We start from the raw sequence: 60,471 nt of genomic DNA, 5'->3' as shown, positions 1-60,471 counted from the left end.
GGAAGCCTCATGAGTGACAATTGTGCATTTTGTTTTGTAACTCCAAAACATAAAAATAATTTCACAGAAAAATGTGGAGTCCAGAATGCAAGTCTAACTTTGCTTTTACCTTAAGTGAGGTGCATACATAATATACGGTGATGTGACGATGTATACCATTCTCATACTTCATACATGGAGCCATAATGAATTATTTAAACAACAAAGAATGCTTAATCAAGCAATATATTTACAATATTACTGATATATTGAATTCACAACATTGTGCCATTTACAAAAATAGGTGCTGACACTACTATGTAGAGCAACACACAATGCTGAAGGAACTCAGTGGGTCAGACAGCTACTAGGAATGGAAATGGACAGTTAACATGTTGAGATGAGACCCTTCATCTGGAATCAGTGTATCAGTTAAGTCAAGTTTATTGTCATGTATGTACAGATGCAATTTAAACCTTCCTTGCAGCATCATCATAGGAATATGCATCATACAGGCAGCATTCACAAGGAAAACTTAAATTATTTAATTTTTTCAAGAGAAAAAAAAGCACAATTTGGACAAAATCAACGAAGTCCACTATAGACCAAAGTGATCAGAGTGGTCACAGTGTTGCTAAACTGTAGTGGTGATTAGGGTTTTACTAGCTGGTTCATGAACCGAATGGTTGAAGGGAGCTAGCCATTTTTAATCCTCGTGGTGTGGAATTTCAGGCCTCTGTACCTCCTGCCTGATGACAACCGCAAAAAGAAAACACGGCCTAGACAGTGGGATCTTTGATGAAAGACGCTGCCTTTTGAGACAGCACCTCTTGTAGATATAACCTACGGAGAGGAGGGATAAGCTCATTATGTATTAGGCAGAGTCAGTTATGCAGCTTCTTACATTTTTGTGCATTTGAATTGCAACACCAGACCAAGATGCAGCCAGTCAGGATCCTTTCAACAGTCCATCTGTAAAAGTTTAAGTGGTAGAGTGTTTGGTGATAAACCAGACCTCTTTAACCTGCTATGAAAGTAAAGATGCTGCCCTGCTTTCCTTGTGATTCCATCTTTGAGCTGGGCCCAGTTCAGATTGTCCAACATGTTAACACTCAGAAATTTAAAGCTGCTGGCTCTCTCCCTTGCCAATATTGACTGCTGCCTGTTTGCCCTCCTTCTCCTTCCTGAAGCCAACAGCTAGTTCTTTAGTTTATTGACACTTTGATGATCTGACTGCATAGGACCAGGGACACAGAATGTATAATGGACACACAAGAGACTGTTTATGTCAGAATCTGTAGCAACCAACATCTGCTGGAAGAACTCAGCAGACCGAGCAGCATTTGTGGGAGGAAAGAAATGGTTGTCAAATTTTCAGACACAAACCTGGCATCGGGACTAAGAGTGGAGAGAGGAGATACCCAGTGTAAAAAGACATAGAGAAGTGAGAAAACAATAAAGCAGTCAGCATAATCAAAGACCCCAACCACCACAGGCATTCTCCCTTCTCCCCCTTCCCCAGGACAGAAGATACAGAAGCCTGAAAGCATCTACCCCATTATTGGGTGGTTCCCCATTAGGATAAGGTGGACTCTTGATCTCTCAGTCTACCTCGTTATGATCTGGCATCTCATTATTTACCTCCATCGCACTTTCTCCGTAGGGTCAGACAAGTGATAGAAAAGAACAGCATGGAAACAGGCCCTTCAACCCATCTAGTCTGTGCTGAAGCATTTAAACTGCCTACCTCCATCGACTTGCACCAGCACCATAGCCCTCCATACCCCTACCATCCATGTACTCATCCAAACCTCTCATAAACGTTGAAATCAAGCTTGCAAGCAACACTTGTGCTGGCAGCTCGTTCCACACTCTTACGACCCTCTGAGTGAAGATGTTTCCCTTAAACTTTTCACCATTCACCCTGAACTCATGATCTCTGGTTGTAGTCCCACACAACCTCAGTGGAAAAAGCCTGCTTGCATTTATCCCATCTATACTCTTCATAATTTTATATACCTTTACCAAATCGCGTCTCAACCTTCCACATTCTATTGAATAAATTCCTAACCTATTCAATCTTTCCTTATAACTCAGGTCCTCTAGACACGGCAATATGCTTGTAAATTTTCATTCAAACTTATTTACATCTTTCTGATAGGTAGGTGACCAAAACTGCACACAATATTCCAATTTAGCCCTCATGAACCTCTTATACAACTTCAACATAACATCCCATCTCCTGTACTCAATACTTTGATTTATGAAGGCCAATGTGCCAAAAGCTTGCTTTACGACTCTATCTGCCTGCAACACCACTTTCAATGAATCATTGACCTGTATTCCCAGATCTCTTTGTTCTACCGCACTCCTCAATGCCCTACCGTTCACTGTGTAACACCTACCTGGGATGGTCCTACCGAAGTGCAACACCTCACACTTGTCTGCATTAAATTCATCTGCCATTTTTCAGCCCATTTTTCCAGCCAATCCACATCCCGCAACAAGCCGTGTTAGTCTTCCTCACTGTACACTAAACCCCGAATCCTGGTGTCATCTGCAAATTTGCTGATCCAGTTACCCACATTATCATCCAGATCATTGGTATAGATGACAAACAACAACTGACCCAGCACCAGTCCCTGCGGCACACCACTAGACATAGGCCTCCTATGAGAAAGGCAACCATCTTCTACCACTCTCTGGCTTCTCCCACAAAGCCAATGTCCAATCCAATTTACTACCTCATCTTGAATGCCAAGCAACTGAACCTTCTTGACCAAGCTCCCAGGCGGGACTTTGTCCAATGCCTTGCTAAAATCCATGTAGACAACATCCACTGCCTTGCCTTCATCCACTTTCCTGGTAACTTCCTTGAAAAACTCTATAAGATTGGTTAGACATGACCTACCATGCACTAAGCCATGCTGACTATCCCAAATCAGTCCATGTCTATCCAAGTACTGATATATCCAATAAGAATGATTATCCACTAAGGTATAGAAATACTTTCCAACAAGTTTCCCACTGTTGAAGTTAGCCTCACCAGCCTATAATTTCCTAGATAATTTTTAGAGCCTTTCTTGAACAGCTGAACAACATTGGCTGTCCTCCAATCCTCTGGTACCTCACCTGTCACTAAGGATGATTTACATATCTCTGCTAGGGTTCCGGCAATTTCTGCTCTTACCTCCCACAGGCTCCAAGGAAACACCTTGCCAGGCTCTGGGAATCTATCCATCCTAATTTGCCTCAGGACAGCAAACATCTCCTCTCCTGTAATTTGTATAGGGTCCACAAAGTCGATGCTGCTTTAAGATCTTTCCCTACTCTTTGGCACCACGCATTCTTATCTTCCAGATGAACAATGTTGTCCCTTGCAATCCTTTTGCTCTCAACATATTTGCAGAATTCCTTAGGATTCTCCTTCACCCTGTCTGCTAGGGCAGCCTCATGCCTTCTTTTAGCCCTCTTGATTTCTTTCTTACGCGCTCTCCCGCATTTCTTATACTCCATAAGCATCTCATTTGTTCCTGTCTCTACCTGCAATGCACCTCCTTTTTCTTCTTAACCAGGGCTTCCAAATACCTTGAAAACCCTACACCCGCTATTTTACCTTTTATTCTGACAAGTAGATATAAACTTTGTACTCTCAAAATTTCACTTTTGATGACCTCCCACTTACACCTCCCGCACCGGAAAACAGCCTGTCCCAATTCACACTTCGCCATATCCTTTCCGATACCATCAAAATTGGCCTTTATCCTTGCCTTGTGGACCAGACCCATCGTTTGGATTATTTACTTTGAAACTAATGACATTGTGACCGCTAGAGGCAAAGTGCTCCGCTATACCAGACTTCTGTCAACTGCCCGTCTCATTCCCTAACAGCAGGTGTCTCTTTGGGACTTCTATGCACTGATTAAGGAACTTTCCTAAACACGTTTGACAAACTCTATCCCATCTAGTCCTTTCACAATATGGGAATCCCAGTCAATATGTGTGAAGTTAAGATCACCTACCGTAACAACAACCCTCCAGCATTTTGCGTGTGTTGGTTTGGATTTCCAGCCTCTCCAGATTTTCTCGTGGTTTTGATAACAACTTGATGTTTCTTCCAACAGTCGGCCATCTCTCCACATACTTGTTCCTCTAAATCCTTCGGATTGTTGTATGGTCTGTAACATAGCCCCATTATTTCTCAGTTGCGTCCATAACGCCTCACCAGACGAGTTCTCCAGCCTATCCTGACTGAGCACTGCCGTGACATTTTCCATGTCCACCCGTCCTCCTTTAATCCCTCCCGTTTTGACATGTGTCAACGGAACCCCGGAATACTGGGCTGCCAGTCTTGCCTCTCCAGCAACCAAGTCTCACTAATGGCTACAATATCATAATTCCAGGTGTTTATCCTTGCCCTGAGCGTACCTGCCTTTCTTACGACACCTCTTGCATTGAAATAGAGTATACGGAGCTCAAGACACTGGTCGCACCACGCTCAACCTTTTGATTCCTAACTCTTGAGGTCTTAGCTATATCATAACCTCTCCCCTAACTGTTCTAGCACTCTGGTTCCCATCCTGCTACAACTCTAGTTTAGCTGTTAATTTACTCTGCAATCTGTTTCTGTTTAACCCTGTACACTTCAAGGCACTGAACAGATATGAACTGTATGAATAGTACGCAAAACTAACTTTTCACTCTACCTCGGTAAAAGTGACAATAAAAAGCCAATTTCAATTGGTGCACTGAGGAGGGGTGTAAATCAATTGGCGGATTGTATATATCGATCGTACCAGCATTTCAGCATACTCTTGTGTTGTACATTTTTATTGTGAATAACGTTTACTTTTGAAGATAAATCAACAACCCGGACCAGTAACTCCAACAAGCGCTGGTTGGCCATCACAGCGCAAACCCCGGTAGAGCCGCCGCTTGGCCAACCGTGGCTGGTTCCTTCGGAGCTGCTCCGAGATCATGGGCGACGCCAACGACGAGCCGGAGCCCATCCGACTCAAGTCCCTGAAGTACGAGGGCAGCTTCACGGTGCCGCCGGAGGACAAGGTAACACCGACAGTAAGGAAACGCGTGGAGTCATTCACGGGCTCCGGAGGGGACGTGCGATGGAAGCAAAGCTTTCCTGTTTGTGCATCAATGATTGGCCCTTGGCAGTCACGTGGATGAGTGCTGTCACATAACTGCCAATCACAGAGACTCCGGAAGTCTGCAACCCAGACACCAGGGTTTAAATCTCACTCATTTACTGGGGAATTTATACCTCAGTTATATAGCTACCCGCAACAATGGTGACCATGAAGCCACTCGATTACCATAAAGATCTATCTAACTAAACTTTCAGGTCAAAGACCACCAGAATTGCTCTTGGCAGAAAAAAAACATTAAAAAAATTTGCCCTGATTTTTAAAAAATATATTTGATCTGGCCATAATGCAAAATTAACTGATCCAGTAGAGAAATCTCATTTGCCTTAAGTGTTATCTGTCGCTTCACGGATGCGGACCTGCAGTTATTTTGAGCATTCTCAGTTTTTGTTCCGTTTTTGTTTCCCACCCTTTGAATTCTTTCAGCAGCGCTGGCAATTCATAGGCTAATAGAGTTGGATATTACATGTTGACGCAATCTGATCTGCATTTCCAGTATTTCGAGTTTTAGATTTCCAACAAATATTTTTAAAAATGTATTTTGGGTATTAGCTGTGTCTTATCAGTAACACACGTTCTGTGTCTGTAGACGATATGAATTGTCAATGTTTCGGGTTGAATCAGATTCTGGTCCGGTTTATTATCACTGGCATGTGACGAGAAATTTTTGAACTTAGTAGCAGTTTCAATGCAATACATAATATAGGAGAAAAATTATATTAATAATAAATAAGAAAATCTTAGTATACTTTATACAGTACATGTATATTGAATAGATTAAAGATCATGCAAAAACAAAAATACTATATATTAAAAAGTGTGGTAGTGTCCAAGGGTTCAGTGTCCATTTAGGAACCGGATGACAGAGGGGAAGAAGCTGTTCCTGAATCTTCTGTACCTTCTGCCTGATGGTAACAGTGAGAAAAGGGCCTGCCCTGGGTGCTGGAGGTCCTTAATAATGGACGCTGCCTTTCTGAGACACCGCTCCTTGAAGATGTCCTGGGTACTTTGTAGGCTAGTGCCCAAGATGGAGCTGACAAGGCAGTGGGGCTATTTACCCATATATGTGTATGTCTTAAAGCTTTGCAAAATCAATGTGTTTTTCCACAGCCCTTTCCTATTATATCTGGTGAATTCTGTTGTCTGTCAGATGGATTGTTTTTGTTTTTTTGATGTAATATAAATTGTTGATGTGTGGCCAGAGCTAGGATTGGGACTAGGGAATACGGCCGGGATTGGGAACACTAGGATCAGGAACATACAGATGCAAACTTACACAGTTGTTACCCTTTTGGAGAGGGTGTTTGATTACAGCCTCATTGTCATTACCAATAGTCCAAGATTTACCTGCAGGACACTGTGTCCTATCCCTTGCGAACAATGAGAATGGTCCTGTGTACTTTCATTGATATAACTAATACAGTTAATCAGATAGCTGACAGAAAGAAGTTTGTTTTCAATGAATTAAAAATTCATACGTTGAAAATTAACCTGCTGATAATCTGCTGTGTGAATTAATTAAGTAAAATAAATAATGTATTGAGTAGGCATGTATCTTTGACACTAGCAGCTTTTCTAGTTAGTGCATCTTGAAAGCTACCCTGTCATCAGTTTTTGTTGTACCTTTCTCCCCCTGTACAGAATTGTTGGAGGAAACCATGCTGTCATGCGCAGATCTGGCTGTAACCCTTCAAAGGTCGGCTGTCAGGAAGGGTTTCAAATTATGAATCAATACCATTACATCAGAGATCCAAGTTGCATTCAAACAATTTTTTTTTGAAAATAGGAGTTTCATTCACAACTTTCCTTCTGTGTTGAAATGGCATGTTTGTATTTTAACTTTGCAGCTGGGTAGAGGCAGAAGCGTGAAGGAATTTGTGAAGCTGAATCGTATTGGTGAAGGAACCTATGGTATTGTATGTAAGTCCAACTTTAATTTAATTCTTTCATAAAGGGATGATTAAGATCTGCTTTTTTTGCTTCAAAATCAGTGAGGTACCTGATATACTGTTTTCCACCATTCCTCGATGTTTCAGGTGTGGTAGTACTCAAGCATTCTGTCACAAGAGGGCCCTCTCATTCACCCATTGTCCACCAGCTTCTCTTCTGCGGTTTTCCTCTCTCGCTTGTCCACTTCCATGGCATTGTTCCACTGTGAACATTATATCATTCTGAAATGGTTTCTCCTTCATTGTCTGTATATGTTCCATTCTCAGGCATCAACATTTTATGCCAAAGGACAAATTACACTAACAAGAGAAATTCTGCAGATGCTGGAAATCCAAGCAACACACACAAAGTGCTGGAGGAACTCAGCAGGCCAGGCTGCATCTATGGAAAGGAGTACAGTCCATGTTTTGGGCTGAGGCCCTTCCTCAGGACTGGAGAAAAAAAAGATGAGGAGTCCGTGTTAGGAGGAGGGGAGAGGGGAGGAAGAAACACAAGGTGATAGGTGAAACCGGGAGGGGGAGGGGTGAAGTAAAGAGCTGGTAAGTTGACTGGTGAAAGAGATCCAGGGCTGGAGAATGGGGAGTCTGATGGGAGAGGAGAGAAGGCCATGGAAGAAAGAAAAGGGGAGGAGAGGGGAAAAAGGGGATGGGGAATGGTGAAGGGGGGTCAGGGGTGGTGGCCATTATCATAAGTTCAAGAAGTCAATGTTCATGCCATCAGCTTGGAGGCTACCCAGACAGAACATAAGGTGTTGCTCCTCCAACCTGAGTGTGGCCTCATTGTGGCAGTGGAGGAGGCCATGGACAGACATGTCAGAATGGGAATGGGAAGTATTAAAATGGGTGGCCACTGGGAAATCCCGTTTTTTCTGGCGGATGGAGTGTAGGTACTCGGCAAAGCTCTCTTCTTAGCTAGTATATGATTTAACATATTTACTGTCACCCAGCTCTATCAGACCACTTTTTTCTATTAACCCCCTGTGTCTTGCCACCATTTCCAGCATTTGAGATGGATGCAGCAAAACTCACAATAAGCAAAAGCAGAACTAGCTCCTTCGGTTTCTATAAATAATTCTACACCTTTGGTTTTAGCATCATTTTTCTCCTTGACCAAACGACTCAGACTGAACACAGAATTCATAATGTTCAACCTAGAGTTAGCTTCTGCCATGAAGTTCAATCTCTCTCAATGTTTGCTATCATTCACACTCAAAATCTTGCCCACCTCCTCATTACTGAGACCTTAATTCATGTCACTAACGTCTTTTTCTGCCCTTTTCCAGTGTACTTTTATTTGATTTTGATGTTTCTGCCATTGTAAACTAATAAGGAATCCAAAAGGTTTCACCCCTAACCTTTACTGCATCCTCGTGATTTTTTCTTAATCAATTCGACTGCACCCTTGTTTCCTGAAGAATCGTTAACAAACTTATTCTCTTCTACTTCAAAAGCCTTCAAGGCCAAACTCCACAGTTTTTAAAATCTCTTTGAGCCAAAAATCTCCTATTCACCTTTTGTCCTCTGTATAACCCAACTTCTCTTTCATCAATCCTCTATCTGGCTATTGGTGATAACCTCTTGTACCAGTTTCTTCTACCTGCTGGATCAAAACCCATTCTACAATGCCACACCCTTAGGATTCACACTTACCAGCTCCAGACTTGCCTTCAGAATTTTTTCTAACATTTGCTTTATATGTGTACCAGTGCTCCAGCTCAGCCCTCCAGCCTCAAAAAGGGTGCAGCAGCATGCGAAGCATTTTGAGATGCTGTTTTACACTGTATGTGCGAGTACTATAGAAATTGAAGGCCAAAACTCTAACTCTTACACTCTGTGAATATAAACATCATTTAGCACCATGGTACAGTAGCTGTTAATGCAACACTACTACTGCTTGGGGAATCGGAGTTCAATTCCAATGCTGTATAAAAATTTTGTATGTCCTCCCCATGAGCACGTAAGTTTCGTCTGGGATGTCCGGTTTCCTTTCACATTCCAAAGATGTACCGATTAGGAGGTCAATCGGTTATTGTAAATTGTCCTGTGGTCTAGGGCAGTAGTTCCCAGATCTTTTTGGGTTACCATCTGTTTGGCTCCCAGACCACATCCCCAGCATCTCTCTCTCCCTTTCCATCTGTTACATAAAAACTGTGAAGAATTTTGATTAACGATGCACAGTAAAAGAAAATAGGAACTGCTAATTCAAAGCAGTGACGGGTAATTGCGAAGATGATTCAAATCTATTAAAAGCTACAAATAAAATTGTTTCTTTATTTAATTGAAGTAAAGACAATTTTCATCTACAATTTAAGAGTGTACCTTTGTAGTCCAACTATTCACAATTTCATTGTATTTTCACCTTTCAATGAGACGGATGGGCTTGGTGAAGTGATATCAGCCTCTCAACATCAGGCTGAGTGTCACTCAGAAGGAGTCTCAGTTCCCCATGTTCAGTAATTTGCAGTCTATTTTGTTGCTCTGAAAGAAGTTGGACCACTGCATGGAAACCGCGCTTCACTAGTTATGACTTTGAAAAGGCAATAAGGTACATCTTGACATTTTTCCACAGTACAGGATAGCATTCAGAGATTTCTTTCTGCAACCAAAAGTTTTGATATGATTTTTTGAATCTCTGCTTCAGCTCAAAGCCATTTTGCAGTGGCATCCGTTCTTCCTCCATCCTTCCTGTTAATTCCTCATTACCAGTGTTCAGGATGGATTTATTACCCAATCTGGAATTTGGATCAAGAGAACATCGACACAAGACAGATTACTGAGGAGGAGACGTTTGCTGTCTTGAGGCAAATCAGGGTGGATAAATCCCCAGGACCAGACAAGTTGTTTCCTCAGACCCTATGGGAGGCAAGTGCAGAAATTGCTGGAAGCCTAGCAGAGATATTTAAATCATCCTTACTGACAGGAGAGATACCAGAGGATTGGAGGATAGCCAGTGCTGTTCTACTGCCTAAGAAAGGGTTTAAACTTAAACCAGGAATTTATAGGCTAGTGAGTCTGATACCAGTTGTGGGAAAGTTATTGGAAGGTATTCTAATAGACTGGATTTATAAGTATTTGAATAGTCAGCATAGCTTCATATGTGATAGGTCATGTCTAACCAAGGTTAAAGAGTTTTTTGAGGAAGTTACCAGGCAATCTCAGGTGGTGACGAGAGGACGTACATGAGTGAGATATGCCAACTAGTGAAATGATGCCACGGTAACAACCTGGCACTCAACATCAGTAAGACGAAAGAGCTGATTGTGGACTTCAGGAAGGGTAAGACGAAGGAGCACATACCAATCCTCACAGAGGGATCAGAAGTGGAGAGAGTGAGTAGCTTCAAGTTCCTGGGTGTCAAGATCTCCGAGGATCTAACCTGGTCCCAACATATCGATGTAGTTATAAAGAAAGCAAGACAGTGGGTATACTTTATTAGGAGTTTTAAGAGATTTAGAATGTCAAAAAATACACTCAAAAACCTCTATAAATGTACCATGGAGAGGATTCTGACAGGCTGCATCGCTGTCTGGTATGGAGGGGCTACTGCACAGGACCGAAAGAAGCTACAGAAGGTTGTAAATTCAGTCGGCTCCTTCTTGAGCACTAGCCTACAAAGTACCCAGGGCATCTTGAGGGAGCGGGGTCTCAGAAAGGCAGCGTCCATTATTAAGGACCTCCAGCACCCAGGGCAGGCCCTTTTCTCACTGTTACCATCAGGTAGGAGATATAGGAGCCTGAAGGCACACACTCAGTGATTCAGGAACAGCTTCTTCCCCTCTGCCATCCGATTCCTAAATGGACATTGAAGCTTTGGACACTTTTTAAATATACAGTAATTCTGTTTTTGCACATTTAAAAAAAAATCTTTTCAATATACGTGATTGATTTACTTGTTTATTTATTATTATATTTTTTCCCTCTCTGCTGGATTATGTACATTAAACATTGAACTGCTGCTGCTAAGTTATCAAATTTCTTGTCACATGCCGGTGATAATAAACCTGATTCTGATTCTGATTCTGAAGTGGATGAATTCAAGGCAGTGGATGTTGTCTACATGGACTAGCAAGGCATTTGACAGGATCCCACATGGGCGGTTGGTCAAGAACGTTCAGTCCCTCGGTATTCAGAGAAAGTAGTAAATTGGATCAGACATTGGCTTTGTGGGAGAAGCCAGAGAGTGGTAGTGGATGATTGCCTCTCTGACTGGAGGCCTGTGACTAGTGGTGTGCCGCAGGGATCTGTGGTGGTTCCGTTGTTGTTTGTCATCTATATCACCAATTTGTATGATCATGTGGTTAACTGGATCAGCAAATTTGCAGATGACACCAAGATTGGGGGTGTAGTAGACAGTGAGGAACACTATTGTGGCTTGCAGAAGGATCTGGATCAGCTGAAAAAATGTGCTGAGAAATGGCAGATGGAATTTAATGCAGACAAGTGCGAGGTATTGCATTTTGTTAGGACCAACCAGGGTAGGTCTTACACAGTGAGCAGTAGGGCATTGAACAAAGGGATCTGGAAACACAGGTCCATAATCCTTTGAAAGTGCCGTCACAGGTAGATAAGGTCATAAAGAAAGCTTCTTGCACATTGGCCTTAATAAATCAAGATATTGAGGAGATAAGGTGTGATGTTGAAGCTGTATAAGATGTTAGTGGGGCCTGATTTGCAGTATTGTGTGCAGTTTTGGTCACCTACCTACAAGAAAGGTGTAAATAAGGTTGAAAGAGTACAGAGAAAATTTACAAGAATCTGGAGGACCTGAGAAAGAAAGAAAGATTGAATAGGTTAGGGATTTTTTTTTGCGACAAATAATGTTGCACTTAATTAGGGTTAACTTGGACAGAAATGTGGATATGACTGATTTGACTTTGATTACTGAATGAAGCATTCTAATCTTCAAAGAATTTTTTCAGTTTCCAAAAGCACATAAAAGTGTCTCAGGCAGTTTCCTTTGAGGGCCTTTTGACTTCTGTGTGCAACTGCCAGTATTCAAACTCAACACAAAACTCTCAACATGGTCGAGAATTGAGTGCAATGGACTTGGATTTTATTTACCGCTCTGTTAACAGTATTTAATGATTTGTGTAGCTAATCACATAGGCTTTTTGCAACAAGATGTTGTCTGTTAATTGTACTGTGAATTCTCGATCAGGATTGTGGGAATAATGTTATTAAATGCTGAGCTACAGTCGATGAACAGAACCCTGACGTAGGTGTTTGTGTTGTCCAGGTGGTCTAAAGCCATGTGGAGAGCCTCTCAAAGCATTTCATCACTGTCAATGTGAGTGCTACTGGGCGATAGTCATTAAGGCAGCCCACATTATTCTTCTTAGGCACTGGTATAATTGTTGCCTTTTTGAAGCAAGTGGAAACTTCTGCCCGTAGCAGTGAGAGGTTGAAAATTTTGTGGAATACTCCTGCTAGATGTTAAATATTAACTCCTCCTTTGTTTCTGTTTCTAGGCCCCTTGCAAATAACAACTCTTAAACCATATTTTTATCTTTTTTGAAGCTAAGATTTGTTGACTGGCAATGTCGATCCATCTGACTTCAGAGAAAATTCTGTTGTCCTAAACATGTTGCGCAATGTGTCTTCCACATCCTTAGACATTTCAGCTATTTGTCTTTGAATAGAATTATCGCTGAGTGGATTTACTTTAATTATTTGGTCTGGTGACTTATCCAAAACAGTACTCAGAGCCTCTCTTACGGCTGACAGAACCAGCTCTTCTCCAATTGTATGGGGATTTCCAGAATTAGCAATAAGCAATGAAATGTTGTATGAAACATCACTGTTTTGTTGCAAAATGCTGGCAAACATGTATTGAAGTGCTTTCTATTTTTGAAAGTTTTCACAGAGTGACTGAAAATAAGTCTGTTTGCTTTATAAGAGTGCTTTCTCTTATAATGTTCAAGGAATGTAGATGGTTTCACTGCTTCATTTGAAAACAACTTCTTCACACAACAGACCTATTGACTGTTGTTGGTTGCTTGGCACTGGTATAAATCCATATTTCATATCCTCCACACTATATTTCGGTACTTCTTTTTCATTTGGTCTGCTCTGCCATTTTCGTTATGGATTAACGACCACGGTCAATCACCTGTTGCTGAACCTGTTGCTCAGGTGCTGCCATCAATAAGGGGGAAGGTATGGTCTCCTCATATTTCAGGCAAAACCTGACTGACTGAAGGTACATAAAGTGGGGCAGCAATACCTTGGTTGGGCCCTGGGTTAGAAAAATGCGGTCAAGACAATTTGAAAGGGCAGATTCTGAACTTTATCCCATTGAGCACCATACCCTAATTCCCAGGAATTGCTTCACTGTGTGAGCATGGGAACTATACTAGCTAACCCTGCACTACAGTAGTGAGCAGCAATAATGTGCAGGCCAGGCCCGGAAACACAATTTCTTCAGTGCAGTTTTCTCATGATATGCCAGATAAAGAAGTGTCACATTGCTTTTCAGCAACTATAATGCACTTCAAAGTTTAAAGTACATTTATTATCAAGGTATGTATACTGTATACAACCTTGAGATTCATCTCCTTTCAGGCAGCCACAAATCAAGGAAACCCAATAGAACCCACTGAAAAAGAAGACTGACAAATTCCCAATGTGCGGAAAAGACAACAAATCGCGCAAACAGTAAAAATAAGCAAACAACATTCAGAATCAAAGTTCATGGAAGTGATTTCACAGCCACAAAGTCAGTCACAGCCAATCGAGGAGCCCGTTTGTTGCAGGCCAAAGCCTCAATTCAGCGCAGAGATGAGTAAACTTCATAAAGTTCCACATGGAAGGTTAGTTAAGAAGGTTCAGTCATTAGGTATTAATGCTGGAGTAATAAAATGGATTCAACAGTGGCTAGATGGGAGATGCCAGAGAGTAGTGGTGGATAATTGTTTATCGGGATGGAGGCCGGTGACTAGCGGGGTGCCTCAGGGATCTGTTTTGGGCCCAATGTTGTTTGTAATATACATAAATGATCTGGATGATGGGGTGGTAAATTGCATTAGTAAGTATGCCGATGATACTAAGGTAGGAAGTGTTGTGGATAATGAGGTGGGTTTTCAAAGCTTGCAGGGAGATTTATGCCAGTTAGAAGAATGGGCTGAACGTTGGCAGATGGAGTTTAATGCTGAGAAGTGTGAGGTTCTACATTTTGGCAGGAATAATCCAAATAGAACATACAGGGTAAATGGTAGGGCATTGAGGAATGCAGTGGAACAGAGAGATCTAGGAATAACAGTGCATAGTTCCCTGAAGGTGGAGTCTCATGTAGATAGGGTGGTGAAGAAGGCTTTTGGAACGCTGGCCTTTATAAATCAGAGCATTGAGTACAGAAGTTGGGATGTAATGTTAAAATTGTACAAGGCATTGGTAAGGCCAAATTTGGAATATTGTGTACAGTTCTGGTCACCGAATTATAGGAAAGATATCAATAAATTAGAGAGAGTGCAGAGACGATTTACTAGGATGTTACCTGGGTTTCAGCACTTAAGTTACAGAGAAAGGTTGAACAAGTTAGGTCTCTATTTATTGGAGCGTAGAAGGTTGAGGGGGGATTTGATCGAGGTATTTAAAATTTTGAGAGGGATAGATAGAGTTGACGTGAATAGGCTGTTTCCATTGAGAGTAGGGGAGATTCAAACGAGAGGACATGATTTGAGAGTTGGGGGCAAAAGTTTAAGGGAAACACGAGGGGGTATTTCTTTACTCAGAGAGTGATAGCTGTGTGGAATGAGCTTCCTGTAGAAGTAGTAGAGGCCAGTTCAGTTGTGTCATTTAAGGTAAAATTGGATAGGTATATGGACAGGAAAGGAGTGGAGGGTTATGGGCTGAGTGCGGGTAGGTGGGACTAGGTGAGATTAAGAGTTCGGCACGGACTAGGAGGGCCGGAATGGCCTGTTTCCGTGCTGTGATTGTTATATGGTTATAAGCAGCGTGCTGAACACCAGCCCATCCCTTCCTTCTAGCCTGAAACCCTGACCTTTACAGTCTGGCCTGGCACTTAAATTGGCCAAACAGCGGGTCATTCCTTGCTCTCAGACCCAGGCCCTATTGCTTCGATACACTCTTGGGCCCAGGCCCCACCACCTCAATTCACTTTGTGTGAAGGGCGGGCTAGCAAAAGATAAGGTGATTATTGATCATTGTAATCTTAATTACAAGGCACTGAGGATCAAATGCTTATAATAAGTAATTCATTTCTTAAATTAAGCCTGTAATCCTTCAGTTCCCTCTTGCTACTGAGCACCCCTCCCCACTGTCCCCTTTATCTTTTTCACAGCAGGGGTGGAGGCAGTTGATAATCACCCACTTTGGGAACTACTGGTCTAGGGTTAAATAGATGAGTTGCTGGGTGGTGTGGCTCGTTGGGCTGGAGAAGCACTGTAGTTCTAAATAAAAATGAATAAAATATAAATGTTTTGACCTCTTGGTTGTGAATAGCTGCAAAATAATAGTTTCTACATTAATGTTCTTTATTGCTTTAGACCGTGCCCATGATATGAAAACTGATGAAATTGTTGCTCTCAAGAAGGTTCGAATGGATAAAGAAAGGGATGGTAAGTTAGAGATAATAAAGTTAATACCAATTGTTTAACACTTTGTGGTTAACTCAGTTCATCTATTTTAAATGTTAGTCTGATAATGTTTGAAATCAATTCCACTCCAAGTAGACATTTTGAATGATGAGTACTTTGGCCTTATTCAATTAGCAACTTTTACTCCAGCTATTAAAAAATAAGAAAAAGACATTCATACTTATAAATAAAATTAATACAGTCAACTTTCTCTACTTCAGGATGCTTTAAAATTTCTTTATGCTTATTGTTTGTGTAATTTTAATTTAAGAGCATTTGCACCAATGGATTGCCCTTAAATTCACAATTATTGACACCTGTGACCATAGTTTTTTATATATTAAGTTCTGGGGTCCAATGTCAGCAGTAAGATCAGAATTTATAACTCAAGGAGAACCAGTACCAGTTTGATGAGAATACCCAGGAGACAGAGCGAATTAATCACAAATTTAAGAGTTTACTGGATTGGCAGCTTAGGTTTTTGTGTTGAAGTCTACAGATAAGCCACAGTGATGTATAAAAATATGCAACACCCAAGTGCTCCTGGTTGTGACATAGGACAGCTGGTACTTTTCAATGAGAACTTTATAGAGATGTTTTGAACACTTATTTTATGGAAATATGAAATAAATTTAATGTTTTTTCATTTTTACATTATGAAATAAGACCATAAGACACAGGAGCAGATTTAGGCCATTTGGCCCATTGATTCTGTTCTGCCATTTCGTTATGGTTGATCTATTATCCCTCTCAACCCCTTATCCTGCCTTCTCCCCGTAACTGTTGATGCCCTTACTAATGAAGAAACTATCAACCTCTGTTTTAAATATACTCAATGACTTGGCTGTCAATGAATTCCAAGATTCACTACCCTGGGGTCTAAAGAAATTCCACTTCATCTTTGTTCTAAAGGTACACCCTTCTATTCCGAGGTTGTACCCTTGGTACGAGGCTCTCCCACTATAGGAAATTTCCTCTCCTTGTCCACTCTGTCTAGGCCTATCTCTGAAAATAAACTGCTGCTGGATTCTAATAACTTCTGATTGGATCTCATTATGGAGAAAGGTACAGTTGGCATTTCAGTCTTCTATGCAATAAAGCAGTCTACAGTGAAATGCAACAGGACTTGGACAATATCAAGGCCTCGGCTGATCAGACTTATTATCACTGACTTATGTATATGAGGTAAAATCTGTTGCTTTGTGGCAGCAGTAAATACATTGACATAAAATTCCAGCAAGTTATAAATTAAATAAATATAGCAAAATAGAAGGAATAATGTGGCAGCGTTCATGGGCCATTCAGAAATCTGATGGTGGGGGAGAAGAAGAATTTGATTGTGGGATTTCTGGCTCCTGTACCTTCTCCCCATTGGTAGGGAGGAGAAGATGGCATGTTTTAAATGGTGAGGGTTCTTAGTGATGGTGTCACCTTCTTGAGACACAGACCCTTGAAGATGCCCTAGATAGTGGTCTGGGCTGTGCACACACATGCCAGGCAGTGATGAAGAAACAGCTATTACCGTCACTGGCACTACTATCACTGAACTGCCCAACGATCAATATCCTGGGGGTTACCAATGACAAGAAGCTGGAATGAAGTAGCCATAAACACAATGAGGTTATTGCAGTAGGTCAGAGTCTAGGGATCCAATGGTGAGTAACTCACCTCCTGACTCCCCTGAGCCTGCCCACCATCTACAAGACTCCAGTCAGGGGCGTGATGGAACACACTCCAGTCGCTTGGTTGAGCGCAGTTTCAAAAGCACTCAAAAAACTCAACTACATGCAGGACATAGCAGCCCACTCCATTGGCACCACTCCATTGCTACCCCATTGGCACTCCATTGGCACCACCCATTGGCACTTCGTTGGCACTACTCAGCTGGCACCCCATTGGCACTCCATTGACACCACTCCATTGGCACCACCCCATTGGCACTTAATTGGCACTACTCCGCTGGCACTCCATTGGCACCCCATTGGCACTTCATTGGCACCACTCCGCTGGCACTCCATTGGCACCACTTCATTGGCACCCCATCTGCATCCATTCACTCATTCCACAGCTGATGCACAATAGCAGCAGTTTGTAACATCTACAGGATGTACTGCAGCTACCCACTAAGATTACTCAGACAGCACCTCAAAATCTTTAGATCTACTGATGAGGAAGACAAAGGCAGCAAAAGTACGGGGAACACCATCACGTAGAAGTTGTCCTCAAATCACATAATGTCCTGATTTGGAAATACTCTCAGTGGCCACTTTATTATGTACACCTGTACACCTGCTCGTTAATGTAAATATCTAATCAGCCATTCATGTGGTAGCTACTCAATACATCAAAGCATGCAGACATGGTCAAGAGGTTCAGTTGTTGTTCAGGCCAAACATCAGAATGGGGAAGAAATGTGATCTAAGTGACTTCGACCATGGAGTGATTTTTGGTGCCAGGCGGGTGGATTGAATGTTTCAGAAACTGCTGATCTCCTGGGATTTTCACGTGCAACACTCTCTAGAGTTTAAAGGGAATGGTGCAAAAAACAAAAAAAAACATCCTGTGAGCGGCAGTTCTGTGGGCAGAAACTCGTTGTTATTGAGAAAGGTCAGAGGAGAATGGGTAATCTGGTTCAAGCTGACCGGAAGGCAACAGTAACTCAGATAACCATGCGCAGCAGACTCAATGAGCTAAACAGCCTAATTCTGCTCCTATACCTTATGTCTTATGGGTACAACAGAAGACCATCTGAACACACAACACAGCAAACCTTGATGGGTTTCAACAGCAGACGACCACACTGGGTTCCACTCTTGTACCTAATAAAGTGACCAGAGTGTGTGTTGCCATTCCTTCACCAGTGCTCTTCAAAATCCTACATCTCTCTCACCCTGTAACACCACTGCGGGTAAACCCACTCCTGAATGACTGCAGCGGTTCAAGAAGGCAGCTCGCTACCACCTTTCGAGGCCGATTACAGATGGGCATCCCATGTATGAATATATATAAAAACAGAAAGCTGACAGAATTTAGTTTTATGAATTTATGTATCATCTTTTTCAACTTTAGGACATCTCAGTGATATCTAACTTTTGAAGTGTTGTCATTGTAAGCAGAAATAGAGTTTATTTTAATAAGACTGCACAGACAAGCTTCTTTGTTTCTTTTGCTTATTTGCAGGAATCCCCATCAGCAGTTTGAGGGAGATTAACCTACTACTTAAACTGAGGCACCCTAATATTGTAGAGCTAAAAGAAGTAGTGGTGGGAAATCACCTGGACAGGTCAGTGATTTGATTTATTACACAAACATCTTTTACCTGAAGCTATCGGACAAGCCAGACTTTTAAGGTTAGCTTTAAAAAAAAAGGTAACTTATTAATTTTAAATTTTCAATTTAAGATAGGAGAATAATCATTTCTCCTTTGAGGTTTCTCTACCTGATGTACAATCGCATTGCAAAGAGAACAGGCAAATCTTTTGATAAGGAGTTTGTAGTTCTAAAATACAAAACTATCAGCACAAAATGTGAACATTTTGTAATAACTTTGTTAAAGTTAATTTTGCTTTAAAAAAGCAACAAAGCTTATTTTGAAAGGATAGAGATCTACCTTTTGCAACAGAAGTTACTTCTAAAGACTTTTTAAGATTGACTTTACATGTTACATGTATATTGAGACATCGAAACACAAGGAATTGTATTGTTTGAGTCATCAACGACCAACACAATCTGAATATGTGATGATGATAGCCCACAAGTGTAATTCACACGTCTTTAGAATTTGGGAGGAAACCAGAGCATTTGGAGGAAACCCATGCTGTCACAGGGGGAACATACAGTACAAACACTTTACAGAGAATGTTAAGAGGATGTTACCGAGGTTCTGTGTTGATGGATTGGACTGTGGACTCTTTCAGTTCTGTTTTTTATATTCTGTGTTTTCACCTGTTTTTTTTTGTGGCATGTTTTGTTATTTTTTTTTGTGAGTGTTTGGGGGGTGGGGGGATGATGTTCTTGTTGTGTTTTGTTAGTTTCTTTTGTGTGGATGGAGGGAGGTTTGGAACATCAAGGCGAGTGTGGAAGGTGAGCAAGGATTCAGCACCGACGGCCTGCCTTTTGAATGGCTGATGGGATGGATCTCTAGTGCTGGAGGAGTTTGTGGGTCCCATCGCTCTCTGATCCATCCGATCAGCAACTTGAAAGGCAGGCGGTTGGCGCAGAACCCTTACTCGCCTTTCAGCGCTACCAAATGTGTGCGATAGCTTCCTGGTACTCAAAAAAAACTAAGAAATCTGACTTAAAAACATCACTAAAATACCTTTTCTGAGGTAAGTTGTGTTAAATTTTCACTGCAAACAGTGAAAGGAGAGTGATGATGAGAAAAGCTAGCAGGTTGAATCATTGCAGATGGAGTTCCGATGCCTGTACAACTGGCTCGGGAGTGAGGTTGAATCACTCTGGGTGCTGTAAGCAGAAGTTAGGCCCGGGCAGAGGAGATTTGATTTTGACGCTCGTACAAGGCGAAGTTGGATCACTCTAGGCGCCAAGCTGATTTGAAGAACTTGAGAGTTACTTTGGGCTGGGCCACAAAATCTGGGCCCAGAGTGAGTCACTGGGTGGCGGAATCTGGGCCTGGAGTGTGTAACTGGGTGGCGTGGTCTAGGTCCAGAGTGAGTTGCCGGGTGGCGTGGTCTGGGTCCAGAGTGAGTTGCCGGGTGGCGTGGTCTAGGCCCAGAGCAAATCACTGGGTGGTGAAGTCTGGGCCTGGAGCTAGTCGCTAGTTGGCAAAATCAGGTCCTGGAGTGAGTCACAGGGTGGAGTGGTCTACGCCTGTAGCCTTTTGCTGCAGCTGGGTCCTAGAGCAAGTTACAATTTGCTGTAAGAATTTAAATCTAAATTCCGGCCCAGATCGGAGGGCTGAACCGATTTTGCTTGCTCTCTGCGATCTTCATTCCATTGGTCAGAACGAGAGCCGATTTTGCCCATTCTTCGCAATGAAGACTGCTCTGGCTACTGTGCTCCATGCCCACTAATACGATGAACTCATAAGTGAGGCTTTGGGCCTATTCCGGGCTGCTCAGGAATTCAGATCTGAGGAGTCAATTTTGGTTCAGAATACTGTTGTTTGCTTCAGTTGTTTGCCTTATTTGTACTTCTTTTCTTTCCCTTGCACATCGAGTGTTGGTGTTTTATTTTTATTTTTCTTCCTTTTTTTTAATTGAGTTCTTTCAGGTTCCTTGCTTTGTGGCTACCTGTAAGCAAACAAATCTCAAGTTTGTATAATTTATACATTTTTTGGTAATAAATGTACTTGAATCTTGAATCTGTTGTTGGAGGGCAGGAGCCTGTGCCTTGTTGCGTTTGTTATTTTTTTGTGGGGGGGGTGGATGACCATGTTGCCGTTTTTTTTGCGGGGGTGGGGTGTGGTCTGATGTTTTCTTTTGAACGATTTCCTTGGCTTTCTTTCTTTCATGGCTATCTGGAGAAGACGAATCTCAGAGTTGTATACCGCATACATTGATAATAAACAAAACTTTGAACTTTTTGACATCAGTCGCGTTGTAAAGCTTTACGCTACTCTAACGTGCCAGCCCCCCCCCATGCTCTGTTAGTTTGTCTTTAATTGTTGCTTTTTAATCTCCTCACATTTACTTCATTATTAAGAGAAAAGGGATAATCTATTGGTAGTAAGTTCTGTAACTGGTAAATGTTCAAAATGGTTGATTTTTTTATTATGACATATTCTCACCAATAAAAGGTTTGTCTAGTAATGCCCTGACTTACCCTGACATAAAACATAATTCTTGCTTTATGCAAATGTTACTCCAGTGCAGTAATAAGAGCTGATGATCAAAACCACCACCTGGTGTCAAATGAAATATTTATTTACTTACATTTTGAATATCAAGGCATACAAGCAGCAATTTTAACATCCTTAGCTTCACAATATTGTTAAGTTGTTGGTCAATAATGCTACTACTGACGACCGTGCGTGAGGACTAACAGGAAACAATAAATTCACTGCAATTTAAATTTTATTTCCCACAGTATTTTCTTGGTAATGGGATACTGTGAACAGGATCTTGCCAGTCTTCTTGAAAATATGCAGTCACCATTCTCAGAGGCTCAGGTAAGCAGAGAACCATTTAACATACCAGAATCTTTTTACAGGAGCCGCTTTATAAATACAAATATCTGCTTGAAGTTTTAGTACCAAATTAAAGTAGTAAATATATGCTTTTGTATTTTTAAATTATCATTGTAAAATGCTCCACATTTTAATTATGAGTCCCAGAACTTTTTAAAATCACTTATTTTTGTTGTTTCTGTTTTTCTTAAGGTGAAATGTATAATCTTGCAGTTATTAAAGGGACTGCGATATCTGCATGAAAACTTCATTATTCACAGGTGAGTGAATTGAAAAGTTCAGCATCTGAGTAATTTTGTTTTAGCGCAGACAATGATTGAATGTAAATGAAAATAAAAAAAAATTGCAGTTGCTGTTGATCACACAAAGTACTGCAAAGAAACTAGAGACTAAGTTAAACATACTTGAGTAAAGTATGTTCTTATTGAGTACAAGAAGCATGACTTTCTTTCTTGGGCCCTTGGCTCCGAAGTGGAGCATAGGCCATCAATGACCTCCTGTCTCTGTCGTCCTCTGAAGTCGATGATATGGTTGGAGTACATCAACATTTCTACAACCCATTGCATCCACTGTACAGGGGGTTGGCCAAGACAGCTTCACCAGAGCACTGTTTGCCAGCCTTACCCATTTCCACCTCTCACAACGAGGATGAAGGGTTGGACTTTGAGAGGCATACAGGAACCATGTTCCATAAAAACTGGTTCAGCAAGAAAACAAATGAACTTTGCTGGATTGAAACTGCTGAGATAAATACAGCATTCAGAACAAATTAACTTTTATATTGCCTCTTAACTTCTCAGAGCTAGAATATAATGTAAGACCATAAGCCAAAGGAGTATAATCAGGCCACTTGGCCTATTAAGCTGCCATTTGATCATGGCTGATTTATTTTTGCTCTCAGCCCTATTTTCCTGCCTTCTCCCCATAATCTTAGATGCTCCTTACTAATCAAGAATCTATCAGTCTCTGCTTTAAGTATACCCAATGACTTGGCCTCCACCCTCATTGGTGGCATTGAATTCCACAGATATACGACGTCTGGCTTATGAAATTCTTCCTTATCTCTGTTCTAAGGGGCCATCCTTCTATTTTGAGACAGTTCCCTCCGGTCCTAGACACACGCACTATTCGAGATATCCTCTTCTCTATCTGGGCCTTTCAATATTTGGTAGGTTTCAATGAGATTCCCCTTCATTCAAGCTCAAGTTTATTGTCATCTGACTGTGCATATATAACAACCAAATGAAACAACATTCCTCCAGACCCCAGTGCACCCATAAAACATATATCCCACGCAGCACATAAAACAAAATATTACTTATAAATAAGTTATTAAAATATAATTCAAAATGCATGTAGTGCGCAGTACAAGTAAACGGTAAACAACTCGCTGTCCTGGTGACGAGACCTCAGTGCTGGCAGACTATTCATTAGTTTCATAGCCTGAGGGAAGAAGCTTTTACCTTGTCTGGTAGTCCTAGTCCTGATGTTCCTGTACCTCCTTCCTGATGGTAGTAAGTCAAAGAGGTTGTGTGATGGATGGTAGGGATTCTCAACAAGGATCCTCTACAACGCTCCCAGTAAATATCACAAATAGCGGGGAGGGAGTCCTGGTGATCCTCTTGGCAGTTTTTACTATACCCTGTAGGGTCTTGTGGTGCAATGCCTTGCAGTTTTCATACCACACAATGATACAGACAGACAGTTCACTTTAACATTTAGAAAGTTGTTAATATGGGGCCAGCTGCATGCCTCAGTCTCCTCAGAAAGCGTAGATACTGTTGTAGCTTCTGGACCAGTGAGGAGGTGTTGTGGGTCCAAGTTAGAACTAATCTTTCTTTTAACCATAGTGAGTACAGGTCCAGGGCCATCAATCACTTCTCATACACGATGAAATATTGAATTGGGCTATTTCTCTTTGCACATGGGTAAGACCTAAAGCCATTTTATCTGTTGACTTAAACTTTACAAATATTCATTAAGTTCAATACATCAATTAAATTATCCTGATACAAAAATTTGCAGATGCTAGAAGTCTGAAACAAAAAAAAAAGAAAAAACACTCAACAGGCCTGGCAGTTTATATAGGGGGAGGAATAGACAACGTTTCAAGTCAATGACCCTTCAGTTTTAAAGAGTCGTGGTTTTTCCTTGTTCTGTTGATGTGATGAGGAATCAATCATGTAGTAAGACCAGGTATATGTTCAGGCTATACTAGTTATATACTACCCTTGTATTTTAGTGCATCAAACTAAGAAAAATATGGTGTTATGACAAAGAACCAGCAGGCCAACAAACTGCAAAGTTTTGTTTTTTACCTTTTGAAACAACTACATTGGTAATAACAGCGTTCCATTTCTTCAGAGACCTTAAGGTATCTAATTTGCTGATGACTGATAAAGGGTGCGTGAAGATAGGTGAGATTTGTATATTTCTTTTGTATCAACCTTTTTAACATAAAAATTAAGACTAATATCTTACATTGACCATATCTATTTAAGTTTAAATTTAGCCTTTAAATGCTTATTTTGCACATGATTACTGTAGAAGCTGTAAAAAAAGTAACTATTAATGTAATTCTTAATTTGTAATTTTTCACTGTGTATTTGCCACTCTAATTTTTTGTTACCACACTCTTATCTCATTTGGTATGCAAATATCGACTGCTACGTTACGACTAACTGTTTAGCTACAAATTGCTTTGGAATGTCTTGAAGTTGTGGAACCTGTTTGATAAATTCTTTCTTGCTTTGTCCATTACATAGCTTTCCTTTTTAAAATCTGTAAATGTATTGTATGTCATTACAGCGGACTTCGGACTGGCACGTGCATATGGGGTGCCTCTAAAACCCATGACTCCAAAAGTAGTAACACTATGGTAAGTTGGCAGAGTCACATTAGTACAAGTCTTATGATAATTATAAGATGACTTAATACTAAGCTAAAGGTGTAACTGGGTTTGGCCCTTCCTGGAGTTACTCCACATGCTTTAATGCTGCTACATTATCTGCCCCATCACCTCCTCTATCACCCCCTCATGCTTTTATATCCAGCAGCATCTTGTGGTCTATTTTAGTAATTGCTATATTTTAAAATTTAAAATACTTACATTAGTTTGGTGGATAGGAACATATGGAAAGAACAGATGAAGAATTTAAGCAATTTCAATTTGTTCCAAATTACTTCAAAATGTCTGTAGGGATGACTGGCTTCCTTTTACTCAGAGTATTTCCATATACTCAGATGCCAGCACTTTAGCATAGAGGTTAGCACAATGCTTTACAGTGCCAGCAACTAGGGTTCAATTCCCGCCACTGTACGTTCTCCCTGTGCTGTGCAGTTTTCTCCCACAGTCCAAAGATTTACCAGTTGATAGATTGTAAAGTGACCCATGATTAGGCTTGGGGTTTGCTGTGCACTGCAGCTCAAAGGGTTGGCAGGGCCTGTTCTGCACTGTATCTCGATAAATAAAATAAAACAATTGGGTGTGTTGCATAAAGAATGGCTCTAGAATTATCCAAAGCACTATTGCTCCCATTTTAAGAAATTAGCAAAATAAAACCTGCTGTGGCTTTAAAGAACTAAACAATCTTTATTTATCATTTCCCTCCAAAGCTCTGAACGATGTTTCATGGATTTCCTGCACTCAATACACTTGATGTTCCTACCTTTGTAAATTGATCTACATAATTGATTGTCCAACAAATTTGTAGATCATGTTGGTTATTGACTCCAGGACTCAATGCAAAATCCCACACTATTGTTGCATTGCAAATATTGATTAAATGCCAGAGGCTAACCTTCATGAAACACATTACTTCCAGACTCTCAGATGAAAAATAGACTTCTTAAAAGCACTTTGTGGTAATGTTGTTCCCCACCGAGACATTCAGGTTAACCTGGTTTACAATTGTCTAAATTTGTCATTTTTTTCTTGTGATGTATTTGTTGTGATTTTGTGGTACATTTATTCATGTTAACATAGTCCAAAGTAATTTTTAAAGCTTTGCTGTTGGTTCCCAGTTAGTTATGGATCACAGTGTATACTTACAATGTGTGGTTTTATGAGCAGTTTTGACTTTGTGAAACATTAAGGATTGAGGCAATGCTTCTGTACTTGTGGACTTTGAATTCCTGACTGGATCTTGTGTTCTTGTATTGTTAGGTACAGAGCACCTGAATTACTACTGGGAACAAAAACACAGACTACAGCTATTGATATGTGGTTGGTAGCTTGCGTGCATGGTTGTCTCACCATTTATGTGTGTTGCTAAACTTTGTTTCAGCTTTTCTCATAACCTGCTCTTGTTTTTTGTTGTTTACAGGGCAGTAGGTTGCATCCTTGCAGAGCTACTGGCACACAAACCTTTGCTTCCTGGAAGCTCTGAAATCCATCAGATTGACTTAATTGTTCAGTTATTAGGGACTCCGAATGAGAACATATGGCCTGTAAGTCTTGCTGAAACCTATCAGAGGCCTTGAATATTAATAGCGTTTTTAAAGCAAAAAAAAAATTACTCTGGGAAAATTTACGTTCATGTTTATTTTATTTCATTTTTTTTGTCATTCATCTCAATTTAATGTTAATACAGAAGCATCGATTCGAAATGCCTTTCTGCATATGTGGACTAAGTTTTTAACTGCGATAAACGTACCCAAGCATGTAATTTTGCCAAGCACATGTGTTCTATTATAGCATAGTTGATATTCGGTTTATTAGATGGAGTTCTGATGAAGGGTCTCGGCCCGAAATGTCAATGGTTTACTGTTTTCCATAGGTGCTGCCTGGTCTGCAAAGTTCCTCCAGCAATTTGTGTGTTTATTAGATAGATTCACCTGGTTCACAGGCTGGTATCCGCTTCTTTTTTTCTTTAAAAAGCACAAGTACTGTTTTGTCTTATTCTATTGATCATCAGTGAGTAATATGACAGTTACAATTGTAAGTCTCCGGTTTGGTGGGAGTAAACTGGAAGTAACTAAGAGCTTCCTAATTCTTTTATCATATGTTGGAGTCCATTCAACTTTTGCATTGATTTTATTATATTTATTCATTTTGTTTGCCTGATATTGAACTTTGAATGAAAAAGAGAACCATCTCAGAATCAGGCTTTTTATCACCGGCATGTGATGTGAAATGTGTTAACTTAGCAGCAATGCAGTTCAATGCAATACATAATCTAACAGAAAAAAGTAATAAATAAAATAATAATAATAAATAAACAAGTAAATCAATTATATATATTGAATAGATTAAAAAAATGCAAAAACTGAAATACTGTATATTTTTTAAATAAGTGAGGTGGTGTCCAAAGATTCAATGCCCATTTAGCGATCGGAAGGCAGAGGGGAAGAAGCTGTTCCTGAATCGCTGAGTGTGTGCCTTCAGGCTTCTGTACCTCCTACCTGATGGTAACAGTGAGAAATGGGCATGCCCTGGGTGCTGGAGGTCCTTAATAATGGTCACAGCCTTTCTGAGACACCACTCCCTAAAGATATCCTGGGTACTTTGTAGGCTAGTACACAAGACGGAGCTGACTATACTTACAAGCTTCTGCAGCTTCTTTCGGTCCTTTGCAGTAGCCCCTCCATACCAGACAGTGACGCAGCCTGTCAGAATGCTCTCCACAGTACAACTATAGAAGTTTTTGAGTGTATTTGTTGACATGCCAAATCTCTTCAAACTCCTAATAAATTATAGCCACTGCCTTGCCTTCTTAATGACTACATCAATATGTTGGGACCAGGTTAAATCCTCAGAGATCTTGACACCCAGGAACTTAGCTGCTCACTCTCCCCACTTCTGATCCCTCTATGAAGATTGGTATGTGTTCCTTTGTCTTACCCTTCCTGAAGTCCACAATCAGCTCTTTCGTCTTACTGACGTTGAGTGCCAGATTGTTGCTGCGGCACCACTCCACTAGTTGGCATTTCTCACTCCTGTACACCCTCTCGTCACCATCCGAGATTCTGCCAACTATTTGGCCACAGGGAATATTACTAAACATTTGTAATTAACTTTGCTTGAAAAAGTTGATGATACAGTTATTACTACACTGGATTTGATTCTATCATTTAACTCTTACATGCATATATATTGTGATCTAGGGCTTTTCCAAGTTGCCATTAGTGGGACAATACACTCTGAGAAAACAACCTTACAATAACCTGAAGCACAAATTTCCGTGGTTATCTGAAGCTGGCCTCCGACTTCTCAACTTCCTCTTCATGTATGACCCAAAAAAAAGGTATTGTAATGTAGTGTCTCTATTTAGTTAAGTTTCATTTCAGTGGCTGCTCATGTGGAGACTTCACTCAGAGCTACAGGAAAATTGGGTTGAAGTTTGGAAGGTAGCATAGTTCAATAGATGTTGCCTTTTAATCTAAAATTATTCTAACTACTTACCTTGCAGGATGCACAAAGAAAATTTCAGACTTCCTGCTATGACTTCTAAATTTTCAGCTGATGTGATGAAACAAATAATTCAGGTTGTGGTTAAGGTGGCACAAGTGGAGAAATAATATCATTCTTCTTTTTATTTAATTGTAATATGAACTCTTTGCTAAATAATCTACTTTAAAAATGTTTTTTTTTTATAACTTTCTTGCCTCAGTTTGTTTCCATTTCTCCATTTTTTTTCCATTTTCTACAATGCCAATTGGAGTGGACAGTTTAAAATTGGGAAGCTGATTAATTGAGTTTAACATCCAGAGAGGATGCAAGTCCTTTGATGTTGTTTCATCTCGAGTTCAATTTTATGTTAGGTGATAGACATTTCCTCAGCACCTGGTTTCAGGGTGATATTAATCTTTCACTTTGATTCATAGTCTGTGTTGAATTCTGAAGGTAAATTATACTTTGTGTCCTGTCGAAGGGTCTCGGCCCGAAACATCGACAGCACTTCTCCCTATAGATGCTGCCTGGCCTGCTGTGTTCCACCAGCATTTTGTGTGTGTTGCTTATAATTTGTGAATTCTGATTTATGTCATTAGGTCTCGTGTTCTTCATAAAGGTATTGCTTAAATGTGCTTTTGTCACAGCATGTTCTCATAAAACGTCACCACACTGTACTTACATTCTAAGTGTAGACAGAATTAATTTATAGAAGGCATAGGTTTGTGAAGGGGTAAGAGGAATAGAGGGGCCTGAGGAAGGTTTTTTTTTGTGAGGATGATTGGCATTTACAACATATACCCTATGTGGAGAGTGATGAATGCAGATACAATTGAAACATTTAAAGAGATCTGGATAAATGCTTGAATAGCCAGGCTTAGAAGAAGAACTCCTGATAAATGGCATTATATAGACGTGTACTTGAAGTCAGTAACAGCATGATCAATGGGTCCAAAATGGATACAAACCTATGCTGAATTTCTCTATGACTCTGTGCGTGTGTGTATTTTTCCCTCAGTCTTGGGTCCTCTACCAGAGGCCTGAGAGCTTGAGGGTTTGGTGCAGTATCCTTGCAGTTTCTAGCAGTGCACTCTTCTGGACTGAGATCTCAGATGTTGTTCCCGGGACTTGTTGGAGCCACTCTCTCAGTCCAGGTATCACAGCTCCACATGTTCCTGTCACCTCTGGGATTACTCTGGCTTTAATCTTCCACGTCCTTTCTAACTGGTCTTTCAAGCCCTGTTCCAGCTTTTCATCCTGCTATTACTGTCATTAGGGATTGCCACATCTATTACTATTGCTTTATTCTGTTCCTTGTTCAACCTTACTACATCTGGATGGTTGGTCCGTATCTGGGTAATCAGTCTAAAAAGTTTGGAAGTCCCACAGGATATATATGTATGTGTGTTGGATTTTATTTTAATATATTGCTGCTCCTCTCTGTTCTTAAGTCATTGTTATTTTTCTCTGAAGAATTTAATTGGCTCTTGATTCATTGACTCTCAACATGAGTAATTAGGAAACTGCTAATTTTATGAAAAACCTCCAGTAGTCTATTAGATTTCAGTTAATGCAATTGTACAACACTGGAATTCAATTATTAGGATGAAGAAAAACTGATGGATATTCTATGTTTTAAGGGCTACAGCAGAAGATAGTCTGGAGAGTTCCTATTTTAAAGAAAAGCCATTGCGTAAGTTCAAAAATATTTTGTAATAATTAGCAATTTCTTTTGCTTGCAGTTGTGCTGATCTTTTTTTCTGAATGAGTCAAAATGACACTGTGATTAATAGTGAAACTTCAAAGTGCTGATGGAATACTATGATTCTTATCTGCATTTTACAGTCAAGCATATTATAAATATACCTTCGATCTCTGAAATAATTTGTCATCTGCAGCAATTCCACTCACATTTATGACTTGTGCATATTTTGCCTGTTTAACAGTCACAAACCCAGCTTCTGACAAAGCCATACACTCGATTCCTTGTTGCAAATCTATCTCTGACTCTCAAGCATTGTCATCATCATTGTCCCGGGCCATATGTAGGCGATCATGGTCTCATGACCATGATCATTCTTAGCAAATATTTTTCCAGAAATGGTTTGCCATTGTCTTCTGGGCAGTGTCTTTACAATGCAGGTGACCCAAGCCATTATCAATACTCTTCAAAGATTGTCTGTCTTTTCATGGAGAAGATAGTAATGTTCGGACAAATTCATGTTATCAAAGCAGAAATTGAAATGATTCAAAAATAATTAAAAGAATTAAAAATTCTGAAGTCAATTAGTTTATCAAGGTTGTATGTAATATTATGACAGTCTCATTGAGAACTAACAGTTTCAATGGTACTTACAGGAATAATAAATAAATGGAAGTTTATGTCAGATGTGAGACCATCAGACAACATTCGTAGCAACTTCAGAATTTTTGGTCTTATTGGTGAAACACTGACACTAAAAGCATTCATGTTGTTGAGAGCAGGCATTTTTGCCATCATTATGAACAGTTTCCCTTCTTACAACAATGAAGGACTTGACTTGAAATGCTGGTTGTCCATTTCTCTCTACTGATTCTGTTTGACCTACCCCAACATCTTGCTTCTTCCTTCAAAATAATTAAGAATACTTAGTAAGTATATTTTTTACTGCAAAGTTTGGGCCACTTATTCATCTTCCTAACATTCTAAAACCCAAATATGATGGTGTTCAGCACAAGCATTATCAACTCTAGTAGTTTCTGACGTACTTGATTGAATTCTAGAATTTAAAAATTGAAAGGGGATGTAATTTCTAAGGTAATGTTTTATTTTTGTTTCTTTGAAGCATGTGAACCAGAACTTATGCCAACATTCCCCCATCATCGTAACAAACGAGCAGCTTCTAGTGTGGATAACCAACAGAAACGACCCAAGGTGTGATTCATTAAATCTGGTGACCTGGAAACCATCCTCCAGTATAACTGTCTTCTGTTCATAGTGGATTTTGTATTTTGTTTTATGACAATAAACATCCCCACCAGAAAGTAGTCAGCAAATCATAGGATTGAAACAACTCTGTAGTGCTATTTTAAATTTAAGTAGATGGTTTGATGCTTTTAAAGTATGCTAAAAGCATCAAACCATCTTTTCAAAATTTTCCATTAAGCACTATGTTGATTTCTCTTAATCTTTTTGTATTCAAAGCATTGAATTCAAGGTATGAAAACCATTTCATACTTTTCAATCTCAGTTGAAAATTTCTCAAGAAAAGGCTACATTTATTAAAAGTTTTAACTTTCACAATGTGAACAATCTCTGTCAAAAAGCTGGTGTTCTAGTATTTCTTGTGCAAGAATAAGAGAAATTGATTGGTTATTTAATTGCCACTGATATTTTTGTGAATTTTATAAATCAAATCCAAGAACATTAAAAGATTTTACAGACAACTATTACACTGTTGTAAGACTGTGTGTGATTGCACAGAATGATACATTTGAATTGATGATGCTATTCAGGAATATCAGTGTTCTGTAATCACTAAGATTTTTGAAAAGTATGTTGTTATTATTGTATTTTTTAAATAAATCTATTATATATTGTCAGATTACACTCAAGAGCTAGAAGGCTGAGTTGTTTCATCCCAGCTGGACACCAGTGAGCTAACCAAGCAGGGATCATCCAGGTGCAGAAGAGACGAGGGTCTGAATGATCAAACTATCCAAATATTTCAAACTACTTAATGCACAAAAAAAACTCCCTAAATATTTCAACAAATTGTCAACGCAAACACGAGGAAATCTGCAGATGCTGGAAATTCAAGCCACACACACAAAATGTTGGTGGAATGCCAATCACCTTTCCAGCTCTTAGCTTCACCCCTCTTACCCCCCCCCCCCCCCCCCAAGTCTTCTCCTATCATTTTGGATTTCCCCCTCCCCCTCCTGCTTTCAAATCTTTTACTATCTTTTCTTTCAGTTAGTCCTGATGAAGGGTCTTGGCCTGAAACGTCGATTGTACTTCTTCCTATAGATGCTGCCAGCATTTTGTGTGTTGCTCAACAAATTTGTCACTTGATTTTAAATTAAGTCTTTCATAATGTGTAGTCAGCTACCTGAATTTAAAAAAATTCCACAAACTTACATTTTTTAGCATGTAATTGCAATCATGCTGTGATGCTCTCCTTTCATCATAGTTCTATGTTTTGACTTTGACCAGATGTTTCTTTTCAGGTATTAAATAGTATTTGTACAGTTGGCCATCATTTTATTCAACCACAGATGGTATTCAGACACAGTAAAATATCATCGGAGAGATATAGTACTTGAAGACCTACACAACGTTTTAAGAGCTGCTTCTTCCCTCCACCACCAGATTTCTAAATGGTTCATGAACACCATCTTGCTATTTGCTTTTTGCACTATTTTATTGCTCAGTGATTTTTGTCTTTCACTGTACTACTGCTGCACAACAAATTTCACGGCATAGGTCAGTGACAATAAACCTGATTCTAAATGACACATTTAATTATTTAGATCCCTGTCTCTCCTGAACATTAAATTAGAAAAGGACAATTCTGTTCAGTTACCAGAAAAACTTGTGTTGTGCTGAAATATACTTTTTGCTGGCAGATGGGAAAGGAACATTTAATAAGATCCTGTTCCCAGATCAATACATTTATAAGACCATCAGTGTGCACACTTTGCTGGGTTAAATCAGGAACACACTGCAACAGCACATTTGACTTCCAGCTCACCTGCTTACTCATTTTTAAGTCCAGTAGCAGAGCTTAATTGGTGCTGATTGAGGACCAGATGCATTAACATTTGATCCCTTTATACTTTAGGACTGGGCTTACGATCCATTGCCTGACACTAAGTCACTACTTGCAGACTTCTCAATTCCACAGGATGCCATGGCAGTCAAACTTGCAGTTCCACACAACTGCAGAACATCAGTGCAAGAACAGGGCAAGGGGAGCATAATCTAACTTTTATTTCAACAAGGTGGATTTTATAGAACTGCCATACTACATGGTTAAATCTCCATAATAAATCTATTGTACACTTCAATATGGTCTTGGCTTTTTCCAATTTTAATTTTAGCTGAAATTGAGGAGGTGTGTATCTCTTAAGGAGAAAGGAGACTCTGCTGGACTAAACAGCTAGGTACCAAATTAAGAAGTGAACCAGAACAGATAATAATTGATATCTTGTTTAATATCCAGCTGAGAGACCGCTTTGACAGATTGTACCCAAGAGAGTTAAAAACACATGTCAAATACTGGTGCGGAAGAAATGGGTCTTAATAGAGCACTGACATTGCAACTGGGAAGGGGGAACTGCCACACTAGGACAAGACAGACAATTGAAAACTACCTGAATGCACTCAGTCATCAGAGGACCGTTCAGGACAGTGAGAGGGCAGTGCAATAAAACAAATGCAAGTGTGTTTCAAGGAACTCTCAAGTCCATATAAAGGGATATAGCATTCATGATGGAAGCCTTTGGTGACCGCAAAGCAAAATATTTAGGCAGGGTTGTGCAACCATCATTATGTAATGGCTAACTTGAGTATGTAATTTATAGCAAATATTCCCTTTAAGACAAAAACCAAGAAAAAATAATTCAGTTTCCCAGAATACATTACTATTGATGAATCTGCAAAAATGAAATATTTTCCAGGAATACATTAATTTTTGTAATCAGAAAAGGCTGCGTAAAACCCAATAGGAAGTTTGTTACAATAATCAGTTAAGCAAGAAATAGTTACAAGGAGGGTCTAGCCTGAAACATTAACTGTTTGTTCATTTCAATAGATGCGACCTGACCTGCTGAGGTCCGCCAGCATTTTATGTGCTACAGTGAAAATTCAAAGTGAATGGTTGAATATCAAGAATATTAGTAATACTGCAAAAGAAATTGTTTTTAATATTACAAGAAAATGTAGTCGACTTGATAATTTTAGAAGTGAATGGAGGAACAAGACATTGACAAGAGTGGGAACAAGTAAATTAACAGGTCATCAAAACCAACTAAAAAAGCTTCTATAAGAAAATATTAGTAATAGTTAATATTACATAATTTAAAATGATGGAAGATTGAAAAGGGGTGTTGTTCAGCTTCCTTGTATAGGAATCATTGAAGATGAATGCAGTTACAATTAAGGATGTAATTGTTACATTGGCTTTTAATACAAGAGGCTTTAAGTGCCTCATATTGCAATTCTATACAGCCCCAACAGACCATTACCATTCTATTCTTACCCAAAGGGAAGGGTATACTTGCAATAGGGAGAATGTTGTGATGGGTTATCAGATTAATTCTTGGGATTATTCTGCAAGGAGAAATTAGAAGCATCAATGGTGATTTCAGTGAAACACAGTGTTTATGGGGCTTGGCAAGGTAGATACAAGATGCTTTCCCTGGTCAGACTGTCTAGGTCCAACAAGTCAAAACACACAAAGGATGAACCATTTTGGGCAGATGAGAAGAAATTTCTTCTGCTAGAGAAAGCAGTGAATCTTTGGAATTCTCCAATTTCTGTAGAGGCAGAATTAGTGAGTGCATTCAAAACAGATCAAAAGCTATCAAGAGAAACAAAGTATCAGGTTTTTAAATTGACACAGACGTTAAAAAACAGCTATGATTTGACCAACCAGCAGAACACGTTCAGAACTACTGCTTCCAAATGTTCCTTCTAGAAGGAAATCAATCTTAGTTCTTATTAAACGATGCATGACTCGTCACCATTAATGAATTTTGTTTTGCTATTGTTGATGTCCTGATACTATTTTTAGTATGTGAAATTTAGATTAGTGCCAAAAACAGTACGCGCTGTTAAAATTTTGGTTGAGATGATAGGTGAAAAGATCTAATTTGGAGTCCAAAGAGTGAATATCGAAGTTCAGAACAGGTTCTTTTGAATCTGGGAAAGCACTAGTAGAATTACAGGAAAGAATGCAGGAAGGTTTCAGGAAAAGATGAGCAGTGGCAGCTTAAAAGACATTAGACAAGAGCAAGTATTAACAGAATTGTCAAAGATCCTCAGGTTTTATTGTGCAAACACAATGGGATCTGCTCGGTCTGATAAGGCTCAGAATGGGGGAAGAGCTACAAGCCGGCAACAGTGATGCCTCTGCCCTTCTCATTGTAAACCTTGGTAATGATCACAATTATGTCATCAGAAATATTATCTAGAAGTAATGACATTTTTAGTCCAATGGTATTTTTTCACTGATGCTTCAAAGTCAAATGTTTGCACATAATATTTCTTCGTTATTTTAACATTGTGCATATGATTATCGTATTAACGCACAGTTAACTGTTCACATTTGGGAAATTTAAGACAATCGACCTCAAAGGAGAACAGATGCAGATTTTCATTTCCTCCTCCGCAAGTTAACCAAATAGCCGATAATAAACATGTAAGATTTGACTGTGCAATTCGCCATAAGTATCAAGCACTTTCAGATTCAAACAGTTTAATGGAAAATGATAGGTATTTGAGTCTGCAGAGTACATTTGATCAAAGACAAAAACTCTTATATTATGAAAATATTACAAAATGTTTTCACAAGCAGTAATTTCTAAATGTTACACTATTTAACTGACCATTCACATAAATCACTTGTGTACACCCTATCGTTTTTACCCATAAACTTGTGTGGGCGTCCAAACACAATCAGGATCTTAACTTCTCTAGCAATGTGTCACATTTCTGACATGTTAGTATAGATTGGTAACCACAGTATGAACACTTACACATGCCACATTCACAACAAATGTATGTGGCTAATGCTTTACATGTCACACAGGCAAGACCTATTTTAAGTACGCCTGCATGCGATGACTGCGCCAAGTTACCGCATGCACCTTCAGCCTGCTGGGGATAAACAGAGTCTTCAGCTTTAAAAAATCTGACGACATGACCCGTGCAAGCTTTCATACTGTTACAGGAAATGGTATGAGCTGTACAACATGTATCACAACAGTAGCGAACTGATTCACCACTGTCAAGACAATTATGCTTTGAGTATTTTTTCAGATCCAAAACATTTCCAGCTGTATTGGGGTCACCAACAGATTTAAACTCAGCTGTGGTTTTATGGAGGTCTTGAGATTCCTCAAATTTATTGTCTTCAATATTCAAAGGAGGAATGTGCTCATTACCAAAGATTCTAGTAACATGCTTGCTGCAAGTTTCATCCTTATACTGGTCATTACTAGAAGGCCTGTACTCTACATTCATTGCCAAGGGGAACGTACTTCTATTATATTCATGCTGAGAAGGAGGATTGGTTTGATTATTTGCGCTAGGATTAGATCCTGAATCCATATAAATATCTTCTGCATTGGAGACAGATGCAAGTCTTCTTTGAAGTTGCTTTTCTCTCTGGGTCTCAGAAGCAGAACAGGTCCAGTTTAGCCTTTCCACACAGGTGTCAACACTGGTCATCAGTTTTCTTTGTAAAAGCAGTTCTTCTACTGAAACCTTACAGTAGCCAAGTTTTCCAACCACTTCTAACAAGATTTCACATTCAGTTCTTGCAACAAAGAAGTTAAACGCCAGACTTATCAATTGTGAAGCCTGTGGAAGATCCCCCACTTCAAGTTCAAGATTATCCTTTACCTGATAGCCCATTCTCTTAAAAATTCTTTCAAGGTCTTCATTGCAGATTGTAGGTTTTAGGTGGTACATATAGGCTCCTGAAAAAGTCTTTTTTAAAAAAGAGAAAAACATATGATTAAGATTTTGGACAAGGATGTTGAGGGTGATAGAGAGATGTAGAGGGGAGGACAACAGCAGAAAGTTGATCCAGTGGAGGTACTGTATTGTAAATTCATCACAATTAAAACTATGGACATTCTGGTTTGTACAAAGGTATTGCAACAGACAAAACATACTAGAAAATAATGCTTTTGTTGAACACTTAGAGCACTTAACTCTTCAAATTCTGTGTAAGCAGGACATCTCAGCCGGCAAAATAAAATTTATTAGCAGACTTACCTTTATTGTTTTGAATTCATTTCTCCATGGGTACTGAAAGAGGTTGGCAGCAGCCATTTCCAATAATTCAAAAGCCCCAATCAGCTTCTTGAAAATACTGGGGTAATTATGTGACCTTTGCAAGGATTTGGCAATAATTTCATGCACATCAACCCACAGTAAGGAGGCCAAATGTGCGCCACTTTTTATTAACCATTGTCTGATTTCTTCTTTCAATTTGTTATCGCGACAAATTCCATTGTGTCCCAAAGACGATTCTTCACAAACCTTCTTGTATTGTTCAAAATAACATTGTAGTTCAGTGGTCATTCTGAAAGAAAATCTAACACAATTTACTCTATTAGAGCACTTTTTAAGTACACAATTGTTTACATTAGGAATTTAAATGCATACATGGCCTAAACAGGACAATTAACAAGGAGAGAGATTTACTTTCCCACTTACAAGCGAAGATAATAATCACATGGGTTCATACTTAATATATATATTTGATTAAGAATTTGAGTCTTTATTACTGTTTTCTCCTTTAACCACTGTAGGGCAATTTATATTTTGAAGTACATTAAGATTGACGATTCCTTGCTGAGGGCAGCACAGTAGTGTAGGGGGTTAGCATAATTACAGTCCTAGCAACCCAGGTTCAATTCCCGCTGCTGACTGTAAGGAGCTTATATATTTGCCCTCTGACCGCGTGTGTTTCCTCCAGGTGCTCCCGGTTTCTTTCCACATCCCAACGACATACAGCTTAGTAGGTTGATTGTCATTTGGGTTGTATTTGAGCAGTGCAAGTTCATTAGGCTGGAGTGGCCTGTTACTGTGCTGACTCTCTAAGTAAAATAAAATTCAACTGTAATAGATGATTATTTTGCCCGTGTATTTCCAATCCAAAACTCAGCTACGTTGTAGCATAAGAGTGCATGCACTGTTAGAATATTACATGTGCTTACTGACAGTAGAGGAAAGACGACCATGGAAGGGAAGGGAAGGGGGAGGAGAACCAGAGGGAGGTAATGGGCAGGTAAGGAGATAAGGTGAGGGGGGGAAAACGGGAATGGGGAATGGTGAAGGAGGAGGAGGAGGGTGCAATTACTGGAAGTTTGAGAAATCGAAGCTCATGTCAGCAGGTTGGAGGCTACCTAAACGGAATACAAATTGTTGCTCCTCCAAGCTTCATTGTTGCAGTAGAGGAGGCCATGGACTGACATGTCGGAATGGGAATGGGAAGTAGAATTGAAATGGTGGCCACAGAGGGAGATACCACTTTTTGTGGCAGATGGAGCATAGGTGCTCGATGAAGCATTCTTCCACTCCACATTGGGTCTCACAATACAGGAGGCCACACTGGGAGCACTAGATGATCCCAAAAGACTCACATGTGATGTGTCGCCTCACCTGGAAGGATCGTTTGGGGCCCAGAATGGTAGAGAGGAAGGAGGTGTAGGGGCAGATGTGGCACTAGTTCTGCTTGCAAATGCAAGTACCAGGAGGGAAATCATTGGGGTGGGACAAGAGAACAAAGGAGTTGGGTAGTGAGTGATCCCTGCAGAAAGTGGGGGGGGGGGGGGGTTGGATATCCGGGTGGCGGGATCCCATTGGAGATGGCATAAGTAACGTGTTAAATGCCTTTTTACCACCCTGTCTAACCATGACAACATTTTCAACAAACTGAGCAATCGTACACCTAGGTCCCTCTGTCTTATTACACTTCCCCACCCCCCAACCAGGATGAAGCTGCTCAGTCATAGGAATCCGCATCTAACTGGGAGAGCAGATTTGGAGATGGCACTGGGAACCCAAATTTAGTGTTGGGGGGGGGGGGGGCACAAAGTAATTTGTCGATAAATGCCCAGAAGAACACACCACCTAATGAACCACCCAGTTGCCTCCCCTGTCATGCAGCTCTTGGAGTGTCGGTGTGTGGGCCCCACGTTAGTCCCACACTGGAGTGGAAGCAAGTCATCCTCACCCACAGCATCTGCCCAGGAGGAATGGGAGAGGGTACGTTAATACATTCACTAAATCACCTCGTCTTTTCAATTACTTTCAGTTTTAACAAACTGTGGCAACCTGCTGCAGAGTTGCCTGTTGTTTTTAATCATGTTGTTAAAAATGACTTCACTGATTAAGAGTCTGGAAATGATCACAAACATACAGGCCTGTTGAATTAGCTCTCCTGCTCTGAGCATCACAGGCTCGAGCATTTGGCACTTTACCGAAGGCTACAAGGCAGAACTGTTCCTCACCCTATTGCGTTAATTATTCAATTCTGTTCAATTAATTTTATTTAGAGATACAGCATAGTAACAGGTGCTTCAGGCCACCCAATTATTCCCATGCCACCAATTAATCGACTGATGCTTGAAACGTAGAAAGAGGCTGGGGTGCCTGGAGCAAACCCATGTGACCACAGGGACGACATACAAAGTCCTTACAGAGAGAGGTAGCATTAAACTAGGTCGCTCTAACTGTGGTAGTTTGTGCTGTGTGTCAAGGTCTCTTTGCAATTCATTGCCGCCTATTCAACAAGGCTCCTTAATTTAGTGCCATCAGCAAACTTGCTAATCCTCCGAAATACATTCATATCCAAACAATTTACATACACAAGAAATGCAGAGGTTCCAACAATGACCCCTGAGGTTCCCCACTAGTCACAGACATCCTTCAACCATCACCCTCTGCTTCCTCTCATTGAGAGAACCTGAACCTAGCTTGCTGGCTCCACCCAATTGCATGTAACCTAACCCTTCAGATTAACCTTCCATTTGCCTCACTAAAGTTCATCTAGGCAACAATTGCTACCCCACCTTCGTCAGACATGACCTCTCATGCACAAAACTGTACTTCATCAAGTCCTTAACTGACCAAGCAACGGCAGGTCCAGTCTGCCAAAATTCCCTCCAGTAACTTCTCCACAACTGAAGTCAGGCTCACCGGCCTGTAGGTCCCCTATCTGTTCTTGCTGCCCTTCTTGAACAATGAATAACATTAGCCACCCTCCAGTTTTCTGGAAGTTCACATGTGGCTAATGACAAAACAAACATCTTGACAAGGTCCTCTTGTGATTTCCTTCCTGAAAGGTCTAGGGTGCACTCGTTCAGGCACTGGGGAGTTGCTCACCTTAAAGTGCAAATACGTCCCTAAGAAGCACACAATCCAAAACCTCACTACTTATCACCCTCATTTCTTTGGAATCCATGATTTTCCCCTCAGTAAACACTGGAGAAATAGACATTAATCTCTACTATCTTCAGGAGCTCCACACACTGGTGGCTCTGATAGCCTTTAATAGACTTAGTCTCTCCTTGGTAACCCTTTTACTGCTAACATAACTGAATAACCTCTTGACATTATCTTCAACCCTGCCTGCCAAATCAGCTTCATACCTTCTTTTTGTCTTTCCAGTTGTTCTTAATTCTTTACAACTCACTAAGGGATCTAGTCATACCCAGCTGCCTAACCACAACATACACTTCCTCCTTTTTTCTGACCTGAGCCGTGTTTTATTTTGTTAGCCAAGGATGCTTCAGCTGGTTGTATCTACCCTTCACTCAGACAGGAACACATCACCCAGTCAACCCCAGCCAGATTCTGCCTGATGCTCTCAAAGATATTCCTGCTCTAGCTCAGGACTTTAACCTATGAATCTACTCTATCTTTTTCTGTAACTATTCTAAAATTAATAGAATTATGGTCACTGGACTTCAGTTACGTGGCCACCCCATTTCCTAAAAGAAGGGCGTCTGTACCTCCCTCTGCAACCGGATCCTTGACTTCCTCATCGGGAGACCACTGCCAGGGAGGATCAGAAATAACATCTCCTTCTCACTGGTGTACCTCAGGAATGCGTGCTTAGCCCACTGCTCCACTTTGTCTACATCTACGACCGTGCAGCTCCTGACAACTATTGTTGAAGAATTTCAGACGGTGACAATGACAGGAGTGAGATAGACAAGCTGGCTGAATGGTGATGCAACAACAATTTTGCACTCAGTGTCAACAAGGCCAGCAATTGATTATTGACTTCAGATAGGGGATGTCAAGGGAAGACCCACCAGTCATCAGTGAGGGATCAGCAGTCAGCAATTTCAAGTTCCTGGGTGTCAGCATCTTGAAGATCTACTCTGGGCCCAACATATTGCATGCCAGTGGCTATACTTCATTAGGAGTCTGAGGAGATTTGGTATGTCACCAAAGATCTGAGAAAATTTCTCCAGATATACCGTGGAGAGCATTCTAACAGGTTGCATCACTATCTGCTATGGAGAAGACACTGCACAGGATCAGAAAAAGCTGCCAAATGCTGTAAACTCAGACAGCTCCATCACGGGTACTCGGCTCCCCAGCATCAAGGACATCTTCAAAAGACAGCACCCATCGCTAATGACCCCCATCACTCACATGCCCTCTTCTCATTATTACCATCAACATATCAGGAACAGCTTTCTCCTCTCTGCCATCAAGCTCCTGAATGGACAATAAACTCAGGAACGTTAACACAATATTTTCCCTCTTTTTGTTTAATTGTTTATATAATATTCTTATTGCAATTTATAGTCTTTCTTACAACGTATTGCTGCAGCAAACAAATTTCACAACGTCTGCCAGTGATAGTAAACCTGATTCTGATGTTCTTAGATCTGCACTTTGCACTCTGGGTGTTCTGGTCTATACTGAGGAAACTGAAATCTCTCACTTGCACTACCCTGCTATTCTCACAACTACCTGCAATTGTCTAACATGTCTGCTCAAGCTCCCGCTGACAATTGGGGGAGGGGCGTTTAAAATAGAGCTCTACCAAGTGTCTTTATTCAGAGATAAAGTAACACCAAATTTAACAATGTGCAAAGAAAAATTAAACTGACACATCATGACTCTTGCTCATAAAGACTGCTGAAGATACCAATCCATCACGATAATGATCACATCCACTAAACACCTTCACCAGCCTTTGCACTCCAGAACAACGGAGTTAGAAACGCAATTACCATAAGGCAGAGGTAAATGAAGATTCAAACTCCTGATACACCAATTTGTAAACGTCAAGATGTTTGTTATTACTCAAGATCGTCATTGATAGTGTGGTCAATAAAGTGATTTAAAGATAAATTGTATCTTAATAGAGCGCAATTGACGTCACTTTTCACTGCATGAAGTGGCAAAATTACTTTGGAGACACCCGACGCTATGACTGAGAGACTTCTGTTTTGCCGGGATTTAGAACGAGTCAAATCCCAGAGCGAATCCAGTCTCCAGCACGGGAGAAGGATGTTCCCTGTTCTATGCTGGGCTCGAAAAGTCACACAAAAATTAATAAACAGTCAAAAATTCAAAAAAGTCAGAAAACTTTTGAACAAGTTATATTTTAGTACTTTTGAATGGCGGGGATGGAGGAGGAAACTAATTCTCAAGTGTCAAATTTATTTGCCGCGAAAAAGTATAAGAGCTTTATTTTGGACAACCACGGGGCAGCCAGATGGAAACTCTTTATAACCTACAGCTCCAGCTATGATAGGTTTAAGTTTACCTTTTGGGTACAGATATTGAAAACGGCTTTTACACCGCGGGTGCCTTTATATCAATTTCACTACTGTCCCAAGTACGGTGGCTGTCGCGATTATGACTGCTTTCCCAAACGACACGATGAACGGACGGAACTGAAATCGAAAGTCTTAATTTTCCGTCCTCAACATTAAGCATTGAAATTAACCTCACTTCCCGAGTTTTCGTTCACTTTTAGTGAGTTAGAAATGTCAACAACTATCAATAATCCATACCCCTCGAATGTTGAACAACTTCTCCAGGCACGAAGATGAGAAGCTTGATATCGATCTTCTGCCACTGAACGGTTCTTTTAAACTCGCCTACCAGTGACCACCTTAAGTTCTAGCCTCGTCTTAAGATAAAGAAATCCCCAAAAAGTACTTCGGAACGACACATAAATATAAAAGATAATAATCTAAACACACACAACTCACTGTCAGCAAAAACTGCGAAGTTGCTTTTCCCTCTAGGGCTCGTGACGAACATAAGCCCGGCCTCCCGCACGTTACTGGTGCATGGGAATGATTGGCATCTCACGTCCGCAATCAGGCGCTGAGGGAGAAACGTGTGCTACCTTGGACCGAAATCAATGATATCCTTATCAAACTTGAACTTAAAGTCACTATATTTACTGAGAACAATGGACTATACAGAAATAGTTATACAGAAACAATGTTATTTCTGTATACATTGATAGTACAGATGGCACAGATGGTATAATGTCCTCAACTCTATAGCTTCTAATCTGATCCCTTTTGACCTCCTCTCTCATTTTTACCTTTTACTTTACTTTATTGTCACCAAACAATCAATATTAGATCGTACAATCATCACAGTGATATTTGTTTCTGCCCTCCACGCTCCCTGAAGTACAAATCAAAGTAAATATAATAAAAATTTAAATTATAAATCATAATTAGAAAATAGAAAAGGGAAAGTAAGGTAGTGCAAGTCAGGTCCGGATATTTGGAAGGTACGGCCCAGATCTGGGTCGGGATCCGTTCAGCAGTCTTATCACAGTTGGAAAGAAGCTGTTCCCAAATCTAGCCGTACAAATCTTCATGCTCCTGAACCTTCTCCCGGAGGGAAGTGGGACAAAAAGTGTGTTGGCTGGGTGGGTCTTGTCCTTGATTATCCTGGCAGCACTGCTCCGACAGCGTGTGGTGTAAAGTGAGTCCAAGGATGGAAGATTGGTTTGTGTGATGTGCTGGGCTATGTTCACGATCTTCTGCAGCTTCTTCCAGTCTTGGACAGGACAACTTCCATACCAGGTTGTGATGCACCCTAGAAGAATGCTTCCTACGGTGCACCTATAAAAATTAATGAGGGTTTTAGGGGACAGGCCAAATTTCTTCAGCTTTCTCAGGAAGTAAAGGCGCTGGTGGGCCTTCTTGGCAGTGGACTCTGCTTGGTTAGACCAAGTAGGGTCATTTGTGATATTCGCCCCGAGGAACTTAAAGCTTTTGACCTGTTCCACCTGCACACTACTGATGTAGATGGGGTCATGCAGTTTGCTACTCCTTCTGAAGTCAACAACCAATTTCTTCGTCTTGCTGATATTGAGGGATAGGTTATTGTCTTCGCACCATGCCACCAGGTTCTTAATTTCCTCTCTGTATTCAGACTCATCATTACCCAAGATACGGCCTACAATTGTGGTGTCATTAGCAAACTTATATATTAAGTTCGTTGGAAACTTCGATGGTTACCTATTGAGTAACCTACCACCTTCGCTTCCAGAACTCCTTGTGATATCAAGTTCTACACTCCCCACACTCTTTGGGAATTTTCCTATTAGATTTCTTGGTGATTATCTCATATTAAACAAAGTACTCTTCTCACCAATGGTAACATTCTCCTTGTGTCTGTCCTACCAACGTCATCATTTTAAAAACCTCTTATCAAGTCATCCCTCTGTTTTGTTCATAAGTGAAAAAAGACCTACCGGTAGTCTGTTCATCCTTTTCTGATGTGTGACTCTGAACGCTGAATCTTGATCCTTGTAGACCTTTCCAGCTTCTCACACTATAAATCATCTTTAAAGGATGGTTGCATGATTTTAACCTTTTCTATGTTTTTTCTTTAATAAGGCCACAAGAAGGAACATAAGTAGGCCATTTGGCCTGTTGCACCTGCTTTGCTATTCATGGCTGGGCAACTTTACTTATGTCCAGTTTCCTGCTCTATTCCCATAGCTATTGAACTTATTACTAATTTTCAAAGAATCAATCACTGGAGGTTTGAAGAATGAGAGGGGATACAATGAAATTTATTGTATCACATATGTAACATCCACTGTGTGAGAAAATTCAAAGTTCAACTCAAAGTAAATATATTACCAAATTATGTTTATGTCACCATCTACTGCCCAGAACACAATCTGTGCGGATTGGTGATAACGTCTCCTCCTTGCTGATGATCAACACTGGTGCATCTCAAGGGTGTGTGCTTAGCCCACTGCTCTACTCTGTGCATGACTGTGCGTGACTCTACCTATGACTGTGCGGTTAGGCATAGCTCAAATATCATCTATAAATTTGCTGGGCGTCAAGATCTCTGAGGACCTAACCTGGTCCCAACATATTGATGGAGTCATAAAGAAGGCAACACAGCAACTATACCTCATTAGGAGTTTGAAGAGATTTAGTGTGCCAACAAATACACTCAAAAACTTCTGTAGATGTACCATGGAGAGCATTCTGACAGGCTGCATCACTGTCTGGTATGGAGGGGCTACTGTACAGGACCGAAAGAAGCTGCAGAGGGTTGTAAATTTAGTCAGCTCCACCTTGGGCTCTAGCCTACAAAGTACCCAGGACATCTTTAGGAAGTGGAGTCTCATAAAGGCAGCGTCCATTATTAAGGACCTCCAACACCCAGGGCATGTCCTTTTCTCACTGTTACCATCAGGTAGGAGATACAGAAGCCTGAAGGCACACACTCAGCGATTCAGGAACAGTTTCTTCCCCTCTGCCATCCGACTCCTAAATGGACATTGAACCCATGAACACTACCTCCTTTTTAAAATATATATTATTTCTGTTTTAGCACAATTTTTAATCTGTTCAATATACGTGTACTGTAATTGATGTATTTCATTATTTATTATTATTATCTTTCTTCTATATTATGTTTTGCATTGAACTGCTGCTGCTAAGTTAACAAATTTCATGACACATGCCAGTGATAATAAACCTGATTCTGAGATTCACTTTCTTGTGGGCATTTACAATAGAAATACAATAGAATAAATAAAAACTACACACTAACAAAGATGGGCAAATAACCAATGTGCAAAAGAAGACAAACTGTGCAAGTAGAAAATAATAATAATAATATCTACATTGTGACATACTGTGCAGATTTAACAGCATGGCTCCAAAATAGTCACTCATTAACAGAAACCCCAAACTGAGTATTGAAATGAGAACGCCAATACGGTAGGAAGATTAAGAACCAAAATTGAAACCTTAAGAGCAGAAACAGACCACCTAATGAAGTACAAAATGGATAATCCAAGTAAGAAAGTTAAGAGAAAAGCTGAAGAAACACTTGGGAAATATAAGGTCCACTCAAGCCGCAGTCAGCTTAACAAAAGCATTGTAGAATTTATAGATACACTCTTTGTATACATGCTGCATACAAAGCCAGAGCAAATAGATATATGAAATGCACAAGACGAAGAAAACAGAATTATCACAAAATGCTGCAGGAACTCAGCAGGCCAAGCAGCATCTACGGAAAAGGGTACAATCGACATTTCGGCACAGTTTTGCGTGTGTTGCTCAGATTTCCAGTACCTGCAGATTTTCTCTAGTTGGTGAAACAGAATTATCAGTTCAGGAACAATATAAAAGGTTTTTACAGGACAATGAAACTAAATTCGACACACCAAAGTGTTGGCAACCATAGCACGGAATTAATAACAAACAGAGATAATGAACTTTCGGTCTGTTGTCTGGTCAAACAGGGTGACATACATCAAGAAGCAAGCTGGATTGGGGAGGAAAAAGAACACACGCATGATTGAAAAAATACAAACACCTGAAGTTACGACGATATGGAGAAAGAGGTTATAATAATACCCACAACAGGAAAAGTACTGAAAGTGATAATACTCATAACTATTGGGATAAAAATTTACTTCTCTTTATCTATACCTATTAATGCAAATCAACAATTTTCTTTAAAATCCTGAAAAAGTGTCTGAATTTTTGATAAAAGTTAAAATATATTTCTTGCTGGCTGGTGGCATAGTGGCATCAGCGCTGGACCTCGGGGCGAGAGGTCCCGAGTTCGAATCCGGCTGGCTCCCTTGCATGCTCCTCATCCGTGCCTGGGTTGAGTGTCGAGCTAGCAAATCGACCTTGTAAAATACACACACACATCTCTTGCCTAAAGGAGAATCACAAATGACCTCTCAAAATACCGTCGTATTACTTATTTACAAATGATATATAAAATTGTAACATCATACATCTCACAAGTAATCATCACTCACTTAGACAGCCGTGATATACTTATTGAAGGTCGGGAAGAATACCATAAGGATATGACAGGATGTAAAGAACAACTGATATGTACTCTGTAATTCTAAATCAAGCCTGACAGAAAAGCAGAAATCTTTCACGTTGTTATATTGACAACCAAAAAGCATTTGATCTTGTCACACAATCATGGTTAATAGAAGTTCTTAATAAATATAAACTACATCCAATACTTCTGAAATTCCAACAACTTCATATGAAACTTTGGTGTACAATGATCATCCTATCTATTAACAACCAAAAAAGAATAGCCACCATTATCAAACTAAACGGAGGCATTTTGCAGAGTGACTCTATAAGTCCACCATGGTTTTGTCTAGCTTTAAACCCGATTTCTAATTTACTGATTGGGATGAAAATAGGGTATCAAGTCAGAAACAACCATACAAATAATACCTTGACATACTTTCTATACATGGATGATTTGAAATTATATGCTCCTTCATCAGTAAAGCTAAAGCAATTAATTCAAATAATAGAACTATTTTCTAAAGATATAAACATGAATTTTGGACTAGACAAGTCCAGAACATTAAACACAAAGACAGGTGCAATAAAGCTAGTAGAATTTAAAACAGAGCAGCAGGATCCAATACAACCAATAGATGAATATGAAACATAAATATCTGGGAACAAACAAGAGAAAATATGCAGATGCTGGAATCCAATCATAAACACTAGTATTGTTGCTTAAGTATCTGGGATATCAACAAGCAAAGAAATAGACCATGGTGCAATAAAAAGAAAACTTATGACAGAATTTATTTCAAGGCTTAAGAAATTTGCCAAAAAGAACTCAATAATAAAACTATAATAAAGGCAATGTTTATTTGGTATACCCTTATTAATATATCCTTTCAGCATAATATCTTGGTCCAAAACCAGTCTGGAAAATTTACAAAGAAAAAAAGAACTGAAATGATAGGTTTTAGGAAACACTATGCATACTCGAACACACTTAGCCTAACACCATCTAGCACAGAAGGAGGAAGAGGAATAGCACACATTGAAAATTTACACAACAGTCAGGTTATAGTTCTAAGGATATACTTCCATCAACGAAAACAGATTTCAGCACTCCGTGTGAGCATATGCAATTCTGGTAAGAAGGACGAACCACTAAACCTAAATGAAAGCACAAGGCTGAAAAATGAAGACATTATCACTACTGAAGAAAAAGTGAACCAATGGAAGAGCATGACCCTCCATGGAAGACACCCTCACGATCTGAGCAGACTTAATGTCAAACGCCTGGCTCAGAGTTGGAGACCTCTTCCCAGAAACAGAAGGATTCCTTCTGGCAATTCAGGTCGAGATGGTTAAATCAAAAGATGATCAAAAACACATAATAGGAGACCAACAAATTCGAGATGATAAATGTAGAAAATGCTGAGAAAAAAACCCAGAAACAATTCAACACATTGCAGAATCCTGTAGCAATTTAACACAATCTGATTACTTGCACAGCCACAATCAAGTGGCAAATTTCATTCATCAAAATATTGCTTCAAAACACAAACTCTTAAATGAAATCATGCCTTACTATAAATACAAGCCTGGTCTAACTTTAGAAGTCAGAATACCACAAATTATATTATGACCAATTAAATATTACAAATAGGGCAATCCATAATAACCATCCAGATACAGGATACACAAGAACAATTTATTTACTAGATATAGCAATTCCAAATACACATAACACAGAAATCCACAAGAGAGAACACCAGAAATATGCTGAATTAAAAGAGGAAATTGAAAGACTTTGGAACATGAACAAGGTATATATTGTCCCGATAGTAATATCTACAACTGGTATTATCCCAAAGTGACTACACAATAGCATTAAACAACTAGGACTACACAGTAATACATGTAAGTCTTCAGAAAGCCACAATACTAAACACCACTAGAATAGTCTGAAAGTTCTTAGCAATTGACATATGAGTGTGCTTCGCTGTGCCTGTACCTTAGGTTTCTCCAGCTTGAGCTGAGAACAATAATAATAACAATAATTTTGATAACCACCATTATCAAAGTAAACTGAGGCATTTCCCAAGGTGACTGTCTAAGTCCACTATGGTTCTGTCGAGCTTTGAACCCACTCTCTAATTTACTGAATTGGATATCAAATCAGAAACAATGAAATGAACTATACTTTAGCACACCTTCTGGATGATTTAGATAGATAGATAGATACTTTATTCATCCCCATGGAGAAATTCAACTTTTTTCCAATGTCCCATACACTTGTTGTAGCAAAACTAATTACATACAATACTTAACTCAGTAAAAAAATATGATATACATCTAAATCACTATCTCAAAAAGCATTAATAATAGCTTTTAAAAAGTTCTTAAGTCCTGGCGGTAGAATTGTAAAGCCTAATGGCATTGGGGAGTATTGACCTCTTCATCCTGTCTGAGGAGCATTGCATCGATAGTAACCTGTCGCTGAAACTGCTTCTCTGTCTCTGGATGGTGCTATGTAGAGGATGTTCAGAGTTATCCATAATTGACCATAGCCTACTCAGCGCCCTTCGCTCAGCTACCGATGTTAAACTCTCCAGTACTTTGCCCACGACAGAGCCCGCCTTCCTTACCAGCTTATTAAGACGTGAGGCGTCCCTCTTCTTAATGCTTCCTCCCCAACACGCCACCACAAAGAAGAGGGCGCTCTCCACAACTGACCTATAGAACATCTTCAGCATCTCACTACAGACATTGAATGACGCCAACCTTCTTAGGAAGTACAGTCGACTCTGTGCCTTCCTGCACAAGGCATCTGTGTTGGCAGTCCAGTCTAGCTTCTCGTCTAACTGTACTCCCAGATACTTGTAGGTCTTAACCTGCTCCACACATTCTCCATTAATGATCACTGGCTCCATATGAGGCCTAGATCTCGTAAAGTCCACCACCATCTCCTTGGTCTTGGTGATATTGAGACGCAGGTAGTTTGAGTTGCACCATATCACAAAGTCCTGTATCAGTTTCCTATACTCCTCCTCCTGTCCATTCCTGACACACCCCACTATGGCCGTGTCATCAGCGAACTTCTGCACATGGTTTGAAATTATATGCTCCTTCATCAGTAAAGCTAAAGCAATTAATTCAAATAGTAGAACTCTTTTCGAAAGATATGAACATGAACTTTGGTCTGGTTAAATGCACAACATTAAATATAAAGAAAGGTGCAATGGAGCTAATAGAATATAAAACATAACAGCAGGATACAATGCAACCAATGGATTAGTATGAAACATATAAGTATCTGGGATATCAGCAAGGAAAGATAATAGATCATAGTGTTATTAAAGGAAAAACTTCTGACAGAATTTACTTCAAGGCTTGAGAGAATCTGCCAACAGAGCTCAGTAGTAAAATTATAACAAAGGCAATAAACACCTTTGCTATACCCATATTAATGTCTTCTTTTGGCATAACACCTTGGTCTGAAAACAATCTGGAAAATTTATAAGAAAAATAAGAACTGAAATGACAAACTTCAGGGAACATATGTACACTTGGATGCACATAGATTAACATTACCTAGGACAGACGAGGCAAGAGAAATAACAGACATTAAAAATCTACACAACAGTCAGATAAAACTTCTGAGGATATACTTTCATCAACAAAACCAGGATTCAGCACACCATGTGAGCATATGCAATTCTGATAAGAAGTATACACCACTAAACTTAAATAAAGCACAGCCCTGAAAAATGGAGACATTATCACTATTGAAGAAAAAAATTAACCAGTGGAAGAGCATGATCCTCCATGGAGGATCTCCCATGATCTGAGCAGATTAGATATCTACAAGGAAGCGTCGAATGTCTGGCTTAGAGTTGAAGACCTCTTCCCAGTAACAGAAGAGTTACTTGTGGCAATAGAGGACCAGGTGGTTAACACAAAAATATTAAACATACATTATAAAAGATCAACAAATTCAAGATGATTTATGTAGAAGATGTTAAGGAAAACCAGAAGCATTTCAACATATTGCAGGATCCTGTAGCGGTTTAACTCAATCTGATTACTTACACAGACACAAACAAGTGGCAAACATCATTCACCAAAATCTTGCTTTAAAATACAAACTCATAAAAGAAATCATGCCTTACTACGGATACAAGTCTGATCCAATTTTAGAGTCAGAAAACCATAGATTATATTATGACTGATCTGTTATTACAGATAAGACAATCCATAATTATCATTCTGATATGATAATACAGGATAACCAAGCAAGAATAACTTACTTAATAGATATAACCATTCCAAACACATGTGACTTCCAGAAATGAATAAGTGAAGAACACTAGAAATATGCTGAATTAAAAGAGGAAATTGAAAGACTTTGGAACATGAACAGGATATCCATTGTCCTGATAGTAACATCTACAACTGGTATCATTCCAAATTCACTACACAATAGCAATAAACAATTAGGACTTCACAGCAATATTTATGTAAATCTTCAGAAAGCCACAATACGAAACACTACTGGAATCATCCAAAAGTTCCTAGCAATTGAGAAAAGAGTATGTTTGGCTACGCCTGTTGTTATGCCGTTGGCCCCCTCCTTTGTGAAAATCGCAAGAACTCTAGTTAAAGGGGGGTCAGCTGACCCAAAAGAGAGAGACGTGCGGAAGATCACGTTCTCTCAAAAAGCAGAATAACGGTGACTTCGATTATCGTCTCATGGAAACCACGTGAAAAGCCCTCGGGCAAAGTGGGCTGGTTGAGAGAAAGATCGCATTACCTGCAACTTGATTGATACCTGTGATCCCGTGAAGAAGTATAAAGGCGGGTCTGAGGGGAGGACCCTCAGATGCACCCAGCAGATGCACCCAGCAAACACGAGATCGATTCCCGGGGGAGCGGGACGCCATTTTGAAGGAAGCCACGTACGCTAGATTCCGACTTTGAATCTGTGGCTAAAACCAACGAAAGACTGCTTTTAAAATAACAACGGGGAAGTCTGCTCCCCTGATTCCAAGGATTTGCTCTGCCAAGACGACGGGCAAGTGTGCATCTTTTCTAAATTATAAAGGAAAAAGCCTGCAAACTTCTGAGTGACTCTTAAGACTTCCGTTGGACTCAGTATTACCCCCCCCAGACAACTGTAGAGCTTATTTCTGATTGATTATGGTTACACCGGTGTTTTAGATTGAGTTTTGACGATTTGAATGTTTTGTATTAACCATACGTTTGTGCCCTTGTTGAATAAAACGTTTGAAAATAGTAGCATCCGACTCAGCTGATCCATCTATCTTTGCTGGTAAGTTACCTGGTTACGGGGTTTTCGTAACACTGTACATCAAGTTTCACCTGTTTGAACAGAGAAAAATCAGAACACCAGTGTGTTAAAGGAAATATGAAACTGAGCCCAATGTGTTTAAAGGGCACACAGGAACTAGGAGCTATACAGAAACCACAAAATGAGATGAATGTAACGAAACCAATATCCGTTGTGATGAAGTGTTTTGATAGATTGGTCATGAAGCAACTCATGCCAGAGAAGTGACCTGGATCTACTCCACACATCAGAAAGAAGTCAAGACAGCATCTCTAATTTCTTAGGGGTTTCCACAGATTAAGACAAGTCCTATAGAAAATATCCAATCTGGCTGCATCATGGGAAACCAATGCCCGGAAATGGAGAAGGTTACGGAAAGTGGTGGATGAGGCCCAGTCCATCACAGGCAAAGTCCTCCCCATTTACCTGGATCACTGCCACAGGAAGGCAGCATCATTGCCAATGACCACAACCATCCAGGCCATGCTCTCTTCTTGCTATGTACCACCATGGGGCAGAAGGTACAGAATAGGTCCCACACCACCAGGTTTAGGAACAGTAATTACCCTACAACCGTCAGGCTTCTGAACCCATATGAATAACTTCAATCATTACTACCCTGAACTGATTCTATGACCTGCAGGACTTTTTACAACTCATGTTCTTACTGTTTTTTTATTTGCACAGGTTTGTCTCTTCATAAATTCTATTGCATTTCTTTTCCCCCATAAAATGCCTGCAAGAAAATGAATCTCACGATAGTATTTGGTAATATACATGTACTTTGATATAAAAAATACTGTACTTTGAACTTTGAGTGAGAGTGTGGAATCGAAGGCCCTCACATGTCAAAGGGATCAGGAGAAGCCAGACACCACTGTGTTAAAAGGAGATGGAAACTAGGGTTCTGGTGGATTAAAGGGATGCGGAGATCAACACCTAGTTAGGCCATCACAGAAGCATCAAGATCACCAAACAAATGAATAGCGGATTATTGGATACCTCTTCCAAATATTTCACATAAAATACACCAGGGGGCACTCTTTAAACACTTTTGATCACTTTAATGGTGCTTTTGCTAAACTAAATAACATACAAGCCCTGCAAGACACAAAATTTTATATTTAAAAGTATTTGTAATCTTTTAAAATGTTTGTAACTATTTTCTTTAAATCTGAAAAATATGTTGAAATCAGTCTGAATATTTATTGTCCATTATCAATGTTGCCATCTTATAGCAAAGATTCAGAGTTACAAAAACAGTCTTTAAAGAGAGCGTTAAGCCAAATTAAACAATAATATTCATTCATATATTTGCACACGTTTAATAAACAATCAGACTTGTGGAGGAAAGGAATTTAGAGTATGATTTTAACCCAATTTGCTGGACGAGGGACAGAAATGCCTGACTCCCGTTAGTTTCCTAATGAAGAAGCTAAATTCCATTTTGGCATTTTGACACAGGTAACATAATTGCAAGTTTCATGCAGGTACAGAAGATCATTATGTGCCCTTGTAGTTGGTAATTATACTTTCTCATTTAGGATCATTCTTGTCATTATCATGATGCCCGAGAAATATTTTGCCACAGAGCGAAATATTTTCTTCCTGCTGTCAGTGTCAACAGTCACTGGTGCTGGGATAGGTCAATGGACAGGAAACAGATTTTATTTTATCATAAAGATCAAGATCTCAGCTCTTCATTACTTGTTTTCTATAAAGAAATCAAAAGATAATTACACTTATTAATGATAATCTAATTCCCAAAGTAAAATCAATTTCCGTGAAATGAACTTCCTTTTGGAGAAGGATTATGTCCTGATATCGGCCCAAAAGATAAATGTTAGAATCTTGAACAGCATTTTCTATTTCTGCTTCTGCTAACCAACTTGAAATAACATTCTTGGTTAGCCTTTCCTAGAACTATTGCAAACTTATAATAATATTCCCATTCTAATTGGGCTCAGTACAGTTTTCCAGCTCTTCTGGCTTGGTGATCACACATACTGAGATGCAGTGAAAAACTTTGTTTTGTATGCTGTCCAGACAGATAATTCGAAACATAAGCCCAGGGCTATACAAAGGTCTTAGGCACATATATATAGCTTGGGTGCCCAAGACATTCATAGAACATAAATAGAACATAGAAATCTACAGCACATTACAGGCCTTTCAGCCCACAATGTTATGCCGACCATGTAACTTACTCTAGAAACTGCCTAGAATACCCTACCACATAGACCTCTATTTTTCTGAACTCCATGCACCCAGGAGTCTCTTGAAAGACGTTATTGTATCCACCTCCACCACCATCACTGGCAGTGTATTCCTCACACACACCACTCTCTGTGTGAAAAACTTACCCTGACATCCCTCTGTACCTACTTCCAAGCACTTTAAAACTATGCCCCCTCATGTTAGCCATTTCAGCTCTGGGGAAAAAAGCCTCTGGCTATCTACACAATCAATGCCTCTTATCATCTTATACACCTCTATCAGGTCACCTCTCATCCTCCGTTGCTCGAAGGAGAAAAGGCCAAGTTCACTCAACCAATTCTCATAAGGCATGATCCCCAGCATGCTTGTAAATCTCCTCTAAACCCTGTGGTGAACTAGATATACCTGTCTGACTGCTCCTGTGGCTCCTCCCACAGACCCTGCTGACTGCTCCTGTGGCTCCACCCACAGACCCCTGTATAAAGGCGACTGTGGGCTGCTGCTCTCCCTCATTTTCCCCAGGATGTAGTGTTGTTTATTCTTCCAGTCAATAAAATTGATGCACCATCAATAACTCACGCTGAGACTTAGGAAGCAAGATATCGGCTTTTATTGATATTTTTTATATATATATATATACGTGCCCAAGACTTTTACACAGTAAAATCAAAATGAACATTTGAAGAAATAGTGTTAGAGTTGTGGAGGAGTTGCTGTGCAAGTGGACAAATACAGAGCAAGTACCATTACGAAGTAGGTTGAAAGACTAAGAGCTCATTTTTGTCATTCTGTGCAACGTTCCGGTGTTGCTGTGGTCAATCTTTGAGACTTCAGAATATTTGAAAGAACCAACAGTTAGCAAGATGGACATAATTCAATGTTGGACAGATACTTAATTTTTTCTGGTTTGTAGCCCATTGCAGAGACTCACAACCACACCAAATTATAATCTATCAAGAAACATATTTCATTCAAACTAACAATGTGTTTTAATGCATGTAAATAATGAACAAATTATTTATTGACATATGACTATAATAAGATAATCAGATATAGGAGAAGAATTAGACCATTTGGACTGTCATGTCTGCTCCACCATTTCATCATGGCTGATCCATTATTCCTTTATCCCAATCTTTTGCCTTCTCACCCTTCATGCCCTGAGCAATCAAGAATCTATCAACCTCTGCTTTAAATATACATAAGACTTGGTCTCCACAGCTGCCTGTGGCAATGAATTCCACAGATTCACCGCACTCTGGCTAAAGAAATTCCTCCTCATATCCATTCTAAAATAATGCCCCTCTATCCTGAGGCTGAGTCCTCTGGTTGTAAACTCTTTCACCACAGGGAACATGCTCTCCATATCCACTTTATAAAGACATTTCACCATTCAATAGGGTTCAATGAAAGCCTTAATTGTTCTGAATTCTAGTGAATACAGGCCCAGAGCCATCAAATACTCTTCATATGACAAGCGTTCAATCCTGGAATATCTTTCCTGAACTTCCTTTGAACCCTCTCCAATGTCAGCACCCCCTTTTCAAGGTGAGGGGGCCAAAACTGATGATATCAGTAGAATACCTTCAGGGTAAACCAAGATAGTGGTTACACATTCTTGTCTATCATAACATCAGAAAACATCCACAGTATGGGTAGTTCCACTGACATTTTCGTGTTCAATTTTCTAGATGCAGGATGGGAAAAGAAGGGAGGAGTCTCAATGTTAATAATGAAAGTAAAACTAACTGTTTGGCAAATGTCTTTTGGGCTTTGTGATTAAATGGAAGTACAGACTCATTTGCCAAATGCATTTAAATGAATTCACCAAGTGAATTTTAATTGCTGACTTCTTTGGCTCATCAGTGACTTAACCCACGTTAGATGCCACGGCAACGGCAGGAGAGTGCAGGAAAAGTGTGAGTTTGGATGAGAAGTGTAGTCTTTAACTGAAGGATGAAAACTTGGTTCATCTTGAGTTAATGGAGCCTACCAGCATACTGTGAACCCATTCTTGAAGACAACTGTGGAATCTTCTGTTATAACCCACATTTCAGTTTCCTAGGTAAGGTCTTGAGCTTCCCTTGTGAGGATGGGGAAGCAGGGAAACCACTCCCATGCTTGGATTGGCCTCTATACTCTCCCTTCCCAGACTAGGCCTGTCACTATGATGCCCAGCAGTTTTCAGAGTAGTGAGGTGACTGCTTGGGTCTCTTTGCCATCACTCCCAGTGAAATGATATAATTTTAAGACCAGTACTTAAAGCAATAGCTTCTGTTGCAAATCTCTTCTTTTGTGGATCAAGTAGGTAAGTTGCCATTTCCTATACAACACTTCCTATCCATTTCCTATACAACTACTTTCTATCCATTTCCTATACAACACTTCCTATCCATTTCCTATACAACTACTTTCTGAGGATCAAGAATCATGTCCTTAAATACGCAACTTACTTCACAATTGGTGAATGAGAACGTTGCTTGGCTTGAGCTCAGAAGAAACTCACCAGGGTCCTCTTTGAAGCACTATTTTATAGCATTTCTTTTACATATTTGAATTTCTAGCTCAATTGTTTTAATTTGATTGCCATTTTCAATGCAATTAAAAATTAACTAGAGAATCCTGAGATGGGACTTCTAGAATATTCTCACAGGATTATTATCACTAGGTTAGTTTGTTGATTGGTGTTGCTCTGTTGAAAGTAATGAGATTAGACATCAGAGTATAATAGCCCCCCACCTGCTTTCATTTTGTTTGACCCATGGCAGAAGTAGAGAGTAGGGGAGAGAAGGATTAGTCACATGAATAGAACCAGAATGTGTGAGAAAGAGAGGGAAATAAAGAACGTTTAAATGACAGAATACCACGATTATAGCAAGATACATATTCTTGAAAATGCATTTTCCTAATCTGCTTTCTTTCCTGCAGGTATTACTGTTTTAAAAGTAAGAATCATTCAAACATTAGCCTTTTTCCATGTCTGCTTTCTAATTCTGTATTATAAACCACAAGCACTTGGTGATTGCGCAAGAAAAGGTTTAAGCATCCATTGTGCATGAAACATAATACTCTCACAGGTATACTTTTCAGCACTTGTCTTAGACACAGATGGGGGATTACATGGCATGGGTGATTTAATAAATTCTACATCATGCATACAGTAATTGGCATGTGCAGTGAAGGTACTATGTTCACGAGACCATTTAGAAGCCTTCTAGATGAACAGGTCAGGCTGATGAATAAAAACATTAACAGTACTTAAAATAATTCACCATATTTCAAAGTGAACCTTAAAATGGATAAGCATTTATGATTGTGTGAGTGCGGAAGGTATTGGTGGGAGGGGTTTAATTAGGAAACGTTCCAGCCAAAAAAGAAAATCGAAAAAGAATTGCAGAAATAGAACATCTGAAATAAAAACAGATGATGCTGGAAAAACTCAGCAGGTCAGGGAGCAGCTGGAGGAGAACACTTAATTTTTCAGAGTTGGGACCCTTACCTCTCCACAGATGTTGCCTAACCTGCATACGTTTCTAGTATTAACTACTTTTATGTCTAAGTTCCAACCAAATTGTTAAACAGTCAACAAATTTAATTATTTTATTTGCAGAAGCAGGAGATACCCCGTCAGGAAACAGTTTATTATTTTCACATCATCCTTGGGCCCAAGTGGTTCTGGTATAAGCTGTCTTGCAGATTTTATACTGTCAGTGAGATTTTTGAAGGCTCAGGAAATCAGATTGGTGAAAGGGAGCAAAGACTGCCAAGGATGTTAGATGAAGGTTTTTATATCACAGCTTCTCAGCCAGTGGAATAAGGTTTCCAACTGGCTTTCCAAATCTCCTACTCCTCATCAGGTATTCCCTTACAAGGACTCCTCGAGCCTGGGATCAGACCTTTGAGTCAAGTACTGGGATAGGATGATTCATCCCAACCTTCCTCCTGTCTATCTGATTGATCTCTTCTAACGCTTTCAGATCCGACCTAACCTCACACCAGTTCACTCTCCCCAGAATCTGGATCAGGTTGTCATGGTCCTGCAGGCTGCTCTGAGGTAATTCCCAACCAACTAAGAGCAAAACCTGTCAAGCCGACATACAGATTTGGCTTCCTGGCTCCCTACAGTGTCTGCCTACGTTATCCACAACAAAATGTCTAGCTCAAATTTATCACTGCAAACATTTTGGAAATAGTGTTCAGCTTTAACATGTAGCCCTAAGATCAACGATTTATAACTGGAATGCAAATGAATGTAACAACTCTATTCGTTTTAATGACACGAACATCTTGGTCTACATAGCCTTCTTCGGTGCCATTATTTATAAGGTTTGATGATTTTTGTTCATGACGTTCACCTACGATGTCGGTAGCACAGTGGTGCAGCTTCACAATTCCAACAACCAGGATTTAATCTTGACCTCTGATGCCACCCGTGTGGAGTTTGCACCCTCTCCCTCTTTCCTGCAGATACTCCACTCTCCTCCCACATCCCAAAAAAGTGGGGTCTGCAGGTGAACTCACGCGAAAGGGCGCAGGTCAGTGGTAGAATCCGTGGGGAGTTGATGGGAATGAGGGGAATAGGAAGTGAAATTCATGGAGAATTAGTATAAGTGGGTTGTTGGTGGCCGGGATGGACATGGTAAATGGAAAGCCTGTTCCCAAGCCGTGCCATTCTATGACTGCCTGTCATCAAATTAATTACCTCAAAATGTCCAATTTTGACATACTTAAAAGGGCTTCTTCCCCCTTCCTTTCCAGTCCCGATGAAAAGTCTCGGTTTAACACATAGAATATTTATTCCCCTCTATAGATACTGCTTGATCTGCTGAGTTCTTCCAGTGTTTTTTGTGTTGTTAAGATACCCAGTGTTATTTTGGACTATAAAAGCTGATGCTTATCCTGGGTGCATTTATTGACTTATGGCAAATCACCAGACATACGAAGGTGTTAATGCAATAGGCAATATTAACAGTTTAACAGACTGTGAATGGTGGTGTGCTACAGGGATTAGTATAAAGTCCTCAGCTAATAAAGTTATGTTAATAAGGTAATGAAAAGTCAGTGTGTAACGTATCCAAGTTTGTTGATGACACACAGGTACACGTGAAGGTCAATTATGAGGAGGATACAATAAATCAGCAAATATACACAGAAAGATCACTTGGGCAGGCAGATGGCAGATGCAATGTAATGTGGGGTCATAAATTTGTGCTCTGTGGCTGTTCCAATTAACTTTGCAGACTAAGTCACTCACTCCAGTATGTGATGATGAGGGAACTCAGAAGTGATTATACCATTGGCAAGAAAAACTAAAATGAAATACATTTTAATTTATGAGACGTTAGTAGTAGTTACAGCACACTGACATATTGAAATACAGACAATAAACATACAGCTAGAATAAGGAATTAAGAAGTCTTGCACAACGTTTATTCATTCAAGATTGCTTAATATAATTTCCAGTACACAAGTGTAAAGGAGAACAAAATAATTATTACTCTGGATCCTAAACAGCATAAGTGAAAGGACACAATGATAACAAAACACAAAGATAAATACAGCAGATAGCTTATGTACATAAATTGTATGTGCATGAAGTGATGCTAGGTACAGGAGTGTCTGTACATGAGGTGACTGACAGGAATGATAAAT

The 60,471-nt window shown here is 39.9% G+C and overlaps 2 protein-coding genes across 4 annotated transcripts; one reads left to right on the top strand and one right to left on the bottom strand.

Annotated features, from left to right (window-relative positions):
• The first annotated feature begins 4,839 nt into the window (after window positions 1-4,839).
• On the top strand, window positions 4,840-33,272 carry cdk10 (cyclin dependent kinase 10). Of its 2 annotated transcripts, XR_012101931.1 has the most exons (15): window positions 4,840-5,043; window positions 6,989-7,061; window positions 15,595-15,666; window positions 18,865-18,967; window positions 21,733-21,814; window positions 22,025-22,092; window positions 24,197-24,249; window positions 24,641-24,710; window positions 25,998-26,057; window positions 26,158-26,281; window positions 27,938-28,077; window positions 29,864-29,916; window positions 31,049-31,137; window positions 31,807-31,885; window positions 33,047-33,272. XR_012101931.1 is itself a non-coding variant. In XM_073070299.1 (14 exons), exons 1-14 carry the CDS (start codon window positions 4,957-4,959, stop codon window positions 31,822-31,824), a joined length of 1,092 nt encoding a protein of 363 aa, XP_072926400.1. In that variant the 5' UTR covers window positions 4,841-4,956; the 3' UTR covers window positions 31,825-33,272. The 2 variants fall into 2 exon arrangements, 1 of the variants encoding a protein (XP_072926400.1); XM_073070299.1 differs by having other exon boundaries at window positions 4,841-5,043; window positions 31,807-33,272.
• Window positions 33,273-35,666: 2,394 nt separating this feature from the next.
• spata2l (spermatogenesis associated 2-like) lies at window positions 35,667-43,247 on the bottom strand. 2 transcript variants are annotated; one of them, XM_073070298.1, is made up of 3 exons: window positions 43,185-43,247; window positions 37,210-37,531; window positions 35,667-36,918 (listed from the first exon to the last, which is right to left on the bottom strand). In XM_073070298.1, the coding sequence occupies exons 2-3, from the start codon at window positions 37,516-37,518 to the stop codon at window positions 35,884-35,886; spliced, it is 1,344 nt and encodes a 447-aa protein (XP_072926399.1). In that variant the 5' UTR covers window positions 37,519-37,531; window positions 43,185-43,247; the 3' UTR covers window positions 35,667-35,883. The 2 variants fall into 2 exon arrangements, with proteins under 2 accessions (XP_072926399.1, XP_072926397.1); XM_073070296.1 differs by having other exon boundaries at window positions 42,984-43,222.
• Between the last annotated feature and the right edge of the window lie 17,224 nt (window positions 43,248-60,471).

Source organism: Hemitrygon akajei, chromosome 17, assembly GCF_048418815.1.
Source record: "Hemitrygon akajei chromosome 17, sHemAka1.3, whole genome shotgun sequence".
Taxonomy (NCBI): Eukaryota; Metazoa; Chordata; class Chondrichthyes; order Myliobatiformes; family Dasyatidae; genus Hemitrygon; species Hemitrygon akajei.
The sequence above is the reverse complement of the archived record's forward strand: the minus strand, read 5'-3'. Positions and strand labels throughout refer to the sequence as shown.

Excerpts from the sequence above, each read along its gene's own strand:
- cdk10 (XM_073070299.1), top strand. The coding sequence starts at position 4,957 with ATGGGCGACGCCAACGACGAGCCGGAGCCCATCCGACTCAAGTCCCTG. Across the intron at positions 15,667-18,864 it reads AATGGATAAAGAAAGGGATG|GAATCCCCATCAGCAGTTTG; the intron begins GTAAGTTAGAGA and ends GCTTATTTGCAG. Across the intron at positions 28,078-29,863 it reads ATGTATGACCCAAAAAAAAG|GGCTACAGCAGAAGATAGTC; the intron begins GTATTGTAATGT and ends CTATGTTTTAAG.
- spata2l (XM_073070298.1), bottom strand. The coding sequence starts at position 37,518 with ATGACCACTGAACTACAATGTTATTTTGAACAATACAAGAAGGTTTGT. Across the intron at positions 36,919-37,209 it reads ATGAATTCAAAACAATAAAG|ACTTTTTCAGGAGCCTATAT; the intron begins GTAAGTCTGCTA and ends TTTTTAAAAAAG.